Genomic DNA, 72,089 nt, shown 5'->3' on the forward strand with positions numbered 1-72,089 from the left:
CAATACTGAGCCAGTTCCCCAACTCAAACCTGGCCAAACTCCTTAGTCCTTTCCTTTATGATGAAAAATGAATAAACAATGGGACAACGATGTAGGAAATATGCGACATTATTAAAATGATGTGTGACCAAACCTCAGCCAGAAGGGGATCGAGAGGGAAGGAGAGGAGGAAGCTGGCAGATTTCAGATGTTTGTATATGAAATGTCATTTACGTCAGCCCCAAGTAACTTCCCGACTCAGACAGAACATAGCAAATAATTGTGAACATAACTCAAAAGATGTAAAAATGAATAAACAATGTCCCAGCCATAATTAATGGCATTGGGCATAGGATAGTGACCCAACCCCAGCCTGAGAGGGGTATAAAGGGAAGGTGAGGAGGAAGCTGTAATATCAGAGAATTTGGGGAAAGGTAAGTAACATTGTAGCAATGGGCACTTACCTCGAGCCACAGCTTGGCTGCATATATATAATTTCACATGTTGTATACTGTACAACTTTCTATCCCCCTTCTTTTTAATCCAAATGTAAGCACTAGACTAGATGATAGGTTCTCTTTGCTAGCTGGCAGGATTAAAAGAGAAGTATGGGTTTGGGTTTTTTTTTCTCCCATCATACTTGCCTAGGTGGATGCAGCGTCGGCAGGCCTGGACTGGCCATAGGGCATACCGGGCATATGCCCGGTGGGCCGCAGCGGCCGGCGGCTCGCATGTCACGTCTACCCCTAGTGCACTCTCAGCTGCGAGTTGGAGCCTCCCTTGAGTGACAGTGACACCCGTTGGCTCATCAGGGGGCCTGGACCCGCAACAATCCCCTTCTCTTTGGCACGGTGGCCCCGGCTCTGATGATCTGATCAGTCTCGGCTGTCTCACACAGCCGAGCAGAGTGAAGCCGCCTCCCCCTCCTCCATGTCCACACATGGGGAGGGGACCTGACATGCAGTCCCGCACTGATCTGAGGTACATTATGGGTCTAGAGGGGGTTCTGTATTGTAGGGGGGGTTCTGTATTGTAGGGGGTTCTGTATTGTAGGGGGGGGTCTGAAATGTAGGGAGAGTTCTGTATTGTAGGGGGGTCTGAAATGTAGGGGGGTTCTGTATTGTAGGGGAGTCTGAAATGTAGGGGGGTTCTGTATTGTAGGGGGGGTTCTGTATTGTAGGGGGTTCTGTAATGTAGGGGTCTGAAATGTAGGGGGGATTCTGTATTGTAGGGGGGTCTATAATGTAGGTGGGGTTCTGTATTGCAGGGGGGGTTCTGAAATGTAGGGGGGGATTATGTATTGTAGGGGGGTTCTGTATTGTAGGGGAGTCTGTATTGTAGAGGGGGTCTGTGCTGTAGGGGGTCTGTGCTGTAGGGGAGTCTGTATTGTAGAGGGGGTCTGTAATGTAGGGGAGTCTGTATTGTAGAGGGGGGCTGTAATGTAGGGGGGTCTGTACTGTAGGGAGGGGGTCTGTACTGTAAGGAGGAGGTCTGTGTAACATGCAGGGGGTCCAGAACTGTTAGAGGGGTGTCTGTGTAACAAACTGTGGGGTGCTGTGTAATGTAAAGGGGCCCAGAGGTGCAGGGTGCTATGTAATGTAAAGGGGCCCAGAGGTGCAAGGTGCTGTATAATGTAAAGGGGCCCAGAGGTGCAGGGTGCTATGTAATGTAAAAGTGTCCAGGGTGCTGTGTAATGTAAGGGGGTCCAGAAGTGCAAGGTGCTGGAACCCCACATCCCATCATTAACTGCAGCCTCGAAGCGCCACTCCGCGCCGCTGCCATGCCCCTAAATTGCACTCCTGTGAACTGTAGTAGAAGCCCAGCCAAACGAGCCAAGCCTGGATGTAGTGATGAGCTGAACTACCTTGGGTTTGGGTTCAGCAGGGTTTGGCCAACTTCAGCGAAATCTGGATGCCAAACCCAGACCCTCAATCAATAAGAACCATATTTGTCAAATTAAAAATGCCCAAACTTTCTAGGCTTATAGGCAAGGAGGTGTCAGAAATAGCTTGGGGGTGGGCACTGGGCACATTTTTGTTGGTTACTAGCTGTCAAGTTTCCAGCATTCAGAAGGTTTTTAAACGTTCCTGTGTATATGAAGCCTGACAGTGTTTATAAATAACACTTGCTCAGATGCTACAGAAAGATAAAATGTAACATAGTGTTACTTTTGTATCATTCTGTTCATTCATCTGCAGATCAAAAGGGATAAACTTCTATCTGCAAATCATGTCAGTTAACCACCTCAGCTCCGGAAGGTTGTGACCAGGATTTTTTTTTGCTATTTAGCACTGCCCTACTTTAACTGGCAATTGCGCAGTCATGCAATACTGTACATAAATTCAATTTTTATTACTTTTTCCATAGAAATTTTCTTTTAGTGGTATTTGATCAACACTAGTTTTTTTTTTGACATTTTTGTAATATAAATGAAAAAACACTTTGAAAAAAAAACACTTTCTGGTATAAAAATATATCCAGTAAAATCAATTTTCTTAAAAAAATTTGGCCACAATGTAGTCTGCTACATGTCTTTGATAAAATAATATTCAAATAAGTGTATATTAGTTGGTTTGTGTGAAAGTTATATCTTCTACAAACTATGGTTTATAGTAGGGTTGTCCCGATACCACTTTTTTAGGACCGAGTACAAGTACCGATACTTTTTTTTATGTACTCGCCGATACCGAATACCGATACTAATGCCATGTGACAGTTTGACTGATGGGCACTGATAGGTGGCACTGACTGATGGGCACTGATAGGTGGCACTGACTGATGGGCACTGATAGGTGGCACCTATGGACACTGGCACTGATGGGCAGCACTGATAGGTGGCACTTATGGGCACTGATGGCACTGTTAGGCGGCAGTTATGGGAACTGACAGGTGGCTGGCACTGATAGGCAGCAGTTATGGGCACTGATAGGTGGCTGGCACTGTTAGATGGCACTGATAGGTGGCACTTATGGACACTGATGGAACTGACAGGTGGCACTTTTTGGGCAGGCACTGAAATGCAGCAATAAATGACATGAGGAAATGCTATGCTGCAGCGCCCATCTTGGTACACCCTGCACGCTGCATCAGTAAGTATCAGCAGACATCTTGTTACACCCAGCCCGAGCTACATGGGCTGGGTGTAACAAGATGCCAGCTGCTGGCTTACTGTGGCCAAGTGCAGGGTGTGCCAAGATGACGGCGACCGATCCGCCTACTGACGCCAGACCCGCCCTCCCCGACCCCTGAATCAGTTTGCCCGCTCCACCCACTGAGGCAGCCTGATCCGCCTACTGCCGCCGCCCACCCTCTCCGCCCAGAGTCAGCTTGCTGCTGACCAAGTATCGAGTCCGGCATCGGGAGCATTTGTGCGCGTACAAGTATCGGTAACGGGACAACCCTAGTTTATATATTTGAAAATTAATTAATCCTGATGTACTGACACCCTCATCTCATTTCTTGAGGCCCTAAAATGCCAGGACAGTACAAGTACCCCCCCAAATGACCAATTTTTGCAAAGTAGACAGTCCAAGGTATTTAGTAAGAGACATGGTGAGTTTTTTTGAAGTTGTAATTTTTTTTTTTATAAAACAGTTTTTTCTTTCCACATTTGTTTACATACTGTCACCAGGGCAGTGTAGCATCATATATCATTAGCATATCAGTATCATCATTAGTATATCATCTAGGGATGCACCGATATATCGGTGGCCGATACATATCGGCCGAAAACAGCTGTTTTGGCGTAATTGCCGAAACAGCTTAAAAATTGCCGATATGGGCATCATTTACAACCACTTTAAATGACTGCCATATTATTGAAAAAACTTAAACGTAACTGGGCAGGGTCCATGGGCTAAGCCCAATGGTAAGTCCGGCCCTGGTGATTTGATTTCTTTTAGAATGGTGATCACTGTGTTAGAAATGTTTTTAACTGTCATGAATAGATTTCATGACAGCTGTGATTACTAGTGATCTGTGATTGGCTGCAGCTAATTACATGGTACCGGGTGCTGTGATTGGCCCATGTACCATGTGATAGCTACAGTATGAGCCAATCACAGCATAGGAAACACAGCTGTTATGAATGAATTCATTCATAACAGCTTTGTTGACATTGTGATCATGTGATTGCATAATTCAGTGCAGACCCCCCTTCAGTTTAGCCCCGTTCAGTGCAGACCCCCTTCGGTGTAGCCCCCCCCTTCAGTTTAGCCCCGTTCAGTCAGACCCCCCCCCCCCCTCCATTCAGTACCTCAGATCAGCGCGGCGGCGGCACATGCACAGCAGGTGCGGTCCCCTCCCCCTGTGTACACATAAACAGAAGAGGGGGAGGCGGCTTCACTCTGCATGGCTGTGCCTGCCTGTGTGATATCCGGGACCATGATCGCTCAGGGCATACAGCCTGCGGCCGTAAGAGGAGAGATGGTTGGTGCAGCGGTGTGTCACCCGCACACCCCCTCCCTCCCTCTTGCATCGATTCGCCACTATAGCTCTCTTCACCTCGCCTCTGCCTGATATCTGGGACCATGATCTCTCAGACACACAGCCGCGAGAGGAGAGGGAAGGTTGGTGCAGTGGTGTGTCACCCTGCACACCCCCTCCCCCCTGCATCGCCACTGTAGCTCGCCTCTCCCTGCCTGGGCGCTGTCATTGATTTAATCGCGGAGGGGGGTGGCGGTAAAGCGCTGCTAAAAATAGGGGTGCTTTACCGCCGACGCCACCCCCGCCCAGAGTGAAAGGGGTCTTAATCTCACTTTTGTTGTAGCACACCCCACAGCAAGAATAAAACAATAATTGTCCCCCCCCCCCCCCCCAAAATGCATACCAGACCCTTAATCTGAGCATGCAGCCTGGCTGGCCAGGCGGGACCCCGTGGCAAAGACACCTTGCTCCCATGTTGATGAAGACAAGAGCCTCTTACCCACAACCCTTTGCATTTTTCTTTCTTCTTTTTCAGCCTTACCTCTCTGTGTCCTGTGTATCACCATGAACCGTTGGCTCCTCCTCCTCTCGATTCTTTTGGCTGTTGAAAATGCTCTGGGTAAGCGCTCAGTAGTTTTTGCATTAAGTTGTAGAGATGTATTGCAATACGCTGTCTTGTGGCTTATGTAGTATTTAACCACTTAAGACCCGTACCTTTAGGCAGCTAAAGGACCCGGACAGTTTTTGCGATTCGGCACTGCGTCGCTTTAACTGACAATTGCGCGGTCGTGCGACGTGGCTCCCAAACAAAATTGGCGTCCTTTTTTCCCCACAAATAGAGCTTTCTTTTGGTGGTATTTGATCACCTCTGCGGTTTTTATTTTTTGCGCTATAAACAAAAATAGAGCGACAATTTTGAAAAAAAAAACAATATTTTTTACTTTTTGCTATACTAAATATCCCCAAAAAATATATAAATTCTTCTACCTATTTTTGGTAAAAAAAAAAAACGCAATAAGCGTTTATCGATCAGTTTGCGCAAAATTTATAGGGGATAGTTTTATGGCATTTTTATTAATAATTTTTTTTTTACTTCTAATGGCGGCGATCTGTGATTTTTTTCATGACTGCGACATTATGGTGGACACATCGGACAATTTTGACACATTTTTGGGACCATTGTCATTTTTACAGCGAAAAGTGCTATAAAAATCCACTAATTACTGTGAAAATTACTGGCTGCATTTGGGGTGACAAACTGGCTGCATTTGAGGGCAAACTGGCTGCATTTGGGAGGAAACTGGCTGCATTTGGGAGGAAACTGGCTGCATTTGGGAGGAAACTGGCTGCATTTGGGGTGACAAACTGGCTGCATTTGAGGGGGCAAACTGGCTGCATTTGAGGGGGCAAACTGGCTGCATTTGAGGGGGCAAACTGGCTGCATTTGAGGGGGCAAACTGGCTGCATTTGAGGGGGCAAACTGGCTGCATTTGGGGGCACAAACTGGCTGCATTTGGGAGGAAACTGGCTGCATTTGGAAGGAAGCTGGCTGCATTTGGGAGGAAACTGGCTGCATTTGGGGTGACAAACTGGCTGCATTTGAGGGGGCAAACTGGCTGCATTTGGGAGGAAACTGGCTGCATTTGAGGGGGCAAACTGGCTGCATTTGAGGGGGCAAACTGGCTGCATTTGAGGGGGCAAACTGGCTGCATTTGAGGGGGCAAACTGGCTGTATTTGGGGGCAAACTGGCTGCATTTGGGGGCAAACTGGTAGCATTTGGGAGGAAACTGGAATCAGGGACAGCCAATCCGATCCAGAGCAGCTCTGTGCAGACCCGCAGATCTGCGCTGCATGCACATGGGACACCGCCCCGCCCCTCTAAGCATTATGCCCCTCCTATAGGTAACCGCAGCCCTTACAGCTGCCATACGACACCCCGATTACACCTTATGGTGTGGAGAGCGGTCACATCATGATCACACCGATCAGATAACGCAGACTCCAATCATAGCACATTGACTGCCTTCATGATCCTCCTATAGTCCCACATCACCGGAATCCTTCACCACAGGCTCCTCACTCGCACTCATCTTATTTCCACACGCCAAATGCGAGCAGGCGAGTGTAAATTTTGGGGGCTGCCTCTAGGGTGTGCACTAGCCTCAATCCACTGGCACTGAGGTGCCGGTGTTTTTTCAAGAAGTGCCCCCCTATTAAATAGTGCCCGCCCATGCGCAGGACGGAGCCGCACTCCAGCTGAGTTGCCGATCAGCCGGAGTGACGTGACCAGGGACGTGACCTATGGGAGATACCATTTCATGAGCACAATTGAAACCTGTACATACACCTGGGGGACACCGTAGTTCTCACATTGTGGCTTACCACTAGCGGCCCTCCAGCAGCAGCGATGCACAATCTGAGAACTGCGGTCTCCCCCGCTGTTTGTATCGGTTTAAATTGTGCCTTTAAAATGGTATCTCCCATCGAGAGATAACTCCTACGATGTGCGCATGCGCCATGGTTACGTCAGCCCAGCTAATCGGCAAATCAGCTGCTTTGACGTACGGCGCAATCCGCTGTTCGTCCCGGGCACTATTCGATGGGGGGGGCACTTCTCGACAGACCACCGGCTCAGACATGACACAATTATGTAAATCCTAGTGCCTATGCGGCTGATTCATAGAATCAGGTTACTCATAGATATCCCTAAGATCCGACAGGCGTAAGTGTCTTACACCGTCGGATCTTAGGCTGCAATCTCACGATGGCCGCTAGGTGGCGCTTCCGTTTTGTTTACGCGAGGAATATGCTAATTAGTAGTTACGTCGATTCAGAAACGAACGACAGCCCGACGCTTTTTTTTTTTACGTCGTTTGTGTTCGGCTTTTTCCGGCGTAAAGTTACCCCTGCTATATGAGGGGTATGTGCGTTTTTTTTTACGTTTTACTTGAACAGCGCAGGCACCGTCCGTAAAATCTCCCAGCGTGCATTGCTCTAAATGACGTCGCAAGGACGTCATTTAGGCGTATCCTATGTTAAGTATGGCCGTCGTTCCCGCGCCGAGTTTTGAAATTTTACGTTGTTTGCGTAAGTCGTTCGCGAATACGGCTGGACGTAATTTCCGTTCCCGTCGAAAGCAACGACGTCCTTGCGACGTCATTTAGAGCAATGCACGCTGGGAGATTTTACGGAACGGCGCCTGCGCCGTTCAAGTAAAACGTAAAAAAAAACGCGGGGTCAAGGGAAATTTAAATAAAACACGCCCCCTACATCCCCATTTGAATTACGCGGCCTTACGCCGCAACACATATACGTTACGCCGCCGTAACCAAGGGCGCAAGTTCTTTCTGAATAAAGAACTTGCGCCCCAAAGTTAGAGCGGCGTAAAGTATCGGAGATACGTTACGCGGGCCGGACAGATACGCCATTGTATCTGAATCCGGCCCTGTGTGTGTGGAAAGGCAGGCGTCCCAATACTTTTTGCTAATAAAGTGCACTATTTATGCGCAGGAAAATGCATCCATGTGCATGACGCCTCATCCTTCTGGTGCTCCTCATTTTCTTACACTATACCAAAAGTTTCAGTATCTGGAACTAGTATTTGATGGTATATTTTATTGATTGTATATTTATATCGCCAACATTAACTTTTCTGTGCTATTCTTTGCAGGATGCCCACCTATTGTATCCCGCGCCCAGTGGGGTGCTAGGAGGTCCACATGCAAGACAAAGTTGAAACTTCCTGTACCGGGCGTAATCATCCACCACAGCGCCGGAGCTACCTGTAGCAACCGAAAGTCATGCACCTCCCAAGTGAAGGGCATACAGAACCTTCACATGAACACCAACAAATGGTGTGACGTCGGATATCAGTGAGAATCCAATATGGATCCATTTTAATTGAAGGAGATCTGTACATTATAGGGCACCTAAACCTAAGAACAAGAAAATGCCCATCATTGCCACCCATCAGTGCCACCTATTAGTGCCAATTCTCAGTGCTCACCAGTGCCACCTCTCAATGCCCTTCAGTGCCACCTCTCAATGCCCTTCAGTGCCACCTCTCAGTGTCACCTCTCATTTCCCACCAATGCCACCTCTCAGTGCCCACCAGTGCCTATCAGTGCCGCCTATCAGTGCCTATCAGTGCAGCCTTATCAGCGTACATCAATGAATGAGAAAAATTGCCTGTTTGCAAACTTTTCTTGTCCAATATTTTTTATTAAATTTTTCTAATTTTTTTTTAACAAGCCATGGTTTGCCCACGCCTGTTTGCAAACTTTTATAACAAAATACATTGGGCCAGATCCAGAGAGAATTACATCCGCGCAGCGTATCAGAGATACGCTGCGCCGCCGCACCTTACCTGGCGGAATTTTCGAATCCTCAACGATCTCGCGCCGTAAGTTACGGCGGCGTAGTGTGCTTCTGGCGGCGGAATTCAAATCGGCGATTAGGGGGGCGCGATTCATTTAAATGAAGCGCGTCCCCGCGCCGAATGAACCTTGCGCATGCGTCGTCCCGAAATTTCCCGCCGTGCATCGCGCTAAATGACGTCGCTAGGACGTATTTTTTTTTAACTTAGACGTGAGTTACGTCCATCCCTATTCACGGACGACTTACGCAAAAAAAATTCAGATTTTGACGCGGGAACGACGGCCATACTTAACATTGCAAGTCTATCTATACGCCGCAAAATACCAGCTTTAACTATAAGCCGACTACAGACGACGTTAGAAAATGCGACGTAAAACACTAATTTGCATACCCGACGGGGAAAACAACGCAAACTCCACCCAGCGGGCGCCAAAGTATTGCATCTACAATCCGAAGCCGTACGCCTGTCGGATCTAACCCAGATGCCGTCGTATCTTGGTTTGAGGATTCAAACTAAAGATACAACGCGGGAAATTTGAAAGTACGCTGGCGTATCAGTAGATACGCCGGCGTACTTGCTCTGTGGATCTGCCCCTTTGTTTTGTATATATATATATTTTTTTTTCCAAAAATAAAAACCGCAGTCACTCCCTTAGGGCACACTTAAAGTGGAGGTTCACCCGAAAAGTTAATTTTTAATATTAGATTGATGCTCATTTTGTGAAGGGGAATCGGGTAGTCTTTTTAAAATCGAAGCAGTACTTACCGTTTTAGAGAGCGATCTTCTCCGCCGCTTCCGGGTATGGGCTTCGGGACTGGGCGTTCCTATTTGAGTGACAGGCTTCCGACAGTCGCATACATCGCGTCACGAGTAGCCGAAAGAAGTCGAACGTCGGTGCGGCTCTATACGGCGCCTGCGCACCGACGTTCGACTACTTTTGGAAAATCGTGACGCGATGTATGCGACCGTCGGAAGACTGTCAATCAAATAGGAACGCCCAGTCCCGCAGCCCATACCCAGAAGCGGCGGAGAAGATCGCTCTCTAAAACGGTAAGTACAGCTTCGTTTTTTAAAAAACTACCCGATTCCCCTTGACAAAATGAGCATCAATCTAATGTTAAAAATTAACTTTTCGGGTGAACCTCCACTTTAAGTGTGCCCTAAGGGAGTGATTCTTAGGCCGGGTACACACGAGAGGATTTATCCGCGGAAACGGACCGTTTCCACGGATAAATCCTCTGGCGGATTTTGATCTCATGGTTGTACTAACCATGAGATCAAAATCCCCGTGGAATTCCGTCCGCGGTGACGTGTCGCGCCGTCGCCGCAATAATGACGCGGCGACGTGCGCGACGCTGTCATATAAGGAATTCCACGCATGCGTCGAATCATTACGACGCATGCGGGGGATGGATTCGGACGGATTGATCGGGTGAGTCTGTACAGATCAATCCGTTGGAATGGATTCCAGCGGATCGATTTCTTAGCATGTCAAGAAATTTTGATCCGCTGGAAATCCATCCCCGGAGACAAAAATCCGCGTAAACAGATCCGCTGGATCGTACACACCAGGGGATCTATCCGCTGGAGCCGGTCCACGGATCAATTCCAGCGGATGGATCCTCTCGTGTGTATGGGGCCTTTCTGTAGGGGGGTGTGGCTGTAGGCGTGACGTCACTGATCGTCTGTTCCCTATATCAGGGAACAGACGATCAGTGTCACTGCCACACAGAAGAACGGGGAAGGTTTGTTTACACTCACCTCTCCCCGTTCTTCAGCTCCTGTGACCGATTGCGGGACACCGGCGGCGATTGGGTCCCGCGGTCACGGAGCTTCGGACCGGGTTGCGAGCGCGCCCCGTGGCTGGGCTCTTAAAGGCATCGTAGGTATGTGCATGTGCCCAGCTGTGCCCTTCTGCCAACGTACGTATATCGGCGCAAAGGGGTCCTTAAGTGGTTAAAGAATGGGCAGAGAGAGCGGGGGTGGGTGGGGGATGGTAAAGGTTGTATGGCTGTATTATGCTTGTAGAGTATTGTTTTGATGACCAATCACCTTTCACTATTTCCTACACAGCTTCCTCATTACAGAGGACGGAGCAATATATGAAGGTATGGGTTGGAAAACTCACGGCTCCCATGCAAGAAATTTTAACAGTAACCTTGGCATCTGCTTTGTGGGAACCTTTACGAGTAAGTGATGGTGCACAACACTGTTAGAGGACTAAAGTGTGGGGGGTACATTTGTATAGCGCCCCCCTGAGTCAATACTTTGTAGAACCTCCTTTCTCTGCAATTACAGCTGCAAGTATTTTTGGGGATGTCTCTACCAGCTTTGCACATCTAGAGAGGGACATTTCCGCCCATTCTTCTTCTTTGTAAAATATCTCAAGCTCTGTCAGATTGGATGGAGAGCGTCTGTGAGCAGCAATTTTCACATATTGCCACAGATTCTCTATTGGATTTAAGTCTGGACTTTGGCTGGGCCATTCTAACACATGAATATGCTTTGATTTTAACAAGGGGTCTCCAAACTGCGGCCCGAGGGCCGGATGTGGCCCTTTGCTAGCCTTTATCCGGCCCTTGGGGCAGTATTGCTCCCAACGATATGAGGCATTATTCCTCCCAATGACACCAACAATGGGGCACTATTTCTTCCACCAATAGCAATGATGGAGCACTATTCCTCCTCTTACTGCCGACCAACACTGGGGTCGTGTTTGTTCTACCTGAATGCTCGGCCCTGGGGCATTTTCTACCCCCATTGGTCAGAGTCAGGCCCCCCTGAAGTCTGAAAGACAGTAAACTGGCCCTTTGCTTGAAAAGTATGGAGACCCCTGATCTAAACCATTCCATTGTAGCTCTGGCTGTATGTTTTGGGTTGTTTTCCTGCTGGAAGGTGAACCTCTTCTAAGATTGCCCTGTATTTGGCACCACTATCTTCCCATCAACTCTGACCAGCTTCCCTGTCCCTGCTGAAGAAAAGCATCCCCACAACATGATGCTGCCACCACCATGTTTCACGGTGGGGATGGTGTGTTCATAGGGATGTGCAGTGTTAGTTTTCCGCCACACATAGCGTTTTGCTTTTAGACCAAAAAGTAAAATTTTGGTCTCATCTAACCAGAGCACCTTCTTCCACATGTTTGCTGTGTGCCCCTCATGGCTTTTCACAAACTGCAATCAGCTCGCGGTGAGGGGGGCGCTTTAAACATTTTGTGACCAGTGGCGGCTGGTGCTCAAAATTTTTTGGGGGGTGCAAAACGAAAAAAAAAAAAAAATTGCAGCCTCACTGTGCCCATCACATGCAGCCACTGTGCCATCAAACGCAGCCACTGTGCCATGCCACCAAATGCAGCCACTGTGCCATCAATTGTCACCACTGTGCCATGCCATCAAATGCAGTCACTGTGCCATCAATTGTCACCACTGTGTCATGCCATCAAACAGCAACTGTGCAATCAATTGTCACCACTGTGCCATGCAACACAGCAACTGTGCCATCAATTGTCACCACTGTGCCATGCCATCAAACGCAGCTACTGTGCCATCAAACGCAGCCACTGTGCCATCAATTGTCACCACTGTGCCATGCCATCAAACGCAGTCACTGTACCATGCCATCAAACGCAGCCACTGTTCCATCAATTGTCACCACTGTGCCATGCCATCAAATGCAGCCACTGTGCCCCTCAATTGTTGCCACTGTGCCAATTGTCACCACTGTGCCCTTTAATTGTCACCACTGTGCCCCATGATGCCACTGTGCCCATTGTCACCACTGTGCCCCATGATGCCACTGTGCCCATTGTCACCACTGTGCCCCATGATGCCACTGTGCCCATTGTCACTCACCACTGTGCCCCATGATGCCACTGTGCCAATTGTCACCTCTGTGCCCTTTGTCACCACTGTGCCCCATGATGTCACTGTGCCCCTTTCCCTGTAAAGCCGAGGACGCATATATGCGTACGCTCGGCGTGAAAGGGTTAAGAGAATGACTTTTGTAAAGGCCAACAAACATTTTTCCAGACATAAAATCCTCAAAAAATTGCAATTTCTTTGTTTCCTCCGGTAAAGCTGCCAATTTATTTCCATATATATATATTTTTTCCTTTATACAGATCGTGTCCCTAAAATTGCCGCCCTGAATGCTGCAAAAAATCTTATCAAGTGTGGGGTGGACAAAAAGTTAATCAGAAGCGATTATAGACTGCGGGGTCACCGAAACGTGAATCCAACTTCCTGTCCCGGAAACGGCCTCTACAACGTCATTAAAGGATGGCCTCGCTTCAAAGCTTGAGATGGATCTCCAGTGTTCTCTGCGCTTATTGTAGATCCCAACAGGAAATTTAGCCAAATGCATTTAACAAAGCTTTTAGCGTGGAAGTAGCAGCCAAGATCACACTCGTCATACCTGCATGGACTTGTGTGTCCTTAAAGTGGATGTAACCCCCCCCCTCATCCTTTCTAATCTCCTGCCATAGTGCTGATCTATAAGGATATAGATGCCTCCTGCATGTATCCTCACCTGTCAAATGTCTCCCCTCTGTCTGTTATAAGGACTGAAAAACTGCAGATTCTGTGGGCGGGTCTGTTGTCTGGAGCTCGGTGGGTGGAGTCATGATGTCAGTAGACTGCCCCGCCCTCTTCTACACTCCCCTTGTCAACATGCATTTTTTCCTGTGTATTCCTTACACTAAATTCTGCTATGATCACTAACATCCAGAAAAGTAACCACATGACTTCAGAAAAGGAGTGGGGGTGGGAATTAAAAATAATACCTGTCTCCAGGCCAGTGCATGAGATATGTAAATAACCTGTCACTCACAGCAAGGGGGGCGGAACGGACTAAGGTTTTTCTCAGTAAGTCCATTTTATTTCACTGAACAATAAAAGAGGATTGCTCAGAGCTGGATTAACTGGCCCAGATTCTCAAAGACATACGACGGCGTATCTCCAGATACGCCGTCGTAAGTCCGAATGGGCGCCGTCGTATCTATGCGCCTGATTCATAGAATCAGTTACGCATAAATTCTGCCAAGATACGAGCGGCGTAAGTCTCCTACGCCGTCGTATCTTGGGGTGCATATTTACGCTGGCCGCTAGGTGGCGCTTCCGTTGATTTCCGCGTCGAATATGTAAATGAGCAAGATACGCCGATTCACGAAACGTACGTACGCCCGTCGCAATTAGTTACACCGTTTACGTAAGACATACGCCGGCGTAAAGATAAAGCTGGTCTTTAGGTGGCGCAGCCCATGCAAGGTATGGACGTCGGAACAAGCGTATCTTTTTACGTAAGTCTCCTACGCCGTCGTATCTTGGGTGAATATTTACGCTGGCCGCTAGGTGGCGCTTCCGTTGTGTTCCGCGTCGAATATGTAAATGAGCAAGATACGCCGATTCACGAACGTACGTACGCCCGTCGCAATTAGTTTACGTAAAAGATACGCCGGCGTAAAGATAAAGCTTGTCTCTAGGTGGCGCAGCCCATGCAAGGTATGGACGTCGGAACAGGCGTATCTTTTTAGGTTGTTTACGTAAGTTGTACGCGAATAGGGCTGTGCGTAGGTTACGTTCACGTCACAGGCATTGAGCCGTCGTATCTTTGGGCGTAAATACGACGTGATACTGAGAATGCGTGCGCATGCGCCGTTCGTTCGTCCATGCATCTACATGGGGTCAAGCTTAATTTAAATACAACACGCCCACGACCTGCCTACTTTGAAATACGCGCGCTTACGCCGGGCCATTTACGCTACGCCGCCGTAACTTAGGACGCAAGTGCTTTGTGAATACAGCACTTGCCTCTCTAAGTTGCGGCGGCGTATCGTAAATAAGATACGCTACGCCCGCACATAGTTACGCCGCCCTACGTGAATCTGGGCCACTCTGTGTGGCAAGACTGGGCACAGATGATAGGAAATCTTATACTCTACATTGTGACAGCAAAGAATATATATATATTTTTTCGGGTTTACATCCACTTTAAAGGTTATTAAAAGTGCTTACAGATATCATCATGAAAGAGCCAGAGTGTCCATATTTACATCAATGCTTTGCTTTCACTTTGCAGGCAGAAAAAACAAAATAAAAAAAAATTGTGCACTTTATTTGTGTTTTTTTTTTCTTTTATGGTTACACTTGGTTCCAAATACTTTTGGTAATCTTGGGCCAGATTCTGGTAGAATCCGCGGCGGCGTAGCGTAAGCCATTTACACTACGCCGCCGCAAATTACTGGAGCAAGTGCCGTATTCTCCAAGCACTTGCTCCGTAATTTGCGGCGGCGCAGTGTAAATGGCCAGGCGTAAGGCCGCGTAATTCAAAGGGGGCGGCTAGTATTTAAATTAAGCGCGCCCCCGCGCCGATCGAACTGCGCATGCGCCGGGCATAAAAATAGCCCAGTGCGCATGCTCCAGCTCACGACGGAAAACGTCAATGACGCCGACGTGAGCGTCATTGACGTAAACTCCTATTCGCGAACGACTTAGGAAAACGACAGAAAAAGACGACGCTGACCCGACACCATACTTGACATAGCATACGACGGACCTTCGTAAACTTGCCCCTCATATAGCATGGGCAAGTTTACGCTTACGGAAACGTCGTAAATTCACTGCGTCGTCCGCGCGTACGTTCGGGAATCTCGCGTAAATAGCTAATTTGCATAGACGACGGGGAAAACGACGAGGCGACACCTAGCGGCGGGAAAAAATTGCATTTAAGATCTGACAGCGTAAGAGCCTTACGCCTGTCAGATCTAAGGGATATCTATGCGTAACTGATTCTAAGAATCAGTCGCATAGATCCGCCGGGCCAGATTAGGACTTACGATGGCGCAAATGGCGTTGCGCCGTCGTAAGCCTTTTAAGAATCTGGCCCATAGTGTATAAAAGTATTGAGACGCTTTCTTTTACACCCACATGAACTTTAATGGCATCCCCGTCTTAGTCCGTAAGATTCAATATGGAGTTGGCTCCGCCCTTTGCAGCTATAACAGCTTTAACTCTTCTGGGAAGGCCGTCCACAAGGTTTAGGAGTGTGTCTATGGGAATGTTTGACCATTCTTCCAGAAGAGTATTTGTGAGGTCAGGCACTGATGTTGGATGAGAAGGCCTGGCTCGCAGTCTCCGCTCTAATTCATCCCAAAGGTGTTCTATCGGGTTAGGGTCAGGACTCTGTGCAGTTCAGTCAAGTTCCTTAGACCCAAACTCGCTCATCTATGTCTTTATGGACCTTGCTTTGTGCACTGGTGCGCAGTCATGTTGGAACAAGAAGGGGCCGTCCCCAAACTGTTCCCACAAAGTTGGGAGCATGAAATTGTCTAAAATGTCTTGGTATTCTGACGCCTTAACCACTTGTCCACCGGAAGACGTCATATGACGTCCTCGACTTTGTGCGGTGATATCTGAATGATGGGTGCAGCTACAGGCATCATTCAGATATCGCCGTCTTCAGCCGCCGATTCTGTGCACGATAAGAACGATCAAAGCGGCGGTTCCACCTATTAAACGTTCTTATAGGCAGCGGGAGGGGAAACCCCCCCCCCTCCCGCCGCCATCCGGTGCTTCTCCGGGCTCTCCCGTGCCATCGGGGGCCCGGAGAGCGAATCGGTCGGCGCTGCCTGGAAAGCATAGAGATGACTGGTAACCAGATGGTCACCAGTCATCTCTTTGATGGTCGGAGGCACGGGCGCGACGTAAAATAAAAATAAAATTAAAACATTTTTTTTTCAAAACGCCCCTGTCCCCGCTATTTCGCGAGCAGAAGCGAACACGCATGCAAGTCCCACCCACATATGTAAACGCCGTTCAAGCCTCACATGTGAGGTATCGTCGCGTGCGTTAGAGCGTGTGCAACAATTCTAGCACTAGACCTCCTCTGTAACTCGAAAATAGTAACCTGTAAAAAATGTTAAAGCGTCACCTATGGAGATTATTAAGTACCGAAGTTTGACGCCATTCCATGAGTGTGCGCAATTTTAAAGCGTGACATGTTGGGTATCTATTTACTCGGCGTAACATCATCTTTCACATTATACAAAAAAATTGGGCTAACTTTACTGTTTTGTTATTTTTTAATTCATGAAACCGTTTTTTCCCCCCAAAAAAGGCATTTGAAATATTATTGCGCAAATACCATGCGAGGAAAAAAAAGTTGCAATGACCGCCATATTATTCCCTAGGGTGTCTGCTTTTTAGATCAGTTTTTTATCATCAGTTGATCCGTTTTTTCATCCGTTTTACATCCGTTTTACATCCGTTTTTCATCCGTTGTCATCCGTTTTTCATCCGTTGTCATCCGTTTTTCATCAGTTGTCATCCGTTTTTCATCCGTTGTCATCCGTTTTTCATCAGTTTTTTCATCCGTTTTTTTTTTTTGTTAGAACTTTATTTTTATTACATATTTTGATGAAAAACGGATGTTAGCGTATCGGATGTTAAACGGATCGTCCGCTAACATCCGTTTTTCGTCCGTTCCGTTTTTTTGACGGAAGAAAAATAGGGTTTTCTTCCGTTAAAAAAAACGGAGCTTAACGGAGACGGATGTTAACGGACGTTAGCGGATGCTCATCTGCTAACATACGCTATCCAATTGGAAAGCATTGCAGTCCGTAAACGGACATATGAAAAAACGGACGAACGTGTGAAAGGACCCTTGGCCGAGTTGTCAGAATGACAATCGGCTGTTTTTTTTTATTTCATTGCCGTACATACCGTATTTTCTCCGCGGCTTCCGGGTATGTAATGTGCGGGACTGGGCGTTCCTAATTGATTGACATCCTTCCGACCGGCGCATACAGCGCGTCACGAGTTGCCGAAAGAAGCCGAACGTCGGTGCGCAGGCGCCGTATAGAGCCGACTCGCAGTCCGGCTTCTTTCGGCAACTCGTGACGCGCTGTATGCGCCGGTCGGAAGGATGTCAATCAATTAGGAACGCCCAGTCCCGCACATTACATACCCGGAAGCGGCGGTGAAAATACGGTATGTACGGCATATAGCAGGGGTAACTTTACGCCGGAAAAAGCCTTACACAAACGACGTAAAAAAATGCGCCGGGCGGACGTACGTTTCTGAATCGGCGTATCTACCTAATTAGCATATTCCTTGCGTAAATCTGCGGAAGCGCCACCTAGCGGCCAGCGTAAATATGCAGCCTAAGATACGACGGTGTAAGAGACTTACGCCGGTCGGATCTTAGGGAAATCTATGCTTAACTGATTCTCTGAATCAGTCGCATAGATACGACCCCGCACACTCAGAGTTACGACGGCGTATCCGGAGATACGCCGTCGTAACTGCTCTCTGAATCCGTGCCAACATCTCCCCGTTCTGCCTAGGGAACAACAATCAGTGATGTGTGACGGCAAGCCACGCCCCCTAACAGTTAGAATCACTACCTAGGTCACACTTAACCCCTTCAGCACCCCTGAAAAGGGTTAACCCCTTCACTGCCAGTGTCATTTTTACAGTATCAGTGCATTTTTATAGCACTGATCGCTGTATAAATGACAATGGTCCCAAAAATGGTGTCAAAAGTGTCCGATGTGTCCGCCATAATGTCGCGGTCACGATCAAAAACAATGATCGCCGACATTACTAGTAAAAAAAAAAAATTATTAATAAAAATGCCATAATTCTATCCCTTATTATGTAGAAGCTATAACTTTTGCGCAAACCAATCAATAAACGCTTATTGCAATTTTTACCAAAAATATGTAGAATAATACGTATCGGCCTAAACTGAGGAAATTATTTTTATATATTTTATTATTTTTTAATTATATATTATGTATCAGCCTAAACTGAGGGAAAAAAAATTATATATTTTTGGGGGATAAAATTGTCACCGCAGAGGTGATCAAATACCCCCAAAATAAAGCTCTATTTGTCGGGGGAAAAGGACATCAATTTTGTTTTGGAGCCACGTCGCACGACCGCGCAATTGCCAGTTAAAGAGACGCAGTGCCGAATTGCAAAAAGTGGCCTGGTCTTTAACCACTTCCCGCCTGGTCAATGGACAATTGATGTCCGGGAAGTGGTTGTGAAATCCTGACTGGACGTCTATTGACGTCCTGCAGGATTTCATGCCGGCGCGCGCCCGTGGGGGCGCGCAGCGCGGCGATCGGTGATGCGTGGTGTCACTCTGACACGCTGCATCTCCGATCTCGGTAAAGAGCCTCTGGCCTCACGGCTGATCACGATGTAAACAGGAAGAGCCGTTGATCGGCTCTTTCTCACTCGCGTCTGACAGACGTGAGAAGAGGAGAGCCGATCGGCGGCTCTCCTGACAGGGGGGTTTGCGCTGATTGTTTATCAGTGCAGCCCCCCCTCGGATGCCAACACTGGACCACCAGGGAAGGGCAGAAAAAAAAAGGGCAATAAATAATAAAAAAAAAAGTGCAGTAAAAAAATAAAAAGAGGGCTGTAAAAAAAAAAAAGAATAGATGCCAATCAGTGCCCACAAATGGGCACTGACTGGCAACATGGACCCCTCAGTGTCCATCAGTGCCACCCCACAGTGTTCATTAGTGCCACCCCTCAGTGCCCATCCATGCCCAGTGCCCACCTATCAGTGCCCATCTGTGCCACCCATAAGTGCCGCCCATGAGTGCCACCCATAAGTGCCGCCCATGAGTGCCCATCTGTGCCGCCTATGAGTGCCCATCAGTGCCGCCTATGAGTGCCCATCAGTGCCACCTATGAGTGCCCATCAGTGCCGCATACCAGCGCTGCCTATCAGTGTCCAACGGTGCCGCCTCACCGGTGCCCATCAGTGCCACCTCATCGGTGCCCGTAATCGAAGTAGAAAACGTACTTTTTTTTTTTTTTTTAGTTGTTGCGCAAAAAATAGAAATCGCAGAGGTGATCAAATACCACCAAAAGAAAGCTCTATTTGTGGGAACAAAATGATAAAAAATAGTTTGGGTACAGTGTAGCACGACCGCGCAATTGTCATTCAAAGTGCGACAGCGCTGAAAGCTGAAAATTGGCTTGGGCGGGAAGGTGCGTAAGTGCCCGGTATGGAAGTGGTTAACCAGCTAAATGGTCCGGGCTGAAGTGGTTAAAAACAGCGGCGTTGGATGACATCAGCAAACCAGTGAGATCAGCAGCTTTTGAAATGAAACATCAGAACAGTGTTATGGGCTGTTTCTCACTGTACAATCTGAGGTTACTGTTATAAATAAGTGTAAAAAGCAAGACTCTGGTGGGTGTACAAAGATGTCCGCCTGCCGACTTCTAACTCTAGGCTTACCGCGGACGAGTGCGGGTGTACCAAGATGGCCGCGACGCAACGTCACTTCCTCTGCGTTAGGCTTTCTGGTGGGTAGCGTGCTATCTGATAGAACAGCGGCGCAGCAGCGGCCATCTTTTTACACCCAGCCAACGAGTGCAGGGTGTAGCAAGATGGCCGCCACCTATGCCTAGTGTGACGGAGCACCGACCGCGCCCCCCCTCCCCTCTGTCTTTCCGCTTCCGGGGCCGCCAGGCGCTGCCTAAGATCCAGGCAACAGGACAACGGAAACAAACAGGCGGCAGCGGCGGCGAGGGCTTCGGGTGACGTCACTGGGGGCCGGGTGACGTCACTCAGGAGGTCCCGTCAGTCATGGCATAAGCAGACACACAGGTGGGTGGTAGTCATGTGACCTGGGTACTGGGTGGGGTGGTGCCAGTGCATGCCTGGTAGTGGGGATGGGGGACAATATGGCTCAGTGTGTCCTTCTGTGTGAGCTGGCTGGGTGTTGTAGTCCCCCCAAGGTGGGGGTTGGGTGTATTCTTGGGGGGACAACAACAATAAAGTGGACCTGTCACTGTCCTGAGAACAATGGGGGGGGAAGGGGGGCACAGACATTTATTTGTGTCCAAAGTGTCCGCCATAATGTCGCAGTCACGGAAAAAAAATCGCTGATCGCCGCCATTACTAGTAAAAAAAAAAAAAAAAATATTAATAAAAATGCCATAAAAATACCCCCTATTTTGTAAACGCTATAACTTTTGCGCAAACCAATCGATAAACGCTTATTGCGTTTTTTTTACAAAAATAAGTTGAATACGTATCGGCCTAAACTGAGGGAAAAAAATAGTTTTTTATTTATTTTTTGGGGGATATTTATTATAGCAAAAAGTAAAAAATATTGATTTTTTTTTCAAAATTGTCGCTCTATTTTTGTTTATAGCGCAAAAAAACAAAAACAAAACCGCAGAGGTGATCAAATACCACCAAAAGAAAGCTCTATTTGTGGGGAAAAAAAGGACGCCAATTTTGTTTGGGAGCCACGTCGCACGACCGCGCAATTGTCAGTTAAAGCCACGCAGTCCCGAATTGTAAAAAGTGATTTTCTTTGTACACCCACCAAAGAAAATCACTTTATTTGACCAGTATTTAAAAAATAAAAATAAATGAAGAAAAATCCTTGTAGATATAAAAAGTATACATTTTATTGTATAATTAATATATATATATAATGTCCTCGTTAACCAGTGCATTACCAGACAATTTTGCCCCCTTCATGCCCAGGCCCATTTTCAGCTTCACGTGATGATGCGCTTTGAATGACAATTGCGCGGTCAGGCAGCACTTGTACTCTTATGACATTTTTATAGTTTTTTTTTTGGTGGTATTTAATCACCACTGGGATTTTTACTTTTTTTTTTTTAATTAAAAAAAATAAATATTTTTTTTTCTTAATTTCTGTTAAAAAATGTATCAAATAGGTAATTTTTATTCTTGACTGATGGGTGCTGGTGAGGCTGCAGTGATAATCGGGGCACTAATAAGCTGTACTGATGGGCGCCGATAAGCTGTATTGGTGGCCACTGATAAGGCTGCACTAATGGGCGCTAAAAAGTTGTACTGATTGGCACTGATAATCAGGGCATTGATGAGGTGGCACTGATAAGCTGTGCAGATGGGCATTGAGGTGGCACTGATAATCTGTACTGATTGGCACTGATAACCAGGGCATTGATGAGGTGGCACTGATAAGCTGTACGGCTGGGCATTGAGGTGGCACTGATGATCAGGGCATTGATGAGATTGTACTGATGGGTGCTGGTGAGGCTGCAGTGGTGAACTGTACTGATGATGTGGCACTGATAACCAGGGCATTGATGAAGTGGCGCTGATAAGCTGTATTGATGGGCACTGATAACTAGGGCATTGATGAGGTGGCACCGATAAGCTGTACTGATTGGCACTGTTAACCACTGCATTGATGCGGTGGCGCTGTTAACCAGGGCATTGAGGTGGCGCTGATAAGCTGTACTGATTGGCAATGATAACCAGGGCATTGGTGAGGTGGCACTGATAACCAGGGCATTAATGAGGTGGCACTGATAAGCTGTACTGATTGGCAATGATAATCAGGGCATTGATGAGGTGGCACTGATAAGCTGTACTGATTGGCAATGATAACCAGGGAATTGATGAGGTGGCACTGATAAGCTGTACGGATGGGCATTGACGAGGTTGTACTGATGGGCGCTGGTGAGGTTGCAGTGATAAAACTGTACTGATGAGGTGGCACTGATAATCGGGGCATTGATGAGGCTGCGCAGATAAGCTGTACTGATTGGCGCAGATAACCAGGGCATTGATGAGGTGGCACTCATAAGCTGTACTGATTGGCATTGATGACCAGGGCTTTGATGCGGCGCTGATAAGCTGTATTGATTGGCAATAATAACTAGGGCATTGATGAGGTGGCACTGATAAGCTGTACCGATTGGCACTGATGAGGTGGCACTGATAACCAGGGCATTGATGAGGTGGCGCTGATAAGCTGTACTGATTGGCACTGATAACCAGGCAATTGATAAGGTGGCACTGATAAGCTGTACTGATTGGCACTGTTAACCAGGGCATTGATGCAGTGGCACTGATAAGCTGTACTGATTGGCAATGATAACCAGGGCATTGGTGAGGTGGTACTGGCAATAACCAGAGCATTGATGAGCAGGCACTGAAGCTGTACTGATGGGCATTGATGAGGTGGCACTGATATCCAGGGCATTTAAGGTGACACTGATAACCAGGGCATTAATGAGGTGGCACTGATAAGCTGTACTGATTGGCAATGATAACCAGGGAATTGATGAGGTGGCACTGATAAGCTGTACGGATGGGCGTTGACGAGATTGTACTGATGGGCGCTGGTGAGGTTGCAGTGATAAAACTGTACTGATGAGGTGGCACTGATAACCAGGGCATTGATGTGGCGCTGATAAGCTGTACTGATTGGCAATGATAACCAGGTCATTGATAGGGTGGCACTGATTGGCAATGATAACCAGAGAATTGATGAGATGGCACTGATAATCAGGGCATTGATGAATTTGTACTGATGGGCGCTGGTGAGACTGCAGTGATAAACTGTACTGATTGAGGTGGCACTGATAATCAGGGCATTGATGAGGCTGCGCAGATAAGCTGTACTGATAACCAGGGAATTTCTGAGATGGCACTGATAAGCTGTACTGATTGGCACTAATAACCAGGGAAATTATTAGGTTGCACTGATAACCAGTGCATTGATGAGGTGGCACTGATAAGCTGTACTGATTGGCACTGAGAATCAGGGCATTGATGAGGTGGTACTGATGAGCTGTACTGATTGGCACTGATAACCAGTGCATTGATGAGGTGGCACTAATAAGCTGTACTGATTGGCACTGAGAATCAGGGCATTGATGAGGTGGTACTGATGAGCTGTACTGATTGGCACTGATAACCAGTGCATTGATGAGGTGGCACTGATAAGCTGTACTGATTGGCACTGAGAATCAGGACATTGATGAGGTGGCGCTGATGAGCTGTACTGATGGGCACAGATAATCAGGGCATTAATGATGTTGCGCTGGTGAGGCTGCTCTATTGAGACTGCAGTGATAAACTGTACTGATGAGGCGGCACTGAAAATCGGGGCGGTAGCCGGAGGGCTTTCACACTGAGGCGATGCGCTGGCGGGAGAAAAAAAAATCTGCAAGCAGCATCTTAGAAGTGGCGTGTATACCGCTCCTTCACCGCTCCTTCACCGCTCCTTCACCGCTCCTTCACCGCTCCTTCACCGCTCCTTCCCATTGAAAACAATGGGACACTGCGGTAATACCGCCGGCAATGCACCTCTGCAGAGGCAGATTGCCGGCGGTATTAACCTTTTTTTGGCTGCTAGCAGGGGTTAATACCAAACCGATTGCGGCCGAATACCGCGTCAATTCCGACGGTATAGCGCCGCTATGCTGCCCCAGTGTGAAAGGGGCCTAATCGAGGGGGGAGGAGGAACCACGGTAGGCGGAATATAAGCAGATTAAACTTCAGCTTTAAGCGGTACGGGGTAGATCCACGTACAACGGCGCGTTAGTGCACCTTACTGTAACTTGTTCTTGTTTTGAATCCTCAACGAATTCGCGCCGTAAGTTACGGCGGCGTAGTGTATCTCTTGCGGCGTAAGGGCACGCAATTCAAATGGATGTAATGGGGGCGTGTTTTATGTAAATACGTCGTGACCCGACGTAAACGGCGTTTTTTTTTAACTGCGCATGCGCCGTCCCTGGGGGTATCCCAGTGCGCATGCTCGAAATTTAACTGGAACAAGCCAATGCTCACGACGGTGACGTCATTCTAGGCAAATTCCTATTCGCAAACGACTTGCGCAAACAACATAAAAAATTCAAAATTGTACGCGGGAACGACGGCCATACTTAACATTGAGTACGCCACCATATAGCACCTTTAACTATACGCTGGAAAAAGCCGAACGAAAACGACGTAAAAAAAATGCGCCGACGTACGTTCGTGGATCGCCGTAACTAGCTAATTTGCATACTCGACACGGATTTCGACGGGAACGCCACCCAGCGGCCGCCGAAAAATTGCAGCTTAGATCCGACAGCGTACTAAGACGTACGCCTGTCGGATCGAGCCCAGATGCCGTCGTATCTTTGTTTTGTGGATACAAAACAAAGATACAACGCTGGAAATTTAAGATTACGCCGGCGTATCGGTAGATACGCCGGCGTAATCCTTTTGTGGATCTGCCCCTACATTTTTATTTTTTAAAGCGCCCCCCCATCACCCTCAAGCTCGCACACAGAAGCGAATGGGTTATGTAGACGGCGTTTAAACACATGTGAGGTATCTCTGCGACCGTTAGAGCGAGAGCAATAATTCTAGCACTAGACCTCCTCTGTATCTCCTAAACTGATAACTTGTAGATTTCTTTATTACGTTTTTGGCGCCATTCTATGAGTGTGCGCAATTTTAAAGCGTGCTGTGTTGGGTATCTATTTACTCGGCGTAACATCATCTTCCACATTATACAAAAAATGTGAGTAAATATTGTTTTGTTTTTTTTTTATTTATAAACGTTTGAAACGAAAAAATTGCATTTGAAAAATTGCTGCGTAAATACAGCGTGACATAAAAAAAAATTGCAACAATCACCATTTTATTCCATAAGGTCTCTAAAATATATACACACACACACAATATGTGTATATTTGGGGGTTCTGAGTAACTTTCTAGCAAAAAATGCTGATTTTTACATGTATGAGAGGAATGGCAGAATTGGTCCGGTACGGAAGGGGTTAAGGAGGACGGGTGATAATCCGGCAGGTGGAAGCGGCTTTGCATGTAATAATCTTGTGGCTCAGACACTCGTCCCTTCAGAGGTGTTCAGTGCTGGAAGGTTGTCACATGTTCACCTGCCCGGCGGCGCCAGCATCTTGTTGGGGATGGGATATCGCAGAAGGTGGACGGCCTATGAAGGTTATAATTAGAGGTCGACCCATATGGGTTTTTCTCTGGCCGATGCCGATATTTAGAAATCTGGGCGGCCGATGGCCGATATATGATGCCGATTTTTGCGGCTGAAATTTTAGGCCGATTTTTTTATTTTATTTTTGGCACTGGAAGATGGCACTAGCAGAAGGCACTGATTGGCAGCTGGCACTTATTGGCACTGGCAGGTTGCACTGGATGGCACTGAAAGATGGTACTAGCAGATGGCACTGATTGGCAGGTGGCACTTATTGACACTGGCAGGTGGCACTGATTGGCAGTTGGCACTGGCAGATGGCACTAATTGGCAGGTGGCACTGACTGGCAGGTGGCACTAATTGGCACTGGCAGGTGGCACTGGATGGCAATAGTTAACACTGGCAGATGGCACTGGTTGGCATTGGCAGGTGGCACTGATGGCTTTAGTTGGCACTGGTAGGTGGCACTAATTAGCACTGGATGTTGGCACTGGCAGGTGGCATTGGCAGATGGCACTGAATGGAAGGTGGCACTGGATGGAAGGTGGCACTGGATGGAAATAGTTAGCACTGGCAGATGGCCCTGGTTGGCATTGGCAGGTGACACTGATGGCTTTAGTTGGCATTGGTAGGTGGCACTGGTATTGCCACTGGCAGGTGGCATTGGCAGATGGCACTGGATGGAAGAAGACAGTAATTGACACTGGATGGTGGCACTGGATGGCAATAGTTAGCACTGGCAGATGGCACTGGTTGGCATTGGCAGGTGACACTGATGGCTTTAGTTGGCACTGGTAGGTGGCACTGGATGGTGGCACTGGTATTGGCACTGGCAGGTGGCATTGGCAGATGGCACTGGATGGAAGGTGGCCCTGGATGGAAGGTGGCACTGGATGGAAATAGTTAGCACTGGCAGATGGCACTGGTTGGCATTGGCAGGTGGCACTGGTATTGCCACTGGCAGGTGGCATTGGCAGATGGCACTGGATGGAAGAAGGCACTAATTGACACTGGATGGTGGCACTGGCAGATGGCACTGGATGGCAAGTGGCACTAATTGCCACTGGCAGGTGGCACTGGTGCAAAAAGACACCAGAGAGCGGTGTGTGTCCCACGAGCGCAGTCCCCTCCTCCTCTGTGGGTGTAAACAGAGCGGAAGGCCGCCGCGCTGGGTGTACCGAGATGGCCGTGGCTCCAGAGCAAGGCCGAAGCCGCAGCCTTTCCTGATGCTGTGACCGCGGCGGCAATCCGTGGATTGCCACCGCGGTCACAGCATCAGGAAAGGCCTCGGCCTAGCTCCGGATCCATGGCACCGCTAGCAGCCATGTAAAATATCGGCCCAATTTGGATAAAAATCGTCCGATGCCGATTTCTCCAAAACGGCCAAATATCGACCTCTAGTTATAATATATAATAAAATAAGAAAAACATGCCGGAGTGGAGCTAAAGCAGTGGAGAGGGGTTAAAACCACCCGCTGGAGGTTATAAGGAGCGATGAGACTTTCGGAAAAAGCCTTTTATGACTCGGTAATAAGGAGTCAGAATATTATGGGGAGCGTCCTCTAGTCACCCGAGGGATACTGATGTAAAGTTGTAGATCACATAAGAGGATGGTTTTTTTTTAGAAAATGTTTTTTTTTTTTAAGTTGACCTCCTGGAGATTTACCCCTCTTCCTGACCCAGGCCGTTTTTTGCGATACGGCACTGCGTTACTTCAACCACTTCAGCCCCGGAAGAATTTACCCCCCTTCCACTACCAGAGCATTTTGTTCGGCACTGCGTCGCTTTAACTGACTTTGTAGCAAAACAAAATTGACGCCCTTCTGTTTTTTTTTTTTTTCACAAATAGAGCTTTCTTTTGGTGGTATTTGATCACCTCTCTGCGGTTTTTATTTTTTGCGCAAAAAAAAACATAAAAAGAGCGACAATTTCAAACAAAAAGCAATATTTTTTTACTTTTAACCACTTGCCTACTGGGCACATATACCCCCTTCCTGCCCGGACGAAATGTTATCTTCCGGCACTGCGTCGCTTTAACTGACAATTGCGCGGTCGCGCGACGTGGCTCCCAAACAAAATTGACGTCCTTTTTTTTCCCCACAAATAGAGCTTTCTTTTGGTGGTATTTGATCACCTCTGCGGTTTTTATTTTTTGGGCTATAAACAAAAAGAGTGACAATTTTGAAAAAAAAATGCAATATTTTTTACTTTTTGCTATAATAAATATCCCATTTAAAAAAAATAAAAAAATTTTTTTATCTCAGTTTAGGCCGATACGTATTCTTCTACCTATTTTTGGTAAAAAAAAATTGCAATAACCGTATAGTGACTGGTTTGCGCAAAAGTTACATTGCCTACAAAATAGGGGACATAACTATGATATTTTTTTTTTTTTTTACTAGGAATGGCGGCGATTTGCGATTTATTTATTTTTTTTTTTTATTTTTTTTTTCAGGACTGCGACATTATAGCGGACACTTTTGACACATTTTTGGGACCATTCACATTTATACAGTGAACAATGCTATAAATATGCACTGATTACTGTATAAATGTGACTGGCAGGGAGGGGGTTAAATGTGTAGCCTAGTCAGTGTTCTAACTGTGGGGGGAGGGGGGTGACTGGGGGAGGTGACCGATCGGTGTCCCTATGTACAAGAGACACAGCATCGGTCTCCTCTCCCTGACAGGACGTGGAGCTCTGTGTTTACACACACACAGAGATCCACGGTCCTGCTCAGTTACTGGGCAATCGCGGGCGACCGCCGGGCACACACATTGTGTTCCCAGTAACGTGACGGGTGCGCACGCGCGCCGCTGGCGGCCCGCGCGCGCCCCCTAGCGGCTTCAAATGACAGGACGTCATATGACAATAGGGGTGTTAAGTGGTTAATAAATATCCCCAAAAATACATTTAAAAAAAAAAAAATTTTTCCTCAGTTCAGGCCGATAAGTATTCGTCTACATATTTTTGGTAAAAAAAATCGCAATAAGTCCCCATACACACGATAGAATCCATCCGCTGAAAAATCCCAGCGAATGGGTTTCAGCGGATAGATTCTATGGTGTGTACACGCGGATTTTTCTCCCATGCGATGGATTTCCAGCAGATAAATATTTGAAGACATGTCTTCAAATCTATCCGCTGGAATCCATCCCAACGGATTGATCCGCTGGTCTGTACAGACTCACCGGATCAATCCGTCGTAATGATTCGACGCATGCGTGGAATTCCTTATATGACTGCGTCGCGCACGTCGCCGCGTCATCGCGACACGTCATCGCCAGAGGATTTCGGCGCGGATTTCAATGCGATGGTGAGTACACTCCATCGCATCAAAATCCGCGCAAATCCTCTCGTGTGTATGGGGCCTAAGCGTATATTGATCGATTTGCGCAAAAGTTATAGCGTCTACAACATAGGGGATAGATTTATGGCATTTTTATTAATATTATTTTTTTTTTTATTTTTTTTTTTACTAGTAATGGTGACGATCAGCGTTATTTTTTTTATTAATTTTTTTATCGGTACTGCGACATTATGGTGGACACTTTTGACACTATTTTGGGACCATTGTCATTTATAGAGCGATCAGTGCTATAAAAATGCACTGATTACTGTGTAAATGACACTGGCAGGGAAGGGGTTAAACACTAGGGGCGATCAAGGGGTTAAAGCGGAGCTCCGCTGAAAAGAAAAATATTAAAAGCCAGCAGTTACAAATACTGCAGCTGCTGACTTTTAATATTAGGATATTTACCTGTCCTGGAGTCCAGCGCCGTCCGCAGCAGAGGATGAGCGATCGTCCTCCTCGCCATCCTCGGTGAGGGAACCAGGAAGTGAAGCGCTCTGGCTTCACTGCCCGGTTCCCTACAGCGCATGCGCGAGTCGCGCTGCGCCTGCCGATTGGCTCCCACTGTGTACTGGGAGCCGAGTGTTCCCAGAACACAACGGGGGGGGGGGAACGACAGGAGGTGACGTATTGCCCGCAGTCCGCCGGAAGTGGGTGCAAATACCTGTCTTTAGACAGGTATCTGCACCCCCCTCCCCCCTGAAAGGTGTCAAATGTGACACCGGAGGGGGGAGGGTTCTGATCAGCGGGAGTTCCACTTTAGGGTGGAGCTCCGCTTTAAGTGTGTCCTAGGGAGTGATTCTAACTGTGTGGGGGATGGGCTACCACTGACATGACAGTGATCACTGCTCCCGATGACCGGGAGCAGTAGATCAGTGTCCTGTCACGAGGCAGAACAGGGAAATGTCTTGTTTACATAGGCATCCCCCCCGTTCTGCCTCTCTGTCTCACGATCGCGGGCCGCTGGCAAACATGGAATTTGCGCTAGAAACAAAAAAAGACCAACAATTCTGGAGAGAAAAAAAAAACGCCCAAAATGTTTTTTTTTATTTTCCGCGATAAAACATATCCAATTTAAAAAAATGTAAAAAAACTTAAATTTCTTCATAAATTTGGGCCAATATGTATTCTAAAACAGGTTTTTAGTAAAAAAAAAAATAAGCGGTTTGTGCTACGGTTGCAACGATGCCACTTTTTTAAGACAAGTACTCTCCGATTCCCGATACTTTTTCTGTCATGTGACAGTGGCACTAATATGCAGCATTAGAATTACTGCCCATGATCTGACGTTCGCGGTGATACCTCGCATGTGGGATGATCACTGTTTGCGTGCGTGTGTGTGGGACTGACATGTGCGTTCGTCTGTGTGAGGGGGGGGGGGGGACGTGAGCACTTTACATTATTAATGTATTAATTGGCGTATAACACTCGCTTTGTCACGTTGCAAATAGTGTGTGCGTGTTATATGCCGATACTGCCTCGGAGAGTCTGGGGAGGGGGGCGGGACGAGCGCCGTCAGATTACATACAGAGAGTCAGCGGCCTCTGTAATAGGAAGTGCCGTCTCCTGGGCCGGCATTGGACCAATGTTCTGCCTATCACCAGAAGTTATGTATATCATCCCGCCCCCCTCCCTGAGATGGGCATTGATCAAGCTGCACTGATGGGCACTGACCCTTATTTTGCTTCAAGGTTCTTTATTACAAATGTAATTTTTTTTTCCTGAAACTCCCCTCTTATTAACCACTTCAGACCCGGACCATTATGCAGGTTAAGGACCTTGCCCCTTTTTGCGATTCGGCACTGCGTCGCTTTAACTGACAATTGCGCGGTCGTACGCCGTGGCTCCCAAACAAAATTGGCGTCCTTTTTTTCCCCACAAATAGAGCTTTCTTCTGGTGGTATTTGATCACCTCTGCGTTTTTTTTGCGCTATAAACAAAAATAGAGCGACAATTTTGAAAAAAAAAAATCTATATTTTTTACTTTTTGCTATAATAAATATCCCCAAAAAATATATAAAAAAAAAAACAAAACGTTTTTTTCCTCAGTTTAGGTCGATACGTATTCTTCTACATATTTTTGGTAAAAAAATCGCAATAAGCGTTTATTGATTCGTTTGCGCAAAAGTTATAGCGTTTACAAAATGGGGGATATTTTTATGGCATTTTTATTAATAATTTTTACTAGTAATGGCGGCAATCGGCGTTTATTAAATTTTTTTCGTGACTGCGACATTATAGCGGACACATCGGACACTTTTGACACATTTTTGGGACCATTGTTATTTTCACAGCGAAAAGTGCTATAAAAATGCACTGATAACTGAAAATGGCAGTGAAGGGGTTAACCACTAGGGGGGCGCTAAGGGGTTAAGTGTGCCCTAAGGGAGTGATTCTTACTGTAGGGGGGCGTGGCTGGACTTGTGACGTCACTGATCGTCGTTCCCTATAGCAGGGAACAGATGATCAGTGACAAGCCACAGAGAATAACAAGGAAGGTTTGTTTACACTCACCTCTCCCCGTTCTTTAGCTCCTGTGACCGATCGCGGGACACTGACGGCGATCGGGTCCCGCGGGCGCGGAGCTTTGGACCGGGTCGCGCGCGCAACCCACGGCTGGGCTCTTAAAGGTGACGTACAGGTACGTGCCTGTGCCCAGCCGTGCCATTCTGCTCACGTATATGTGCAGGAGGCGGTCCTTAAGTGGTTAAGGTGCGTGTTATATGCCGATAAATACGCGTATATTTTTTTACACGGTTACGTTTTAGATTTTTTTTCTTAATCATTTTTATTGCTGTCGCAAGCAATATAAACATCCTTGTGACGGCAGTAGGTACTCTTTATGGAGAGATGAACCACTTGAAGACCAATGTCGTACCAGGTACGTGACTGGTGGGCAAGTGGTCAATTGAACCAGTTGAAGCCGATTGGCTACCATGCACAGCTTTACTAGATTTTGCACTCTTTAGTAAGTCAACCCCACTCTGTATGTGCGAGTCTATTGTTTTCATTCTGATTGCTAGCCATGTTCTAAAGCTGGACACACATTTAGTACAGTGATGGAGAACATTGGCACACAAGTGGGCAGATCCTCAAAGAAATTACGCCGCGTATCTATTGATACGCTGCGTAATTTCAAATTTTGCGCGTCGTATCTTTGTTTTGGCATCCACCAAACAAGATACGACGGCATCTGTGTTATATCCGACAGGCGTACGCCGTCGGATCTAAGATGCAATTTTCCGTCGGCCGCTAGGTGGCGTTTCCGTCGTATTCCACGTCGAGTATGCAAATTAGCTATTTCTGACGATCCACGAACGTACGAGCGGCCGTCGCATTCTTTTACGTCGTTTCCGTTCGGCTTTTTCCGGCGTATAGTTAAAGCTGCTATATGGTGGAGTACTCAATGTTAAAGGGGTGGTTCCCCCTAAAAAAAATTCTAACAATACATTCGGAAGACTGGTTACACTGCGGGTAGGCTGTTTTCTTTTTTTTTGTACATACCTCGATCTCGCCGTTTCATCCCTCGGCTTCCGGGTATGATTCTTGTGGGGCTGGGCGTTCCTAGTTGATTGACGTTCCTCCGACCGACGCATACTTGACGTCACGACTTTCCGAAAGAAGCCGAACGTCGATGCGCAGGTGCCGTATAGAGCCGACTCTATACGGCGCCTGCGCAATGACGTTCGGCTTCTGACGGAAAGACGTGACGCGCAGTATACGCCGGTCGGAGGAACGCCAATCAATTAGGTCCAGCAAGAATCATACCCGGAAGCGGAGGGATGAAACGGCGAGATCGAGGTATGTACCAAAAAAAAAACCCAGCCTAACCGCAGTGTAACCAGTCTTACGAATGTATTGTTAGAATTTTTTTTTAGGTGGAACCACCCCTTTAAGTATGGCCGTCGTTCCCGCGTCTAATTTAAAAAAAAATTACGTCGTTTGCGTAAGTCGTCCGTGAATCGGGCTGGATGCAATTTACGTTCACGTCAAAACCAATGATGTCCTTGCGACGTAATTTAGCACAATGCACGGCGGGAAATTTTAGGGACGGCGCATGCGCAGTTCGTTCGGCGCGGGGACGCCCTTTATTTAAATGAAACACGCCCCCTACCTGCCGCATTTGAATTCCACGCCCTAACGCCGCGATAGATACACTACGCCGCCGTAACTTACGGTGCGAATTCGTTGAGGATTCAAACCAAAGCCAAGTAAGTTACAGCGGCGCAGCGTATCTCAGATACGCTGCGCCGGTGCAGATCTTTGCGGATCTGCCCCAAGATGTTTTGGGACTACATTTCCCATGATGCTCCACTACATTGCTGAGTACATGAGCATCCTGGGAAATGTAGTTCCAAAACATGTGGGGTGCCGATATTCTGTTTGCATCTCCCCAGTAGGACATTTCTGTATCCGTCTTCCTATGTATTGTTTTCTGTGTTCCGCAGTGCTTGAGGAAACCATGCACTTCTGATCCGTCCCATCATGGAGGTCAGGGAGGGGCCCCCGTGTGAGGAGAGGCTTCCGACTCCAGGAGCCGAGGACCACCCAACTGGCCCCCGAGAGCTGGAGGGAGACGGGGGCAATGAGGTGAAGAAGCCGGCTGAAGACCTCAGCAATGGAAAGAAGGATGATGGCGAGTTAGAGGAAGAGCTGGATCCCCGAATACAGGTATTTTAGTTGTGTTCTTTAACCTCTTCAATGCCGGACACTTTACCCCCCTTTCTTCCCAGGACAATTTTCAGCTTTCAGCTCTGTCACACTTTGAATGACAATTGCACCGTCATGCAACATTGTACCCACACTAAATTTTTATCATTTTCTTCCCACAATCAGAACTTTCTTTTGGTTGTATTTGATCACCTCTGGGGTTTATATTTTTGGCTAAACAACCCAAAAAAATAAACAAGTAAAAATTAAATAAATAAAAAATGTTTTTCTTTTGTTTCTGTTCTGAAATTTTGTTTTCTCCTTTTATTGAGGGGCACTGATGAGGCAGCACTAATAAGTAGAATTGATGGGCACTAAAAGATGGCACTGACAGGCGTTACTGATGGCCACTGATTGGCATCTGTTTAGGGCACAGACAGGCGTTACTGATTGCCACTGATTGGCATCTGTTTAGGGCACGGACAGTCGTTACTGATTGGCACTGATTGGCATCTGTTTCGGGCACAGACAGGCGTTACTGATGGCCACTGATTGGCATCTGTTTAGGGCACAGACAGGCGTTACTGATTGCCACTGATTGGCATCTGTTTAGGGCACAGACAGGCGTTACTGATTGGCATCTGTTTAGGGCACTGACAGTCTTTACTGATGGGCACTGATTGGCATCTGTTTAGGGCACGGACAGGCGTTACTGATGGGCACTGATTGGCATCTGTTTAGGGCACGGACAGGCGTTACTGATGGGCACTGATTGGCATCTGTTTAGGGCACTGACAGTCTTTACTGATGGGCACTGATTGGCATCTGTTTAGGGCACTGACAGTCGTTACTGATTGGCATCTGTTTAGGGCACCGACAGTCGTTACGGATGGGCACTGATTGGCATCTGTTTAGGGCACGGACAGGCGTTACTGATGGGCACTGATTGGCATCTGTTTAGGGCACGGACAGGCGTTACTGATGGGCACTGATTGGCATCTGTTTAGGGCACTGACAGTCGTTACTGATTGGCATCTGTTTAGGGCACCGACAGTCGTTACTGATGGGCACTGATTGGCATCTGTTTAGGGCACGGACAGGCGTTACTGATGGCCACTGATTGGCATCTGTTTAGGGCACAGACAGGCGTTACTGATGGCCACTGATTGGCATCTGTTTAGGGCACAGATAGGCGTTACTGATGGCCATTGATTGGCATCTGTTTGGGGCACTGACAGTCATTACTAATGGGTACTGATTGGCACTTTGGGGACTAATTGGCACTTTGGGCACTGCCATTTTTATGGGCACTGACTGGCATCTGTGGTGGGTACATCCAATGAGGGCTGCACTATTAATAAATGAGCTGATTATCAGCGCAGACCCCCCTCTGACAGGAGAGCTGCCGTTCGGCTCTACATGTCAGCGCGAACCGAGGAAAGCCAATTACCAGCACCCTGGTTTCACGCTGTGATTGGTCACAGCTGATCATGTGGTAAAGCACCTGCGTCAGAGGCTCTTTACCACATTCAGAGTTGCGGTGTGTCAGGGTGACACATCACTAGTAATGGCGGAAATCAGCGACTTTTAGCGGGACTGTGATTATTGTGGTGGACGAATCTGAAACGGACACCAACTGAAACTTTGTGGGACACTAAAAAAGTGATCAGTGCGCTAATACTATACAATGTCGCTGTACTAATGACACTGGCTGGGAAGGGGTTAACATCAGGGGGCGATCAAAGGGTTAACTGTATGCTTAACCACTTGGCGACAAGCCACCGCAGTTTTACTGTGGCAACATGGCCCGGCTGGGCAAAACAACGTTATGTTGCGTCCCTTCGCCCTGTGGCCACTAGGGGTGCGTGCGCACATTGCTCGTCCCCGTAGCCCAGTGGTCTCCAAACTGTGGCCCGGGGGCCAGATGCGGCCCTTTTCTTGATTTTATCTGGCCCTTGGGGAACTAGTTTCATCCGACCATAACAACAATGGGGCATAATTCCCCTCACTGATAATTCTTCTCACTGACACCAACAAAGAAGCATTGTTTATTCCCACTGACGTCAAGATATTTTTTACTCCCAATGGCCACAGTCCGGCCCCCCTTAACCACTTCCGGACCGCCGCATGTACATTTACGTCGGCAGAATGGCACGGACAGTGCCTGCCTAGACGTGGGTCGGGGGTCCGATCAGGCCCCCCCCCCCCCCGTACATGCGGCGGTTCCCATGGCTTCAGGAGCGATCCGGGACGAGGGCGCGGCTTCGTTTCTAGCCGCCCCCTCGCGATCGACCTACCCCGAAAATAGGCCCTACTGTGTATTTTGTTGCCAAAATTAATATAAGACCCGGTCTTATTTTCGGGGAAACACGGTATTTTGGGGAGGTGAACAGGATTATTTTTTTTTTTACACATTATAATTGCTTATAACTGAATTTCACAGTTAACCACTTAAGGACCCCTTCACACCGATAAACGTCGGCAGAATGGTACAACTGGGCACATCCACGTACCTGTACGTGGCCTTTTAAGCCCAGCCGTGGGGTCGCCGGTGCGTGCACGCGACCCGGTATAAAGCTCCGTGACCGCGGGACCCGATCGCCGCTGGAGTCCCGCGATCGGTCCCCGGAGCTGAAGAACGGGGAGAGCCGTATGTAAACATGGCTTCCCCGTGCTTCACTGTGGCGGCTGCATCGATCGAGTGATCCCCTTTATAGGAAGAGTCGATCGATGACGTCAGTCCTACAGCCACACCCCCCTACAGTTGTAAACACACACTAGGTGAACCCTAACTCCTACAGCGCCCCCTGTGGTTAACTTCCAAACTGCAACTGTAATTTTCACAATAAACCATGCAATTTAAATGCATTTTTTTGCTGTGAAAATGACAATGGTCCCAAAAATGTGTCAAAATTGTCCAAAGTGTCCGCCATAATGTCGCAGTCACGAAAAAAATCGCTGATCGCCGCCATTAGTAGTAAAAAAAATAATAATAATACTATCCCCTATTTTGTAAACGCTATAAATTTTGCGCAAACCAATCGATAAACGCTTATTGCGATTTTTTTTTTTTTTACCACAAATAGGTAGAAGAATACATATCGGCCTAAACTGAGGAAAAAAAATATTTATATATGTTTTTGGGGGATATTTATTACAGCAAAAAGTAAAAAATATTGCATTTATTTATTTATTGAATTTTTCAAAATTGTCGCTCTATTTTTGTTTATAGCGCAAAAAATATAAAACCGCAGAGGTGATCAAATACCACCAAAAGAAAGCTCTATTTGTGGGGAAAAAAGGACGCCAATTTTGTTTGGAAGCCACGTCGTACGACCGCACAATTGTCTGTTAAAGCGACGCAGTGCCGAATTGTAAAAACCCTTTGGGTCATTTAGCAGCATATTGGTCCGGTCCTTAAGTGGTTAAAGCGGGGGTTCACCCTAAAAAAAAATTCTAACATTGCATGGAGCCAACCTATGAGACCGACACTATGCTGTTTTCTTGTAAAAAGTATTGTAAAAAGTGCTCTGGTCAGGAAGGGTTAAAATCTTCCGTGGCTGAAGCAGTTAACCAGTGTTTGTGTAGTGTGGGGGAAGTGCTTTTACTAGGGGAAGGAATAGATCCTTGTTTCTGCTTTGCAGGAACACAGGATCAATGCCTTCCCTACTGACAGAACTGCGATCTGCCTTGCTTACATAGGCAGAGAGCCATTCTGGCGGGTGCCGACGGACATCATACCCTGTTTCCCTGAAAATAAAACCTACCCCTAAAATAAGACCTAGCGTAATTTTCAAGGAGGACTGCAAAATAAGCCCTACCCCGAAAATAAGCCCTAGTTTAAAATCCTATAACCCACTCTATTACAGTAGTACACAATGTACAATGTGTGTGTTTCTGTAACATAAATGCAGGCAAGAGAGCTCCGGCAGGTCACAAAAGTGCAGAGTGGTGCTATAACGAAGGTATTTGGCACAATTATATTACAGAAACACACATTGTACATTATATACTACAGTAATAGAGTGGATTATACAATTGTGGATTTTACAAGCATTTTAACTAAGTTCACACTGGGGATTCCTAACAGGCAGGGAGGGAGAGGGAAAGAGAAGACAGCACATTACATGGTAAGACCTACCCCAAAAATAAGCCCTACTGTGTCTTTTGTTTCCCAAATGAATATAAGACCCGGGCTTATTTTCGGGGAAACACGGTAGTTGCATAGTTGGTGAGGTTGAAAAAAAGACACAAGTCCATCCAGTTGAACCTGTACCATGGAGAGTCCATCCGGTACCATGGATATCGAGCCCATGGTATCCGCAGATCAGCTGTCGCTGTGTATAATCACAACGGGAGCGGGTCACCAGCACCCCAGACCTGGAAATGCAGGATCACGTACTAGGCAGTCATGCAACGGTGTACACAATTTTTTCCCCCCCACAAATAGAGCTTTTTTTTCGTGGCATTTGATCACCTCTGCGGTTATTTTTTTTTCCGCTATAAACAAAAAAGCCAATTTTTTTAAAAAAATATATTTTTTACTTTCTGCTAAAAAAACCTTTTCAATAAAAAAATCGAATTTAGGCCAATTTGTATTCGGCTACATATTTTTAGTAAAAAAAAATACCGTATTTATTGCGGTATAACGTGCTCCTGCGTATACCGCGCACCCCCAAAGTGACCCCCAATCCTGTGGAAAAAAAGTTATTTTTGTACTTACAGTTTTGGTGTCTTGCGCGGTGTCCATCGGCGGCCTCGTCGGTGGACTGCAAGCAGTCAATCATTGACTGGCACCCGCTGATTGGCTTGTGCTGTGTCTAATTACAGCGCAGACAGCACACCGGCTGCCAGTGCCCCCTGCCTGGAAGTGCTGGATCACATACTAGATACGTGATCCAGCACAGGTGAGCCGCACTGCTGCCGTACTCCTACCGGTATGTGAGGATTACATTTTTTGCACTGAACTCTGCAGAGCATCGCAGGAACAATGCACAGACTCCTAAGGTTCTTCCCTTCACCCCAGTTCTATACAGTGGTATGGAGCTTCTGTTATGGGACCTGAGAAGGTAATCAAGGGATTAGATCTATGAGTCCCTCTGGCAGGATAGTATTCCCAATTACGGATCTCTGTGACTGGATGATGCACATGGGCCCTAAATAAAACTAACTCTGAGTCCGAGCCGTTGTATCTATGCGCCTGATTCTTAGAATCAGTTACGCATAGATTTGTATTAGATCCGACCGGCGTAAGTCTCTTACGCCGTTGGATCTTAACTGCATATTTACGCTGGCCGCTAGGGCCGTATACGCTGATTTACGCCTAGAAATATGTAAATCAGCTAGATACGCCAATTCACAAACGTACGCCTGGCCGACGCAGTACAGATACGCCGTTTACGTTAGGCTTTTCCCGGCGTAAAGTTACCCCTGCTATATGAGGCGTACATGCGGCATACCAATGTTAAGTATGGACGTCGTTCCCGCGCCGAATTTTGAAAATGTTACGTCGTTTGCGTAAGTCGTACGCGAATAGGGCTGGGCGTCATTTACGTTCACGTCGAAAGCATTGGCTTCTTGCGGGTTAATTTGGTGCATGTGCACTGGGTTACTTTCACGGACGGCGCATGCGCCGTTCGTAAAAAGCGTCCTTTACGTGGGGTCACATTAAATTTAAATAACACATGCCCACATCTACCACACTTGAATTAGGCGGGCTTATGCCGGCCTATTTACGCTACGTTGCCGCAACTTTGGTTTGAGAATACGCCACTTGCCTGTCAAAGTTGCGGAGGTGTAATGTAAATATGATAAGTTACGCCCGCACAAAGATACGCGATTCTACGTGAATCCGGCCTGTGTCTTTAACCTTGCTATGACATCATGCCCATTGAAGGAGACTTATGAGGATCTCTCTGTCCTATAGCTACAGGGCATGTCATCGTTCCCCTGCGCTGTCACTGCAGTCATTGTCATTCTTCACATTCTCAGTGGCTGTGATTGGCGTTCTCGTCTTGCAGATCTGGGTCCTGAATTCCCACAAGGGACACGATCTGCATTGAGTTTTCTTTCCGCATTCACATCGTCCTAAATATATATTAATGTGCTAACAGCATCTGACCACACAGTCCCCAGTCTGTGTATACACTGAGGCCTAGATTCACGTAGGGCGGCATTACGTTGTGCGGGCGTAGCGTATCTTATTTACGATACGCCGCCGCTACTTAGAGAGGCAAGTGCTGTATTCACAAAGCACTTGCGTCCTAAGTTACGGCGGCGTATCGTAAATCGGCCGGCGTAAGCGCGCGTAATTCAAATGTGGAAGAGGTGGGCGTGTTTTATGTAAATTAAGCATGACCCCACGTAAATGACGCTTCGAACGAACGGCGCATGCGCCGTCCGTGGACGTATCCCAGTGCGCATGCGTCGGATAGAAAGCCTAAGATACGTCGAACACTGCCTACGACGTGAACGTAACTTACGCACAGCCCTATTCGCGTACGACTTACGTAAACTAAGTAAAAAGATACGCTTGTTCCGACGTCCATACCTTGCATGGGCTGCGCTACCTAGAGACCAGCTTTATCTTTACGCCGGCGTATGTCTTACGTAAACGGCGTAACTAATTGTAACGGGCGTACGTACGTTCGTGAATCGGCGTATCTTGCTCATTTACATATTCGACGCGGAAATCAACGGAAGCGCCACCTAGCGGCCAGCGTAAATATGCACCCCAAGATACGACGGCGTAGGAGACTTGTGCCGCTCATATCTTGGCCAAATCTATGCGTAACTGATTCTATGAATCAGGCGTATAGATACGACGGCGGCCATTCGGACTTATGACGGTGATGGGAGCACAGGGCCTGGAGAAATAAGGGGGGTGGATGGAAACGCAGGGCCTGGGAAATAAGGAGGGTGGATGGGAGCGCAGGGCCTGGGGAAATATGGGGGGGTGGATGGGAGTGCAGGGCCTGGGGAAATAAGGGGGGTGGATGGGAGTGCAGCGCTTGGGTAAATAAGGGGGGTGGATGGGGCGAATGTTCCTGAGGGGTGTGGAAGTGATTGGGTGACAGTCGGCATTTCTGATAAAACCCCTGCTGCTGCCATTAAACCACTTAAGGACACCTTCACGCGATATACATCGGTAGAATGGCACGGCTGGGCACAATCACGTACCTGTACGTGTCTCTTTAAGCCCAGCCATGGGGTCGCAAAAGGGCTGGGGGCGGCGTGCTCGCGACCCAGTCCGAAGCTCCGTGACCGCGCCCGTGGACCCGATCGCCGCCGGTGTCCCGCGTTCAGTCCCCGGAGCTGAAGAACGGGGAGAGGTGAGTGTAAACACACCTTCCCCGTTCTTCACAGTGACAGTGTCAGTGATTGTCTGTTCCCTGATATAGGGAAAGACGATCAATGATGTCGCACGTCCAGTTCCGCCCCGCGACAGTTAGAAACACGTATGAGGTCATACTTAACCCCTACAGCGCCCCCTGTGGTTAACTCCTAAACTGCAATTGTCATTTTCACAGTAAACAATGCATTTTTATAGCACTTTTTGCTGTAAAAATGACAATGGTCCCAAAAATTTTACAAAATTGTCCGATGTGTCCGCCATAATGTCCCAGTCGTGAAAAAAAATCGCTGATCGCCGCCATTAGTAGTAAAAAAAACATATTAATAAAAATGCAATAAAACTATCCCCTATTTTGTAAATGCTATAAATTTTGCGCAAACCAATCGATAAACGCTTATTGCAATTTTTTTTTTTTTACCAACAATGGCCCAGATTCAGAGACAATTACGTTACGCTGCGGCGGCGTAACGTATCCCATTTACGTTACACCGCCGCAAGTTCACAGCGTAAGTGCCTGATTCACAAAGCTCTTACCTGTAAACTTGCGGCGGTGTAACGTAAATCCCCTCGGCGCAAGCCCGCCTAATTCAAATGGGGCGGGCACCATTTAAATTAGGCGCGTTCCCGCGCCGAACGTACTGCGCATGCTCCGTCGGGAAAATTACCCGACGTGCATTGCGCTAAATGACGTCGCAAGGACGTCATTGGTTTCGACGTTAACGTAAATGGCGTCCAGCGCCATTCACGGACGACTTGCGCAAACGACGTGAATTTTCAAATTTCAACGCGGTAACGACGGCCATACTTAACATTGGTTAGTCCACCTAGAGGGCATCCCTAGTTTTACGACGCGTATCTCGACGGAAATGACGTAAAGTTAGAGCGACGGGTAAAGCGTACGTTCGTGAATCGCCGTAACTAGTCATTTGCATATTCTACGCCGATCGCAATGGAATCGCCACCTAGCGGCCGGCCTAGAATTGCATCCTAAGATCCGACGGTGTAAGTCACTTACACCTGTCGGATCTTAGGGCTATCTATGCGGAACTGATTCTATGAATCAGCCGCATAGATACGACAAGCGTATCTCAGAGATACGACGGCGTATCAGGAGATACGCCGTCGTATCTCTACTGTAAAATCTGGCCCAATATGTAGAAGAATACGTATCGGCCTAAACTGAGGTAAAAAAAAAAAAAAAAATTTTATAGATTTTTTGGGGATATTTATTATAGCAGAAAGTAAAAAATATTGTGCTTTTTTTCAAAATTGTCGCTCTATTTTTGTTTCTAAACGCAAAAAATAAAAACCGCAGAGGTGATCAAATACCACCAAATGAAAGCTCTATTTGTGGGGAAAAAAAGGACGCCAATTTTGTTTGGGAGCCACGTCGCACGACCGCGCAATTGTCAGTTAAAGTGACGCAGTGCTGAATCGCGAAAAGGGGCAAGGGTCCTTTACCTGCATAATGGTCCGGGTCTTAAGTGGTTAAAGTGTAACTTCACCTTTTTAGAAAAATATTAAAAGGTGAGCTAAATTCCTATACCCTCCCCCCCCCCGGACCCCCACAAACTCCCTCACACCCTGTCCTCGCTACACTTGCCTCTCTGTAGCTTTTCTTTCCCTAGGGACGCTGGGATGGATCAGAGTGGTTCTAATTGGTCAGCATCCACATGTGACCGTTCTGGCCAATAGAAATGATCTGATTCATCCCTGTGTCCCTAGGGAACGAAGAGGAAGAGCAGCACCGTTTTCAGAGCCCGGGCTGTGTGGATCATGAAATGTATTTCCTATAGAGGTGAGTGCTGTGGGGTTCTGGGGAGGGAGGTAGGGCAGTGGTCTCCAAACTGTGGCCCTTTTCTTGTTTTGTATCGGGCCCTTGGGACGCTATTTCATTCACTGACAACAACAATGGGGCACAGTTCTTTCCAATGACACCAATGATGGGGCAATGTGTTTTCCAATTGATGGTGTGACATTTTCTACTCTCGATGGCCACAGTCCGGCCCCCCTAAAGTCTGAAGGACCGTAAACTGGCCCTTTTTGTTTATAAAGTTTGGAGATCCCTCGATGTAGGGTGTTCACTCTTTATTGTTTTCTAAAAAGGGTGAACTACCTTTTAAATGGAAGAAGTGTAAGGACCGGTAATTGACTTGTTTTGAGCCTCTTGAATTTCCTGTACAGCACAGCTTATACTTGGAGAGGGAGAAGCAGCACAAGGAGCCAGTCAGTTTTGTTGCAGTGTTCATATGCGACGTTATATGTGACAAATCCTTGTAATAAATTCCCCCGTATTTCTATGTGACATTTGTCGTTGTCGTCTCTCCAGGAAGAATTGGAGCGTTTGAACCAGGCCAGCGAGGAGATCAACCAGCTGGAGCTGCAGTTGGATGTGAGTGTTGTGTCCCTTCTCTGTAATTCTGTCCCGGTGCTCCAGTCATAGCCATTCACATGTATTATACCGCCCCCTGCAGGATGCCCGCACCGCCTACCGCCGAATTCTCACCGAGTCCGCCAGACGCCTGAATTCTCTGGCCACTCAGCTGGGAGCCTGCATTGAGAAAGCCAGACCCTACTATGAAGCCAGAAGACTGGCCAAGGAGGTGAGATTCGTCTGCTAATCTTTGTCAGCTCTATAGATTAATATTTTATGATCCTTATTATTAGGGATGAGAGCTGAAAATCGCAATCGCGTAACAGACTGATCATAACGAATGATGTGGCGGATAACATACACAGCGTCCACATGCGCAGCATCCTCATACACACCATCCACATACCATCCACATACCATCCACATACACACCTGTCCCATACACACCTGTCACATACACTCCTGTCACATACACTCCTGTCACATACACTCCTGTCACATACACTCCTGTCACATACACTCCTGTCACATACACTCCTGTCACATACACTCCTGTCACATACACTCCTGTCACATACACTCCTGTCACATACACTCCTGTCACATACACTCCTGTCACATACACTCCTGTCACATACACTCCTGTCACATACACTCCTGTCACTTACACTCCTGTCACTTACACTCCTGTCACATACACACCTGTCACTGTTTACTTGGCGGTCTCTGTAATAGGACCACAAAACATATTATTTATATATATATATATATATATATATATATATATATATATATATGTATATATATAATATTTATACTTATACTATATCTATCCAAATAACACGCCTGAGATAATCTCTTTACTCACACAGCCACAAAGGCAAGAAAATTCTTGTTGGGCCGTGTATTAGTGCTCGGACGAATACACTTAGACCGAATTTTAATTGTTTAAAGCAGGGTTTGACAAATTTGCTTGGAATCTAGGAGCCAGCTAAAAAAGTTAGGAGCCAGAAAACGCGCCCCGTCCCGACGAGCTCACGCGCAGAAGCGAACACATACGTGAGCAGCGCCCGCATATGAAAGCGGTGTTCAAACCACACATGTGAGGTATCGCCGCGATTGGTAGAGCGAGAGCAATAATTCTAGCCCTAGACCTCCTCTGTAACTCAAAACATGCAACCTGTAGGATTTTTTTAAACGTCGCCTATGGAGATTTAAAGGGTAAAAGTTTGTCGGCATTCCACGAGCGGACGCAATTTTGAAGTGCGACATGTTGGGTATGAATTTACTCGGCATAACGTTATCTTTCATAATATAAAAAAAAACTGGGGATAACTTTACTGTTGTCTTATTTTTTAATTAAAAAACCGCTGCGCAAATACGGCGTGACAAAGTATTGCAACGATCGCCATTTTATTCTCTAGGGTGTTAGGATAAAAAATATATATAATGTTTGGGGGTTCTAATTAGAGGGAAGAAGATGGCAGTGAAAATAGTGAAAAATAACATTAGAATTGCTGTTTAACTTGTAAAGCTTAACTTGTAATACCAACGGTCACCACCAGATGGCGCCACTATTTCTAGTCGACCTGGCGACCGGGATTTGTTGAGCCCTGGTTTAAAGAATGTCGGGCAAAATGGTCGGCCCTCACGCATGTTCACTTCACCAAATCTGGCCCTCCTTGAAAAAAGTTTGGACACCCCTGCTCTATACCCTGTAAACAGTCATTTCAACAAAAAACATTTTTTCCTTTAGTGACCCTTTAAGACTGGGATGGCATTAAATTTCATGTTTATGTAAAGGCAGGCTTCCCAATACTTTTGGTGTGTGGTGTAGTTTTACATTTGAAATATGACCGGGCATTTATGTATGAAGATTTAATTTAGATTTATTTTCTTCCTATCAGGCTCAGCAGGACACTCACAGCGCTGCCCTGCGGTACGAGAGGGCGGTCAGCATGCACGCTGCTGCCCGGGAAATGGTGTTTGTGGCTGAACAGGGTGTCACTGCTGACAAGAACAGACTGGACCCAACGTGGCAAGAAATGCTGAACCACGCTACCTGCAAAGTAAGAGAAGGGCGGCAAGTACAAGCCCTCGGGGGAAGGGATCCGGCTGGGGTAGCGGTTATTTCTCGTGGTGCCATTTTAATATTGCACCAATTTAGCAGCTGCTGTGTAGGCCGGGAGTCGGAGCTTCCAGGAATTAGACTTTTGGCTCAGAGAGGAATAGCAAGGCAGGGGAACACAGGCAAAGGTATTATCGGCAGGTGGGGGTCTGTCAAGGGAACGTATCGCTGTATCCTTAACCCCTTAACGCCCGCCACTCGACTATTTACGTCCGCAAAATGGCACGGACAGGCAGATGGGCGTATATATACGTCCTTGCCTTCTAGCGGGTGGGGGGTCCGATCAGGACCCCCTCCGCTGCGTGCGGCGGGTGGATTCCCTCAGGGAGCGATCCGGGACGACGGCGCGGCTATTCGTTTATAGCCGCTCCGTCGCGATCGCTCCCCGGAGCTGAAGAACATGGAGAGCCGTATGTAAACACGGCTTCCCCGTGCTTCACTGTGGCGGCTGCATCGATCGTGTCATCCCTTTTATAGGGAGACTCGATCGATGACGTCAGGCCTACAGCCACACCCCCCTACAGTTGTAAACACACACTAGGTGAAGCCTAACTCCTACAGCGCCCCCTGTGGTTAACTCCCAAACTGCAATTGTAATTTTCACAGTAAACAATGCATTTTTATAGCATTTTTTGCTGTGAAAATGACAATGGTCCCAAAAATGTGTCAAAATTGTCCGAAGTGTCCGCCATAATATCGCAGTCACTTTACAAATCGCTGATCGCCGCCATTAGTAGTAAAAAAAAAAAAAACATTAATAAAAATGCAATAAAACTATCCCCTATTTTGTAAACGTTATAAATTTTGCGCAAACCAATTGATAAACGCTTATTGCGGTTTTTTTTTTACCAAAAATAAGTAGAAGAATACGTATCGGCCTAAACTGAGGAAAAAAATATATTTTTTTATATGTTTTTGGGGGATATTTATTATAGCAAAAAGTAAAAATTATTGCATTTTTTTAAAAAAATTGTGGCTCTATTTTTGTTTATAGCGCAAAAAATAAAAGCCGCAGAGGTGATCAAATACCACCAAAAGAAAGCTCTATTTGTGGGGAAAAAAGGACACCAATTTTTTGTTTGGGAGCCACGTTGCAATTGTCAAAGCGACGCAGTGCCGAATCGCAAAAACTGGCCAGGTCCTTTACCTGCATAATGGTCCGGGTCTAAAGTGGTTAAAGTGATTGTAAGCCTTTTGTGTGTTTTTTTTTTTTTTAAATAACACACATGTTATACTTACCTCCCCTGTGCAGCTCATTTTGCACAGAGTGGCCCCGAACCTCCTCTTCTGGCGTCCCTCGGCAGCTCTCTCGGCTCCTCCTCACATCAGATGGCCCCCTAGGAGAAGCGCTCTCCCCGGGGGGGGGGGGGGGGGGGGTACCGTTCTGGCATGCTCCCGAGTCCATCGTTTACATCCATAGACACGAATGCCGGACCCGGCCCTGCCTGCCGGCGCCCACGTCATTGGAGTTGATAGCTGATCCAATCCAATCAAGAGCCGGGACCCCGTGCTAAGAGGGAGAGTGCGCCTCTGGCGTGGGAATTACAGGGCTCAGGTAAGTAAAATGGGGGGGGGGGGCTATGTTTCCTTTTAGATTTACCAAAATCATATGAGGTCAAGCCTTAAAGTTGAGTTCCACCCATTTAAAAGTCAGCAGCTACAAAAAGTGTGACTTTTAACAATCGGACACACACCTGTCCCAGGGTCCAGCTATGCGGGTGCAGGAAGCCCCGCTCCTCTCCGAGGCACCGGCATTCTAACTGTGGGCTTCACAGCCGGGCACGCATGCGCAAGCTGCACGCTGTGAATGGTAGGGCAATTTTCTGGGACCTTTTTTCGTGTCCCAGAAGATTGGAGGAAGGGGTGGGAGGTGAACTTCCTTCCGGAGCCAGGGGAGGCAGTGGGAGCTGGGTGCCTGTAAAAAACGGTTCCTGCTCCTTCACCAAAAAAATGACATGCCAAATGTGGCATGCCAGGGGGTCACCTGCACTTAAAGTGGAAGTTCCATTTTTGGGTGGAACTCCGCTTTAATAGCTAGATTCACATCAGTAGATACGCCGACCTAACTCGGAATCTGCGCCGTCCTAAGTTTAAGTGTATTCTCAAACAGAGATGCACTTAAACCTAGCTAAGATACGACGGCTTGCGCCGTCTTATCTTAGGGTGCAATATTTAGGCTGGCCACTAGGTGGCGCTTCCATTGCGTTCGGCGTAGAATATGTAAATCACTAGATACGCCGATTCACGGACGTACGTCTGCCCGTCGCAGTAAAGATACGCCGTTTACGTAAGGCATTTTCAGGCGTAAAGTTATTCCATCAAATAGCTGGACTAGTAATGTTAGGTATGGCCGTCGTTCCCGCGTCGAAATTTGAAAATTTTACGTCGTTTGCGTAAGTCTTCCGTGAATAGGGCTGGAAGTAATTTACGTCCACGTAGAAACCAATACGTCCTTGAGGTGTACTTTGCCGCAATGCACACTGGGATATGTACACGGACGGCGCATGCGCCGTTCTTAAAAAAACGTCAATCACGTCCGGTCACAGGTAATCAACATAAAACACGCCCCCCACATCCTCATTTGAATTTGGCGCGCTTACGCCGGCCTATTCACGCTACGCCGCTGTAACTTAGCAGTCCTACAGCCACACCCCCCTACAGTTGTAAACACACACTAGGTGAACCCTAAATGTTACAGCACCCCCTGTGGTTAACTCCCAAACTGCAACTGTCATTTTCACAATAAAGAATGCAATTTAAATGCATTTTTTGCTGTGAAAATGACAATGGTCCCAAAAATGTGTCAAAATTGTCCGAAGTGTCCGCCATAATGTCGCAGTCACGAAAAAAATCGCTGATCGCCGCCAATAGTAGTAAAAAAAAAATAATTAATAAAAATGCAATAAAACTATCCCCTATTTTGTAAACGCTATAAATTTTGCGCAAACCAATCAATAAACGCTTATTGCGATTTTTTTTTACGAAAAATATGTAGAAGAAAACGTATCGGCCTAAACTGAGGAAAAAAAATGTTTTTTTATATATTTTTGGGGGATATTTATTATAGCAAAATGTAAAAAATATTCATTTTTTTCAAAATTGTCGCTCTATTTTTGTTTATAGCGCAAAAAATAAAAACCGCAGAGGTGATCAAATACCACCAAAAGAAAGCTCTTTGTGGGGAAAAAAGGACGCCAATTTTGTTTGGGAGCCACGTCGCACGACCGCGCAATTGTCTGTTAAAGCGACGCAGTCCCGAATCGCAAAAAGTACTCTGGTCTTTGGGCAGCAATATGGTCCGGGGGTTAAGTGGTTAAAGAGGTAAAGGTAAAAAAAAAAAATCCCTAAATATCTTCCTTTACCTTAGTGCCGTCCTCCTTCACTTACCTCATCCTTCCATTTTGCTTTTAAATGTCCTTATTTCTTCTGAGAAATCCTCACTTCCTGTTCTTCTGTCTGTAACTCCACACAGTAATGCAAGGCTTTCTCCCTGGTGTGGAGTGTCGTGCTCGCCCCCTCCCTTGGTCTACAGGAGAGTCAGGACGCTCTCTACGTTGCAGATAGAGAAAGGAGCTGTGTGTTAGTGGGTGTCCTGACTCTCCAGTAGTCCAAGGGAGGGGGCGAGCACGACACTCCACACCAGGGAGAAAGCCTTGCATCACGGTGTGGAGTTACAGACAGAAGAACAGGAAGTGAGGATTTCTCAGAAGAAATAAGGACATTTAAAAGCAAAATGGAAGGATGAGGTAAGTGAAGGAGGACTGCACTAAGGTAAAGGAAGCTATTATTTAGGAAAACAATATTTTACCTTTACAACCCCTTATTGCTCACTGGTGATTTTTTGATTTTTTATTTTTTTGAGATGGAACAGTTCTGGCATTGAAAAGGTTGTTGTGATTTTATTTGAACTACTAATTTCTGGTTCCTTGATCCCGGTAACAGGTGAACGAGGCAGAGGAGGAGCGACTGCGCAGCGAGTTTGAGCACCAGCGGGTGACCCGGCAATGCCATGCGGCTGAAGCCAGAGTGCAGACCTTGCAGAAGAGCTTGAAACGCGTCATCATCAAGAGTCGCCCCTACTTCCAACTGAAGGCGCAGTTCAATGCAGTGTTAGAGGTGACCGACACTCTGCTGTATGACAGTGATCAGCTAGTCTGGTCTCCGTGTAATAAACATGAATGCCCCCTGTTCATAGGAACATGATGTCATAACTGTCTGCTGTGTAGGTCATCACTCCTTGTTCTTTCTATGTACCAGAACTCCCAATCCCCAAAAGGAGCTTTTCAAAGGGCTCCAAAAACGACGACTTATATTAACCCTGTCTATGGGGCTATTATGACAGGTCACCTACTTCTGAAAATGCTAGCTGCCTGGCTGTGTTTTTTATTTTAGAGCTTTTAACCGCTTAACGACCGCCGCATGTATATGTACGTCTACAGAATGGCACGTACAGGAAAATGGGCGTACATGTACATCCCTGCCTTTCCGCGGGTCGGGGGTCCAATCGGGACCCCCCCTGGCACATGCAGCGGTCGGTAACCCGCGGGGAGTGATCCGGGACGACGGCGCGGCTATTCGTTTCTAGCCGCCCCCTCGCGATCGCTCCCCGGAGCTGAAGAACGGGGAGAGCCGTATGTAAACACGGCTTCCCCGTGCTTCATTATGGCGGCACATCGATCGAGTGATCCCTTTTATTAGGGAGACTCGATCGATGACGTCACACCTACAGCCACACCCCCCTACAGTTGTAAACACACACTAGGTGAACCCTAACTCCTACAGCGCCCCCTGTGGTTAACTCCCAAACTGCAACTGTCATTTTCACAATAATCAATGCAATTTAAATGCATTTTTTGCTGTGAAAATGACAATGGTCCCAAAAATGTGTCAAAATTGTCCGAAGTGTCCTCCATAATGTCGCAGTCACGGAAAAAAACGCTGATCGCCGCCATTAGTAGTAAAAAATAAAAATGCAATAAAACTATCCCCTATTTTGTAAACGCTATAAATTTTGCGCAAACCAATCGATAAACGCTTATTGCGATTTTTTTTTTTTTTTTTTTTACCAAAAATAGGTAGAAGAATACGTATCGGCCTAAACTGAGGAAAAAAACTTTTTTATATATGTTTTTGGGGGATATTTATTATAGCAAAAAGTAAAACAAAATGCATTTTTGTCAAAATTGTCGCTCTGTTTTTGTTTATAGCGCAAAAAATAAAAACCGCAGAGGTGATCAAATACCACCAAAAGAAAGCTCTATTTGTGGGAAAAAAAGGACGCCAATTTTCTTTGGGAGCCACGCCGCACGACCGCGCAATTGTCTGTTAAAGCGACGCAGTGCCGAATCGCAAAACCTGACCTAGGCATTTATCTGCCTAAAGGTCCGGGGCTTAAGTGGTTAAACTACAAAACGTAACCTCCTCCCACCCAGCCTATTGAAATATGATGACCGAGCGGGAGCCCTGTTATCCTGGGAAGACATCATATGACGTCCTCCTAGGATCACACCTCTTGCCCGCCACACTCCAGACACAGCCGATCACTGTGCTGGCCTGCTACCGGTACAATGTAATCGATGTGGCCAATCACAGCAGATCACATGACAATTGTACACAACGTATGGCTTTGGTTCATGCTTTTCATTGTGTAATATTGTTATGAGCTCTGTAATTGGTCCCAGTGATCACATGGTACAGACAGAGACAATCTCCACCCATCTGTACTATGTGATTTAGGCAGCTAAAGGACCTGGCCAGTTTTGCGATTCGGCACTGCGTCGCTTTAACTGACAATTGCGCGGTCGTGCGACGTGGCTCCCAAACAAAATTGGCGTCCTTTTTTTCCCACAAATAGAGCTTTCTTTTGGTGGTATTTGATCACCTCTGCGGTTTTTATTTTTTGCGCTATAAACAAAAATAGAGCGACAATTTTGAAAAGAATGCCAACATTATTTACTTGCTATAATAAATATCCCCCAAAAACATATATAAAAAAATGTTTTTTCCTCAGTTCAGGCCGATACGTATTCTTCTACCTATTTTTGGTAAAAAAAATCGCAATAAGTGTTTATCGATTGGTTTGCGCAAAATTTATAGCGTTTACAAAATAGGGGACAGTTTTATTGCATTTTTATTAATATTTTTTTTTTTTTACTAGCAATGGCGGCGACATTATGGCGGACACTTCGGACAATTTTGACACATTTTTGGGACCATTGTCCCTTTCACAGCAAAAAATGCATTAAAATGCACTGATTACTGTGAAAATTACAATTGCAGTTTGGGAGTTAACCACAAGGGGACGCTGAAGGGGTTAAGTGTGACCTCATATGTGTTTCTTACTGTAGGGGGGTGTGGCTGTAGGTGTGACATCATTGATTGTGCTTTCCTACTTCAGGGAACACACGATCAATGACGGCGCCACAGTGAAGAACGGGGAAGCTGTGTTTACACACAGCTCTCCCCGTTCTTCAGCTCCGGGGACCGATCGCGGGACTCCAGCGGCGATCGGGTCCCGCGGTCACGGAGCTTTGGACCGGGTCGCGTGCACGCACCGGCGACCCCACGGCTGGGCTTAAAGAGCCACGTACAGGTACGTGGATGTGCCCAGCCGTACCATTCTGCCGACGTGTATCGGCGTGAAAGGGTCCTTAAGTGGTTAACTGTGAAATTCACTTATAAGCAATTATAATGTGTAAAAAAAAAAAAAAAAATCCTGATCACCTCCCCAAAATACCGTGTTTCCCCGAAAATAAGACCGGGTCTTATATTAATTTTGGCAACAAAATACACAGTAGGGCCTATTTTCGGGGTAGGTCTTATCATGTAATGTGCTGTCTTCTCTCCCCCCTTCCCTCCCTGCCTGTCAGGAATCGCCCCAGTGTGAACTGAATTAAAATGCTTATAAAATCCTACAATCCTCTCTATTACAGTATTAGATAATGTACAATGTGTGCGTTTCTGTAATATAATTGTGCCAAATACCTTCGTTTAACTGCTTCCCGACCGCCGCATGTAGATATACGTCGGCAGAATGGCACGTACAGGCACATTGGCGTACCTGTACGTCCCTGCCTTTCCGCGGGTCGGGGGGCCGGTCGGGACCCCCCATGGCGGTCGGATTCCCTCGGGGAGCGATCCGGGACGACGGCGCGGCTATTCGTTTCTAGCCGCCCCCTCGCGATCACTCCCCGGAGCTGAAGAACGGGGAGAGCCGTATGTAAACACGTGCTTCACTGTGGCGGCGCATCGATCAAGTGATCCCTTTTATAGGAAGACTCGATCTATGACGTCAGTCCTACAGCCACACCCCCCTACAGTTGTAAACACACACTAAGTGAACACTAAATCCTACAGCGCCCCCTGTGTTTAACTCCCAAACTGCAACTGTCATTTTCACAATAAAGAATGCAATTTAAATGCACTTTTTGCTGTGAAAATGACACTGGTCCCAAAAATGTGTCAAAATTGTCCGAAGTGTCCGCCATAATGTCGCAGTCACGAAAAAAATCGCTGATCGCCGCCATTAGTAGTAAAAAAAAAATAATTAATAAAAATGCAATAAAACTATCCCCTATTTTGTAAACGCTATAAATTTTGCGCAAACCAATCGATAAACGCTTATTGTGATTTTTTTTTTACCAAAAATAGGTAGAAGAATACTTATCGGCCTAAACTGAGGATTTTTTTTTTTTTTTTTATATATATATGTTTTTGGGGGTTATTTATTATAGCAAAAAGTAAAAAATATTGCATTTTTTTCAAAATTGTCGCTCTATTTTTGTTTTTAGCGCAAAAAATAAAAACCGCAGAGGTGATCAAATACCACCAAAAGAAAGCTCTATTTGTGGGGAAAAAAGGACGCTAATTTTGTTTGGGAGCCACGTCGCCCGACCGCGCAGTTGTCTGTTAAATCGACGCAGTGCCGAATTGTAAAAACCCCTTGGGTCATGTAGCAGCATATTGGTCCGGTCCTTAAGTGGTTAAGCTTTCGTGACCCGCCGGAGCACTGCGGGTCCCCCGCGAGATCCCCCGCTGACAGCTAGGAGAAGAACAGCAGGAGGTCAGCTTTTATTACAGGAACACTCTCACATTGTATAATACTGTAATAGAGTGGATTATAAGATTTTAAAAGCATTTTAAACTAGGGCTTATTTTAGGGGTAGGGTTTATATTGCAGCTGTCGTGGAAAATAACGCTAGGTCTTATTTTGGGTGTAGGTCTTATTTTTGGGAAAACACGGTAGTTCAGTGTTACTATGGTAATGCTGTTGCTCAGGTCACTGCATGTACAGCCAGGAAATTAGCATTTGCTGATGAAGAGGTTAGCAATGGCAGCCGTAGTGTCTCTCTCATGACACTGCAATGGTGGCCTCAGTGTTTGTCAGGTTACAGCAGATTTTCTACACCGATGTAACGAATTTCATAACTTTCATTGGTCTTTTACAGGAACACAAGGCCCGGGTCACATCTCTGGAGGTCTCGGTGTCGCAGGCCAAGCTGCGATACTCGGCGGCACTCCGCAATTTGGAGCGAATCAGCGAAGAGATCCACGCCCGCCGCACTAAAGGCCCCCTGCTAACACTCAGGGCCCCGCCCCTCGGGGCGGAAGCCTCCAACCCACTGACAGACGGCGAGATGGGCCCGCCCTCCGACACGGTTTCACTCCTTAGCCTGCAGACCATCGCTTCTGACTTGCAGAAAAGCGACTCGGTGGAGCACTTGCGGGGTCTGACCGACGTCACCAGTCTAGATGGGAGAGACATGGAGTCCCAGGACGAAGAGAACGGCGAGGGCCGGGAGAGAGCCGGCGAGAGAGGAATGAGGGGGTTGTTCAGTCATCACAGGAGCGTCAGCCTCTAAAACATCAAGACTCGAGTCAGAAATACATTTAAAGAACTTCATTAAACCTAACAGAGCACGCGTCACGTGGGTGGAGCCAAACAGGCGCTCTTGACATCAGACACGAGGGTGGGGTGGGGGGGGGGGGGGGGGTGCACCAAGCAAAAGGGCGCTAGCCGCACTACAGTGACGCTTTATGGGCATTTAAACACTTACAGGAATGAAGAAAGGGAAACAAAAACTGACAAACTTACGCTGAAGCTCTGACATTTTCTAACAGAATGCTTCTAGATCCAGTAGTGGTGCAAGACGACGGTTCTACAGATATTCCTACAATGAGGGTACGGAAGACATTAGTGATCTAGGAAGGCAGACTTCTCTCGCTGCTATGAGAACGCCGTCTGTTTGATGCAGCACTCGGAATGTCTGTATTTCAATAAATATACATTGATGTGTCGCTGTCATGGCAGATTGTTTACAGCAGACTCTTAAACCCCTTCCCCCTCACCCCCGGTGTCTCTAATAATGTCTGTGCACCCAGTGGGGGTGGGAAGGATCGGTGATAGTATGCAGTGGCGGCTGGTGCTCAAAATTTTTGGGGGGGCGCAAACAAAATAAAAATAAAAAATTGCAGCCTCACTGTGCCCATCAAACGCAGCCACTGTGCCATGCCATCAAACGCAGCCACTGTGCCATGCCATCAAACGCAGCCACTGTGGCATCAATTGTCACCACTGTGCCATGCCATCAAACGCAGCCACTGTGCCATCAATTGTCACCACTGTGCCATGCCATCAAACGCAGCTACTGTGCCATCAATTGTCACCACTGTGCCATGCCATCAAACGCAGCCACTGTGGCATCAATTGTCACCACTGTGTCATGCCATCAAATGCAGTCACTATGCCATCAATTCGCACCACTGTGCTATGCCATCAAACGCAGCCACTGTGCCATCAATTGTCACCACTGTGTCATGCCATCAAACGCAGCCACTGTGCCATCAATTGTCACCACTGTGCCATGCCATTAATTGTCACCACTGTGCCATGCCATTAATTGTCACCACTGTGCCATGCCATTAATTGTCACCACTGTGCAATGCCATCAAACGTAGCTACTGTGCCATCAATTATTACCACTGTGCCATGCCATCAAACGCAGCCACTGTGCCATGCCATCAAACGCAGCCACTTTGCCATCAATTGTCACCACTGTGCCATGCTATCAAACGCAACCACTGTGCCCCTCAATTGTCACCACTGTGCCCCTCAATTGTCACCACTGTGCCCCTCAATTGTCACCACTGTGCCCTTTAATTGTCGCCACTGTGCCCATTGTTGCCACTGTGCCCTTTAATTGTTGCCACTGTGCCCATTGTTGCCACTGCATGTCACTGTGCCCTTTAATGCCACTGTGCCCTTTATCGCCACTGTACCCATTGATGCCACTGTGCCCTTTGTCGCCTCTGTGCCCATTGTCGCCGCTGTACCCTGTATAATGCACTTACCTTTCTGCTTCCACGTCCCTCGATGTCTTCTCCCGCCCTCGATGACGCTTCAGCCAATCAGGTTACCGATAACCAGAATCGGTGAACCTGATTGGCTAATACGGCCGTCAGTCTTATTCAAGGGACGCAGCCCCTGTACGTTCCGAGGATAAGACATCCGGGAGCCGAGGGCTGCACTCTGATAGGCACTTCCGCACAGCCAACCAGCTGCCGTTATTCAGGTATTCGGCGCCCAATGTCCGGCTATCTGAATAGACCAGCGGCAGCTGGCCACAATAACATACATTCATGCAATGCATGAATGTATGTTATTTGCGAGAGCCAGAGGGGGCGGCGCTGCAGAACGACATTCTTAATGTCTTAAAGGGCCCGTTCTTCTTCTTTTTTTTTTTTTTTTTTCATGACGACAGGAGGGGGGGGGGGGTGGTGCCCCCTGTGGACGGGCCGCCACTGATAGTATGTATGATCGTTATTTGTTGTCACAAGATAGGGAGCCGTTCCCGCCAGCTACTGATCATTGGTGGCCACCAAGAACATGTCTCTGTGACCTCATAGACATCGCTTGTGGCACCGCTCCAAGCAGGAATAAACCTCTTCCTAAGAGCTTCAGGGTTAACAGGGTGCTGGCAGTGTCCATGTGCCGGTCCAGAGAGCAGTCATGTATATGTGTGGGGATCACCGCTTAACCCAACCAGCCCGTGCAATTCAAAAGTAAGAAACGGCTCTGTGGTTCTCTGCTAAGTTATGAAACTTGCGCGTTTCGCCCTAGTGTCATCTAGTACAACCAATAAAGGGGGGGGGGGGGACAATCCCATATACACAATCCTATAACCATAGTTGATCCAGAGGAAGGATTAAAAAAAACAGCAAAGTATGATCCAATTTGCTCCAGTAGTGAAAAAAAAAATTCTTTCCTGATACCCCGAAAAGCAGTTGTATTTCTCTTCCATTCATAGACGGACACAGCCTTCATTGACATTAGGTGTTGTTACTCTGGGGGGTGCTGCTGATGTTTCACTGAGGTGATTTTTACCTCAGACGGTGGCCATCTTGGAAATCTCCTTGGTAACGGTGTGATTCTTCCCTGAGGTGACAGACACAGCACAGCCAGTGCTGCTGTGTTCTATGAGGTGATTTTTACCTCAGACGGTGGCCATCTTGAAAATCTCCTTGGTAACGCTGTGACATCACAGCCAGCACATCAGAGCACACAGCAGCACCCCCCAGAGTAACAACACCTAATGTCAATGAAGGCTGTGTCCGTCTATGAACTCAGAGAAATGGATTTTACGGTGAGTACAAAAATCCTATTTTTCCCTGGATAAACGTTACCTTTTGGATTGCACGGGTTGAGCGGCGATCCCCACATATATACATGACAGCTTGGTTTCTGTGCTGGGAGCATTAGCCGCCCATTGATGCATATGTGTGGGTGTTGAAGCCCACCCTTTTTCCCGCCATGTAAAACCGTTTTGCACTGTCAGCAACAGGTTAAGGATGAGTGACTTTAAAATGAAATTGCACATTTTTTTTTTTTTTTTTTTGCCCCAAATCGAACCCAACTCGGCCCTGCCCCGCCGCAGATGCATACTTACCGCTATCCAGCGACCACAAAGGGTGTTTGTTTACATCCAGAGTCACAAGTCTTTGCTGGTCACACCTGTGCACTACGGCCCTGTAGACTTCTTTGTCATCAGGACTAGGGTTGTCCCGATACCACTTTTTTAGGACCGAGTACAAGTACCGATACTTTTTTTCAAGTACTCGCCGATACCGAATACCGATACTTTTTTTTAAATGTGTCCCCAAATGCAGCCATGTCCCCCCACAAATGCAGCCATGTCCCCCCACAAATGCAGCCATGTCCCCCCACATATGCAGCCTTGTCTCCCCTATATGCAGCCATGTCCCCCCTATATGCAGCCATGTCCCCCCTATATGCAGCCATGTCCCCCCTATATGTAGCCATGTCCGCCCTATATGCAGCCATGTCCCCCCTATATGCAGCCATGTCCCCCCCATACCTAGATGCCGCCGCATGGGTTAAACAGCGTGCGGGGAATATCACCGCTTTCATTTGAATAGCTGTAGTGTTCCCGCTGCGCCGTGTATAGACACTCCCCCTTGCTCGGGATTGGACAGATCCGTCCAATCCCGAGCAAGGGGGAGTGTCTATACGCGGCGCAGCGGGAACTCTACAGCTATTCAAATGAAAGCTGTGATGTTTAAACATGCGGCGGCGTTGTTGCGGTATGCGGCGGCATTCGTAGTGGCGGGGGGGGTGGGCAAGTATTCTATTTAGGCATCGGGGGTATTTGCGGGAGTACGAGTACTCCCGCAAATACTCGGTATCGGTCCCGTTACCGATACTGGTATCGGTATCGGGACAACCCTAATCAGGACACAACCCCATAGAAGTCTGTTGAGCTGTAATGCGCAGGAGAGGCCAGGGTGTAAATGAACACTGGAGGCTGTGGGCAATCGGATAGAGAAAAGTATACATCTGTGGGATGGGGGGGGGGGGTGCTTGCTTTGGTCAGGGGAGGGGGGGCATAAAGTATGCTTTGCTTTAACCATTTCAATACTGGCCACTTTCACCCCCTCCTTGCCCAGGCCAATTTTCAGCTTTTAGCGCTATTGCATTTTGACAATTACTCATTTTTTATTTTTTTGCTAAACTTTTTTTTCTTTGTTTCTGTAATAACATTTTGCAAATAAGTAATTTTTCCTCTCCACTGATGGGCACTGGTGAGGCTGCAATGATGGACACTGATAAGCTGTACTGATGAGGCTGGGTGGATAATCAGTGCCCTGAATTTCAGTGTAAACAATGGCCTAGATTCAACAAGCAATTGCGTCTGCGTAACCATAGTTACGCAGCGCAATTGCTTAGTTGCGCCGGCGTATCGACTGCTCCTGATTCAGGAACCTCGATACGCCGACTGCAGCCTAAGATATGACTGGCATAAGGCTCTTATGCCGTCGTATCGTAGGCTGCATTCTTACGCTGGCCGCTAGGTGGCGTTCCCGTAGTGGTCAGCGTAGAGTATGCAAATTGCATACCAACGCCGATTCACAACCGTACGCGCGCCCTACGTACGCAGTTTACGTCGTTTACGTTCGTCGGGTTCCGTGTAAGGCTGCTCCTGCTATTAGCAGGGGCAGCCAATGCGAAGTATACCCATCGTTCCCGCGTGGACGCCATTTACGTTCACGTTGAAGCCAATGACGTCCTTGCGACGTCATTTGCCGCTATGCTGGTCGGGAAAGTTTCCAGACGGAGCATGCACACTACTACTCTAATTAAAATGATCCACGCCCCCTACGGGATCATTTAAATTACGCGCCCTTACGCCGGGCATTTTCAAGGAGCGCCCGCGCAAATTACGTAGCTACTGCTTCATGAATGAAGCGTAGCGCACGTAATTTACGGAGGCGCAGCGTTAAAACGGTACGCTGCGCCTCCGTAAGAGGGCGCAAAAGGTACCTGAATCTACCCCAATATATTGTCAGCCTTGCTGGTAATTGGCTCTCCTTTCCTCACACAGAGACGGCGTGTGAGGAAAGGAATGCCGATAACCGGCAAGTCTGTTTACATGTGACCAGCTGTGATTGGACACAGCTGATCACATGGTAAAGGGCAGCTGTGATTGGCCCTTTACCGGGATCTGTGGTGACAGAGCGTGCCCTAGGGGGCGGACGGGAGGCGCAGTTCTGGGAGGACGTCCATGGACGCCCTCCCAGGACTGGAGAGCCACGCTGTAGCCTTCTTTTTTCGGCTATAGCTTGGTAGGGAAATGGTTGAAGTGTGCACTTAACTGTTAGAGTGTGTAAACCCTAACAATGAATTCCCTTATTGTTGTTCTGTTATCTTAAGTTTTCTTATCTATGTTTGATAAGTGCAAAAGAAAATAACTGCTGATCCTGCCCAAAATCCTCTGAGTGCCTACTTTCCAGAATACACTGCCATTGCAGTATTGTTAACAGTCAGCACTATTGCCAGCACTCTGGACTACAGAGCTCACCCCTGCTATGTGTTGTGGAGATGAGGAATACAGTGCAGTGAATTGGCGTCGTCACCATACAGGATTACCAGGTATAAATAACGGGGGGGGGGGGATGCTGAAAACTTGAAAACCGATGCATCCGCCAATCTAAGCATTGGTAATATATGGCATGTTTGGGTTTAAATACACTTAGGGCCAGATTCTCGTCCAGCGGCGTCATTTTGTGCGGGCGCAACGTATCCGCTTTACGTTACGCCTCCGCAACTTAGACGGGCAAGTGCTGTATTCTCAAAGCACTTGCTCCGTAAGTTGCGGCGGCGCAGCGTAAATCGGCCGGCGTGAGCCCGCCTAATTCAAATTTGGATCAGGGGGGGGCGTGTTTTATGTAAATCTACTGTGACCCGACGTGATTGACGTTTTTTCCCGAACGGCGCATGCGCCGTCCGTGGAATTTCCCAGTGTGCATTGCTCCAAAGTACGCCGCAAGGACGTATTGGTTTCGACGTGAACGTAAATGACGTCCAGCCCCATTCACGGACGACTTGCGCAAACGACTTAACTTTTTCAAATTTCGCCACGGGAACGACGGTAATACTTAACATTGCTACGCCGCACTTATGCCACCATATACCAGGGGCAACATTACGCCGGGAAAAGCCTAACGTAAACGGCGTATCTTTACTGCGTCGGCCGCGCGTACGTTCGGGAATTCGCGTATCTAGCTAATTTGCATACTCGACGCGGAATTCGACGGAAGCGCCACCTAGCGGTCAGCAAAAATATGCAGTTAAGATCCGACGGCGTAAGAGACTTACGCCTGTCGGATCTAATGGATATCTATGCGTAACTGATTCTAAGAATCAGGCGCATAGATACGACGGCTCGGATTAGGACTTACGACGGCGTACATGGCGCTGCGCAGTCGTAAGTCCTTTCAGAATCTGGCCCTTAAATTGTAAGTTCATCGTTCAGAAAAAATTTAAAGGTGAACACATGCAGGAAACTCCGCCCCACCTCCCCTGCCTGGTCCTGGCTACACTTACCTCTGTGGGTGATTACTTGTCTGTGCCCATGCAGCTGGTTAAATGACCCATTGCTTTAAAGTTCATGCCCCCCCCCTCCCCCCTGTGTCTGTCTACAGCCACCCACCTCCAATCCTTTCCGCAAAACGGAAGGGGATCCACCCGTCGCCATGTAGGTGGATCGATGGGCAATCGGTGTAAACGGGCAGTGGAGTCCGTTTATGCCTGGCTGCCTATAGAACAGAGCGGGTGATTGTGGCTGGACACATTCATATAACCCAGCAGCAGGAGATCCCGCCACTGGGATTCACAGTGTGGCTAAATGCCCATGTGAATGCAGCTTTATGGAGGATCCCGCGTCTGCTGGGTCACCCCCTTCGGATCGGCGCACACTGTAATCCGCGGATTGCCGCGACTCCGGAGCCGCGGCCATAACATTAGGAAAGGCCGCGGCTTTGGCCTAGCTCCGGAGCCGCGGCCATAACATTAGGAAAGGCCGCGGCTTTGGCCTAGCTTCGGAGCCGCGGCCATCTTGGTACACCCGGCGGCGGCCCTCCTCTCCGTTTACACCCACAGAGGAGGTGGAGCCCGCACTCGGACACACCGCTGGGAGTGATACTACTGGGGGGGGTCTGTCTGTACTACCTGGGGGGGTGTGTCTGTCTGTACTACCTGGGGGGGGTCTGCACCGATGCGGGTGTCTGCACTGAGGGGGTTCTTTACTGAGAGGGGACTATAGTTGGTTTGACACCATTTTTTCTGCTCCGGGTGACACCAACCCTAGTGACGCCACTGCAGTGGGGGAGATGTGTATAATACAGTGTGGGGGGGGGGGGGGGGAGATGTGTATATTACAGTGTGGGGGGGGGAGATGTGTATATTACAGTGTGGGGGGGGGGAGATGTGTATATTACAGTGTGGGGGGGGGGAGATGTGTATATTACAGTGTGGGGGGGGGGGGGTAGATGTGTATATTACAGTGTGGGGGGGGGCGGGAGATGTGTATATTGTAGTGGGGGAGAAATTTTTTTTTTTGCCGAACCCGAAAAATGATCCGATCCGTGACTCCTGATCCGAGGAACGATCTGAACCGTGAGTTTTTTGATTCGTTGCACCCCTAGATAAAACAGTTGTGGTAATTACTAAGGCATTGAAACTGATCAAATCATCTGTGCAAAATAATGGAAAGCCTGAAAACATGACCTGTTGTTGGAGCGCCTTGAGGACTGGAGTTGAGAAAGACTCCCCTAGAGAATAAATTGGTGGGTTTTGCAAGTCACACAGTATTTGCGCAGCAATTTTTAAAATGCTGTTTATTTGGGGAAAAAATACGTTAACCACTTCATCCCCAGAAGGATTTGCCCCCTTAATGACCAGACCATTTTTTGGGATACGGCACTGCGTCTTTTTTTTCACTACAAATAGAGCTTTCGTTTGGTGGTATTTGATCACCTCTGCGGTTTATTTATTTGCAATACATTTTTTGCATTCTGAACAAAAAAGATCGTCAATTTAAAAAAAAAAAAACTTTTTTTGCTTTCTGCTATAATAGATATCCAGAAGGAATCAGTTTGGACCTATACGTATTATACATATTTTTGGTAAAAAAAATCACAATATTAAGAGATTGATTGGTTTGCGCACAAGTTATCAAGTCTACAAACTATGGGATAGATTTAGAGACTTTTATTTATTTTTATTGTTTTTACTGGTAATGGCGGCGATCTGCGTATTTTTTTTATACGGGACTGCAACATTGCGGCGGACAAATCTTACCACAAATTACACTTTTTGGGGACCAGTGACATTACATTGATCAGTGCTAAAAAAAAGCACTGATCAATCTAAAAATGACACTGGCAGGGAATGGGTTGACCCTAGGGGGCGATCAAGGGGTTAACTGTGTTCCCTTACTATGTGTTCTAACTGTAGGGGGGGGTGAGCTGCCTGGAACACCACAGAGATCACTGGGAACATCAGATCTCCATGATGTGCCCTGTCAGAACGGGGATTTGCCTTGTTTACATAGGCAGATCCCCGTTCTGCCTCTGTATACTGCGATCGCGGGTTGCCGGGGGACATGGAGTCCACCATAGTGTTGAGCGGAATACGCCATATTCGATTTCGCGATATATCACAAATATAGCCGAATATTCGAGAAATATTCGCTAAAATCGAATATTCGTGATATTTTATCGAAAATGAAATGTTTGCGAAATTTCGCTATTGCGAATGCGAAAATAATTGCGAAATTTCGACAACTGCTGTAGGAGCACTCTGGCTCATTCTGAAATCGAATATTCCTGATATTTTATCGAAATTTCGCAAAATGCGAATGCGAAATTGATTGCGGAATTTCGACAACTGCTGTAGGAGCACTCTGGCTCATTCTGAAATCGAATATTCCTGATATTTTATCGAAATTTCGCAAAATGCGAATGCGAAATTGATTGCGGAATTTCGACAACTGCTGTAGGAGCACTCTGATTGGCTCATTCAGAAATCGAATATTCCTGATATTTTATCGAAATTTCGCAAATGCGAAAATAATAGCGAAATTTTAACAACTGTGGTAGGAGAACTCTGATGCAAAAGAAGGGCGGAGAAAATAATCGCGCAATATTCCTATTGCCGAATAATCGCATTGCGAATATTCTGCAATATAAAATGATCACTTCAGCTACTCGGCCCAGGGTCTCTAATCATACCAGCAATGCTTTTAGACGTCGATGGAGATCACTAGGATGTGATCTGTTTTAAAAATAAAATTGAAAAAATTCGAATATTCGGAATAGCAAATATTGGCCGCGAAATTCGATATATTCGCGAATACTCGAATATGCCATATTCGAGCCGAATATTCGCAATACGAATATTCGTGAGCAACACTAGTCCACCAGAGCCACGGGCGAGCCTCCACGGCGCGCACTCGCTATATCGCATGCACGGAGCCACGTAGACCCATGTAGGCGGTTCACAAAATACTGCCACCTTGCCGCAGTATAATGACGGCGGGTGGTCGGGAAGTAGTTAATGAATTCTAATGCAAAAAAAAAACACAATATAAATACCAATCTTTTTGTAAGATAGAAAAGATGATGTTACTCCGAGTTAATAGATACCTGACATGTCGCGTTGTTTGTATTCTTTTCTGTGGCTATCTGTCAATAAAACCTATTGTGCCCGCAAATTGCGCACGCCAGAATGGTGCCAAACTATGGTAGTTCAAAATGTTCATGGGTGATGATTTCATAATTTTTTTTTTTTTACAGGTTACAAGTTTAAAATTACAGAGAAGGTCTAGCGCTAGAAAGATTGCTCTCGCTGTAATGTTCGCAGTGATACCTCACCAGCCGGCCCCTCCCACCAGCCATGATCTGCCTGTGTTTCGTCGGATATGGCAACCCGTCAGAATTGGTAACGGAAGTGACGTTTTGTCGCCGCCATCTTGCTACACCCCGCCCTCCTCCATAGTAAGGCTACTCTGAGAAAGAGGAAAGCGGACATCTTGTTACACCCACCGAAGATTTGCGTTTTACACTTTTTTTTTTTATCAGTAAAGTGAGATTATATAGTGAAATACAGTACTTAGAACTCTGTGTGAATGTTTACATGTTGAATTTTTAAAAGCAGCGAACTTCTGTCAGATTGACAAACCTGTAAGATCAACAGGCTTACCACAGCTTTTAAAATTCAACATCTAAACCAGGGGTCTCAAACTCAAATTACCTGAGGGCCACAAGACAAGTTTTCATATGCCATGGGGGGCCGCATGCAAACTTTCAAACTTCAAAAACAACAGTACTGGTGTCAGCGAACACATTATTAACCCCCAGCACTGGTGTCAGCGAGCGCATTATTACCCCCAGCACTGGTGTCAGCGAGCGCATTATTACCCCCAGCACTGGTGTCAGCGAGCGCATTATTACCACCAGCACTGGTGTCAGCGAGCGCATTATTACCACCAGCACTGGTGTCAGCGAGCGCATTATTACCACCAGCACTGGTGTAACCCAGGGTTTGACAAATTTGCTTGGAATCTAGGAGCCAGCTAAAAAAGTTAGGAGCCAGAAAACGCGCCCCGTCCCGACGAGCTTGCTCGCAGAAGCGAACACATACGTGAGTAGCGCCCGCATATGTAAACGGTGTTCAAACCACACATGCGAGGTATCGCCGCGATTGGTAGAGCGAGAGCAATAATTCTAGCACTAGACCTCCTCTGTAACTCAAAACATGCAACCTGTAGATTTTTTTAAACGTCGCCTATGAAGATTTTAAAGGGTAAAAAAAGTTTGTTGGCATTCCACAAGCGGACGCAATTTTGAAGCGTGACATGTTGGGTATCAATTTACTCGGCGTAACATTATCTTTGATAATATTAAAAAAATGGGGATAACTTTACTGTTGTCTTATTTTTTAATTAAAAAATGTGTAATTTTTTCCCAAAAAAGTGCGCTTGTAAGACCGCTGCGCAAATACGGCGTGACAGAAAGTATTGCAATGATCGCCATTTTATTCTCTAGGGTGTTAGGATAAAAAATATATATAATGTTTGGGGGTTCTAATTAGAGGGAAGAAGATGGCAGTGAAAATAGTAAAAAATGACATTAGAATTGTTGTTTAACTTGTAATGCTTAACTTGTAATACCAACGGCCACCACCAGATGGCGCCAGCTAACATCTGGTGTTAATAACTTGCAATACCAACGGCTCACCACCAGATAGCGCCAGCTCCCCCCACTTCTGCCCTGCCTGCGGGCCATTTATAACTGGTCCGCGGGCCGCAAATGGCCCGCGGGCCGGTACTTTGAGACCACTGATCTAAACAGTATGACGGAGTTCGAAGTACTGTATCTCACTATACAGTGGAACCTCGGTTTAAGAGTAACTTGGTTTGAGAGCGTTTTGATTTGCAAGCCACTTTTTTTTTTTTTTAATTCTGACTCGGTTTGCGAGTGTTGACTCACAAGACGAGCAGAATTCAAGCTAAATAGGGGGCGCAGAGCCGGAAAGACAAAAATCTGCGGAAAATCCGATCGTGTGTCCGAGGCTTTAGACTGCCATTAACCACTTCCCGACCTCCTCATGTACATATACGTCGGCAGAATGGCACGGACAGGCACATGTACGTACCTGTACGTGCCTGCCTAGACGTGGGTGGGGGGTCCGATCGGGACCCCCCCCGGTACATGCGGAGGTCGGGTTCCCTCGGGGAGCGATCCGGGACGACGGCGCGGCTATTTGTTTTTAGCCGCTCCGTCGCGATCGCTCCCCGGAGCTGAAGAACGGGGAGAGCCGTATGTTAACACGGCTTCCCCGTGCTTCACTGTGGCGGCGCATCGATCGAGTGATCCCTTTTATTAGGGAGACTCAATCGATGACGTCAGTCCTACAGCCACACCCCCCTACACTAGTAAACACATACACAGTGATCCCTAAATGTTACAGCGCCCCCTGTGGTTAACTCCCAAACTGCAACTGTCATTTTCACAATAAACAATGCAATTTAAATGCATTTTTTGCTGTGAAAATGACAATGGTCCCAAAAATGTGTCAAAATTGTCCGAAGTGTCCGCCATAATGTCGCAGTCACGAAAAAAATCGCTGATCGCCGCCAATAGTAGTAAAAATAAAAATGCAATAAAACTATCCCCTATTTTGTAAACGCTATACATTTTGCACAAAACAATCGATAAACGCCTATTGCGATTTTTTTTTTTACCAAAAATAGGTAGAAGAATACGTATCAGCCTAAACTGAGGGAAATTTTTTTTTATATGTTTTTGGGAGATTTTTATTATAGCAAAAAGTTAAAAATATAGATTTTTTTTTCAAAATTGTCGCTCTTTTTTTGTTTATAGCGCAAAAAATAAAAACCGCAGAGGTGATCAAATACCACCAAAAGAAAGCTCTATTTGTGGGGAAAAAAGGACGCCAATTTTGTTTGGGAGCCACGTCGCACGACCGCGCAATTGTCAGTTAAAGCGACACAGTGCCGAATCGCAAAAACTCGCCAGGTCCTTTAGCTGCCTAAAGACTTTTAATAAACTTAAAAAAAGGCTGGAACACCCCTTTAAGTGGTTAAAGTTCATGTGTGTGTGTAAAGGCAGGTGTCCCAATACTTTTGGTAATATAGTGTATCTCGTGGAAGCGGCTTGGCATAGTAGAAGTTAAAATGCATTAGTCACTCAGACATGAATGATTTGCCCGAGTGTGGAGCGCCACGGGCGAGACCGCAGGGGGGGGGCCGGCCGCCTTATCTTCGGCAGACAGGCGAGGTTGCATGCGGAGAGTGTGAGCAGAGCGTGCTGGCAGAGATCTGTCGGGCACAGCTGGTGACAAGGTGACACGCTGCTCCTTCATGTCTGCTGAGCTTTTCTGCTCCTCCGTCTCCAAATGTTCACACTGTGCAGATGATATCCCGGGCCCCCCCCCCTCCCCCTCTGAAAATACCCCCCCCTCCCTCCCGAGTCCCGACTGTCAGCGGAGGTCTCCTTTCTCCCTGGGGGGGCATTACAGGAACTAATAGAGTAGAAGCAGATCCATCGCTGTGGAGGTTCTCGCTGATCCAGGTCATGCTAGATCTAGTGGAATGCAGTCACTAGTGGGGAGCTTAACCACTTAAGCCCCGGACCTTTAGGCAGCTAAATGCCAAGGCCAGGTTTTGCGATCCGGCACTGCGTCGCTTTAACAGACAATTGCGCGGTCGTGCGACGTGGCTTCCAAACAAAATTGGCGTCCTTTTTTCCCCCACAAATAGAGCTTTCTTTTGGTGGTATTTGATCACCTCTGCGGTTTTTATTTTTTGCGCTATAAACAAAAATAGAGCGACAATTTTGAAAAAAATTCAATATTTTTTACTTTTTGCTATAATAAATATCCCCCAAAAACATATATAAAAATGTTTTTTTTTCCTCAGTTTAGGCCGATACGTATTCTTCTACCTATTTTTGGGAAAAAAAAAATCACAATAAGTGTTTATCGATTGGTTTGCGCAAAATTTATAGCGTTTACAAAATAGGGGATAGTTTTATTGTATTTTTATTATTTTTTTTTTACTACTAATGGCGGCGATCAGCGATTTTTTTCGTGACTGCGACATTACGGCGGACACTTCGGACAATTTTGACACATTTTTGGGACCATTGTCATTTTCACAGCAAAAAATGCATTTAAATTGCATTGTTTATTGTGAAAATGACAGTTGCAGTTTGGGAGTTAACCACAGGGGGCGCTGTAGGAGTTAGGGTTCACCTAGTGTGTGTTTACAACAGTAGGGGGGTGTGGCTGTAGGTCTGACGTCATTGATTGTGTCTCCCTAAAAAAGGAATGACGCGATCGATGCAGCCGCCACAGTGAAGCACAGGGAAGCCGTGTTTACATACGGCTCTCCCCGTTCTTCAAGGACGTATATATACGCCCATCTGCCTGTATGTGCCATTCTGTGGACGTAAATAGGCGTGCGGCGGGCGTTAAGGGGTTAAAGGGTAACTCCACAAAAAAAGAATAGCAAACAAAGAAAAAAATATAATGAAGCGTATACAATACAATTGCCACTCAAGTCATATTGTAATTGAATGTTATTAACCACTTCAGCCCCGGACCATTTGGCTGCCCAATGACCGGACCACTTTTTGCGATTCGGCACTGCGTCACTAACCATTGCGCGGTCGTGCGACGTGGCTCCCAAACAAAATTAGCGTCCTTTTTTTCCCCCACAAATGGAGCTTTCTTTTGGTGGTATTTGATCACCTCTGCGGTTTTTATTTTTTGCGCTATAAACAAAAATAGAGCGACAATTTTAAAAAAAATGTAATATTTTTTGCTTTTTGCTGTAATAAATATCCCCCAAAAATATATAAAAAAAAATGTTTTTTTCTTCAGTTTAGGCCGATACGTATTCTTCTACCTATTTGTGGTAAAAAAATCACAATAAGCGTTTATTGATCGGTTTGCGCAAAAGTTATAGCGTTTACAAAATAGGGGATAGTTTTTTGGCATTTTTATTATTCTTTTTTTTTTTTTTACTAGTTATGGCGGCGATCAGCGATTTTTATTGTGACTGCGACATTATGGCGGACACATTTGACGCTATTTTGGGACCATTGTCATTTATACAGCGATCAGTGCTATTAAAAATGCACTGATTACTGTGTAAATGACACTGGAAGGGGTTAAACACTAGGGGGCAATCCAGGGGTTGAATGTGTCCTAGGGAGTGATTCTAACTGTGGGGGGATGGGCTACAAGTGACACAACACTGATCGCTGCTCCAGATGACACGGAGCAGTAGATCAGTGTCCTGTCACTAGGCAGAACAGGGAAATGCCTTGTTTACAAAGGCATCTCCCCGTTCTGCCGCTCCGTGACCCGATCGCGGGCACCCGGCGGACATCAAGTCCCCCCCCTTTTCACCTGGTGCTCTGGCCAGCAACACACCACCTGTATTAGAGTGCCCCCATTCTGGATGAAGGAGCACAGGAGACACCTTTGGACAGCAGAATTGTCAGTCTGGGGGAGAGGAGTGTTAGATGGACTAGCAGATTTAAATACACTGACAAATTGAAGCCAAACTCCAGCTTACACTTTATAATCGATTACAGCAAGTATTTTTATTTTATTTTTTTCCCTTTTGGGATAAAGTTTTTATCTAAATAAACAATAGCTGATTATCATAAGCACCCCTGTCAGTGTTAAATGGTTTATCTCATCCCTGTAAACTGATACATTCTGCTGGAGAAACAACAATAACACCAGATCTACTGGTTGGATCACCAGATGAAAATAGAAGAAAGAAAGCCAAAAAAAAGAAAACAAATGCAGCCGTCCCATTTAAGAATTGGTAAGCTGCAACATGCTGAATGTTTTTGGGTTTAATACTGCTTTAAAAACCTTTTTTAAGACCGAGTACAAACACCAATACTTTTTTTTAATGTCATGTGACAGTGGTCTGTCAGTCGTTTTTTATTTAAATTGTTTTACAATTTTTTTTTACAATTTATATATTTTTCGTTATAATTATTTTTTTTTTTACAATGCTTTTTTTTGTGTCAGTGTTTTTTTTATACATTTTTTTTTTTTTTTTTTTACAATTTTACCTTTTTTAATATTTATTATTATTATTTTTTTATTATTATTTATATTATTATTATTATTATTATTATTATTATTATTATATGTTTTTTTCAGAACTGTTGGGGGCCTTTGGTGAGATATGAGGGGTCTAAACACACCACTGACATCTCCCCTTTAAGACAGGGAAAGGGATTGAGGACACAGGTTCCCCAGTCCCTTTCTCTGCAGCCTCAGCTGAAGATTAATGTAGAGCAGACAGAGTGATCACTGACTCTGTGCATGAAAAAAAGAAAGGAGAGGGTAAATGACAGATTTACCGGCTCCTTCTTCCGCTCTCCATCCTGACAGATCTGGGACACAGGGACCAGAGGAGGACAAAGGGGGAGGGGACAGGAGGAGCACAGAGGACACGGAGGGGGACAGGAGGAGCACGGAGGACACGGAGGGGGACTGGAGGAGCATAGAGCACACGGAGAGGGACAGGAGGAGCATGGAGGACACGGAGGGGGACTGGAGGAGCACGGAGGACACGGAGGGGGACTGGAGGAGCATAGAGCACACGGAGAGGGACAGGAGGAGCATGGAGGACACGGAGGGGGACTGGAGGAGCACGGAGGACACGGAGGGGGACTGGAGGAGCATAGAGCACACGGAGAGGGACAGGAGGAGCATGGAGGACACGGAGGGGGACTGGAGGAGCACGGAGGACACGGAGGGGGACTGGAGGAGCATGGAGGACACGGAGGGGGACTGGAGGAGCATAGAGCACACGGAGAGGGACAGGAGGAGCATGGAGGACACAGGGGGGGACAGGAAGAGCACGGAGGACACGGAGAGGGACAGGAGGAGCACGGATGACACGGAGGCGGAGTGGAGGAGCCCAGAGGACACGGAGGGGGAGTGGAGGAGCACGGAGGGGGAGTGGAGGAGCACGGAGGACACGGAGGCGGAGTGGAGGAGCCCAGAGGACACGGAGGGGGAGTGGAGGAGCACGGAGGGGGAGTGGAGGAGCACGGAGGACACGGAGGGGGAGTGGAGGAGCACGGAGGACACGGAGGGGGAGTGGAGGAGCACGGAGGACACGGAGGGGGAGTGGAGGAGCACGGAGGACACGGAGGGGGAGTGGAGGAGCACGGAGGACACGGAGGGGGACTGGAGGAGCACGGAGGACACGGAGGGGGACTGGAGGAGCACGGAGGACACGGAGGGGGACTGGAGGAGCACGGAGGACACGGAGGGGGACTGGAGGAGCACGGAGGACACGGAGGGGGACTGGAGGAGCACGGAGGACACGGAGGGGGACTGGAGGAGCACGGAGGACACGGAGGGGGACTGGAGGAGCACGGAGGACACGGAGGGGGACTGGAGGAGCACTGGGCCTCTATCTGTACCCCTCATCTTTCTCCCTGGGCCCTTTTCTGTATCCCTTCTCCTCCTCCCTGGGCCTCTACCTGTACCCCTCCTCCTCTTCTCTAGGCTTCTAACTGTACCTCTCCTCCTCTTTAGGCCTCTCTCTGTACCCCTCATCCTCCTCTCTGGGCCTCGATCTTTATTCCTCCTGAACCCTCCTCCGTGTTCTATCTGTACCCCTCCTCCTCCTCCCTAGGCCTCTATCTGTACCCCTCCTCCTCCTCCCTAGGCCTCTATCTGTACCCTTTATTCTTCTCCCTAGACCTCTGTATCTACCCCTCATCTTCCTCTCTAGGCCTCTATCTGTACCCCTCAATGCTCCTCCCTGTTCCTTTATCTGTACCCCTCCTCCTCTTCCCTAGGCTTCTATCTGTACCCCTCATCCTTCTCTTTCGGATTCTATATACCCCTCATTCTTCTCCCTAGGCCTCTTTCTCTACCCCTCATCTTCCTCTCTAGGCCTCTATCTGTTCCCCTTATTCTCTTCCCTGGGCCTCTATCTGTACCCCTCAGGCTCAATTATCCCTGTGTCTAAGCCATCCCCTTGTCTCCTTCATCACTGCCTCAATTAGTGTCTGTGTCCAATCCATCCCTGTGTCTCCTCTGTCAGTGTCTGTGCTGAATTATTTTCAGTGCCTCCATCAGTGTTTGTGTCCCGTCCCTCCCTGTGCCTCCTCCATCAGTGCCAGGGCCCCACCCCCCCTGTGTCTCCTCTATGAAAGTCTGACCCTCATCCCTTCATATGTTTCCTCTTGTAGGTGTACCCTGTCCTCAGTCTGTCCTCCTCTTGTAGGTGTACCCTGTCCTCAGTCTGTCCTCCTCTTGT

At 47.2% G+C, this 72,089-nt stretch overlaps 2 protein-coding genes across 2 annotated transcripts; both read left to right on the forward strand.

The window, feature by feature from the left end:
- Positions 1-346: 346 nt before the first annotated feature.
- Positions 347-13,290, forward strand: LOC120914332 (peptidoglycan recognition protein 1-like). The gene is made up of 5 exons (XM_040324992.1): positions 347-413; positions 4,940-5,023; positions 8,076-8,277; positions 10,857-10,972; positions 12,904-13,290. The coding sequence occupies exons 2-5, from the start codon at positions 4,969-4,971 to the stop codon at positions 13,080-13,082; spliced, it is 552 nt and encodes a 183-aa protein (XP_040180926.1). The 5' UTR covers positions 347-413; positions 4,940-4,968; the 3' UTR covers positions 13,083-13,290.
- Positions 13,291-20,254: 6,964 nt separating this feature from the next.
- On the forward strand, positions 20,255-54,357 carry SH3BP5L (SH3 binding domain protein 5 like). The gene is made up of 7 exons (XM_040324993.1): positions 20,255-20,411; positions 33,342-33,564; positions 43,227-43,289; positions 43,372-43,500; positions 45,179-45,340; positions 49,342-49,515; positions 53,847-54,357. The coding sequence occupies exons 2-7, from the start codon at positions 33,379-33,381 to the stop codon at positions 54,258-54,260; spliced, it is 1,128 nt and encodes a 375-aa protein (XP_040180927.1). The 5' UTR covers positions 20,255-20,411; positions 33,342-33,378; the 3' UTR covers positions 54,261-54,357.
- Positions 54,358-72,089: the final 17,732 nt, after the last annotated feature.

This window comes from Rana temporaria, chromosome 9 (assembly GCF_905171775.1).
Source record: "Rana temporaria chromosome 9, aRanTem1.1, whole genome shotgun sequence".
NCBI classification, from domain to species: domain Eukaryota; kingdom Metazoa; phylum Chordata; class Amphibia; order Anura; family Ranidae; genus Rana; species Rana temporaria.

Bases quoted from the DNA above. Each gene is read 5' to 3' on its own strand.
- LOC120914332 (XM_040324992.1), top strand. From the start codon at position 4,969: ATGAACCGTTGGCTCCTCCTCCTCTCGATTCTTTTGGCTGTTGAAAAT. The intron at 5,024-8,075 runs GTAAGCGCTCAG...TATTCTTTGCAG, and splicing joins GGCTGTTGAAAATGCTCTGG to GATGCCCACCTATTGTATCC. The intron at 10,973-12,903 runs GTAAGTGATGGT...TCCTTTATACAG, and splicing joins CTTTGTGGGAACCTTTACGA to ATCGTGTCCCTAAAATTGCC.
- SH3BP5L (XM_040324993.1), top strand. From the start codon at position 33,379: ATGGAGGTCAGGGAGGGGCCCCCGTGTGAGGAGAGGCTTCCGACTCCA. The intron at 33,565-43,226 runs GTATTTTAGTTG...TCGTCTCTCCAG, and splicing joins AGCTGGATCCCCGAATACAG to GAAGAATTGGAGCGTTTGAA. The intron at 43,501-45,178 runs GTGAGATTCGTC...TCTTCCTATCAG, and splicing joins CCAGAAGACTGGCCAAGGAG to GCTCAGCAGGACACTCACAG.